Source organism: Muntiacus reevesi, chromosome 4 (genome assembly GCF_963930625.1).
Source record: "Muntiacus reevesi chromosome 4, mMunRee1.1, whole genome shotgun sequence".
NCBI lineage: Eukaryota > Metazoa > Chordata > Mammalia > Artiodactyla > Cervidae > Muntiacus > Muntiacus reevesi.
This window is the reverse complement of record NC_089252.1, coordinates 170,201,473-170,262,420: the sequence shown is the minus strand read 5'-3', so window position 1 is coordinate 170,262,420 and position 60,948 is coordinate 170,201,473. Positions and strand designations below refer to the sequence as shown.

The 60,948-nt window shown below is 49.3% G+C and overlaps 2 protein-coding genes across 7 annotated transcripts; both read right to left on the bottom strand.

Annotated features, from left to right (window-relative positions):
• Positions 1-1,734: 1,734 nt before the first annotated feature.
• Positions 1,735-28,955, bottom strand: MYO1A (myosin IA). Its single transcript, XM_065932203.1, has 28 exons — positions 28,747-28,955; positions 27,159-27,335; positions 26,942-27,057; positions 26,592-26,686; positions 26,293-26,397; positions 22,829-22,875; positions 22,639-22,702; positions 22,341-22,439; positions 16,495-16,598; positions 16,230-16,377; positions 15,630-15,748; positions 15,469-15,555; positions 13,677-13,742; positions 13,419-13,523; positions 11,407-11,469; positions 11,012-11,212; positions 10,613-10,839; positions 9,844-10,044; positions 9,490-9,583; positions 8,879-9,028; positions 8,702-8,770; positions 7,992-8,066; positions 4,567-4,701; positions 3,608-3,714; positions 3,091-3,223; positions 2,819-2,971; positions 2,515-2,642; positions 1,735-2,279 (listed from the first exon to the last, which is right to left on the bottom strand). Exons 2-28 carry the CDS (start codon positions 27,270-27,272, stop codon positions 2,153-2,155), a joined length of 3,132 nt encoding a protein of 1,043 aa, XP_065788275.1. The 5' UTR covers positions 27,273-27,335; positions 28,747-28,955; the 3' UTR covers positions 1,735-2,152.
• Positions 28,956-32,506: 3,551 nt separating this feature from the next.
• On the bottom strand, positions 32,507-60,938 carry NEMP1 (nuclear envelope integral membrane protein 1). 6 transcript variants are annotated; one of them, XM_065934849.1, is made up of 11 exons: positions 60,583-60,938; positions 57,065-57,235; positions 52,704-56,873; positions 44,288-44,412; positions 42,909-43,128; positions 41,512-41,584; positions 40,181-40,274; positions 39,591-39,705; positions 38,669-38,894; positions 37,719-37,892; positions 32,507-36,971 (listed from the first exon to the last, which is right to left on the bottom strand). In XM_065934849.1, the coding sequence occupies exons 3-11, from the start codon at positions 52,711-52,713 to the stop codon at positions 36,788-36,790; spliced, it is 1,221 nt and encodes a 406-aa protein (XP_065790921.1). In that variant the 5' UTR covers positions 52,714-56,873; positions 57,065-57,235; positions 60,583-60,938; the 3' UTR covers positions 32,507-36,787. The 6 variants fall into 6 exon arrangements, with proteins under 6 accessions (XP_065790921.1, XP_065790923.1, XP_065790924.1 ...); XM_065934851.1 differs by having other exon boundaries at positions 60,636-60,938; XM_065934852.1 differs by having other exon boundaries at positions 60,778-60,938.
• Positions 60,939-60,948: the final 10 nt, after the last annotated feature.

The window sequence follows — 60,948 nt, the reverse complement described above, 5'->3', positions numbered from 1 at the left end:
GTAGGAGCCCCTCGGAGCCTGGGGCAGAAGGGGGCTGAGCCGGGAGGGCTGAGCGAGAGCTGGTTTGTGCCGGGAGACAGCCGAATGGCTCCTCGCTGCGGTTAGGGGGTGCTGGGATGACTTGTGCCTATCAGAGGCTCAAACGGCCAAGACTGAGAGAGTTGGACTGGTGGCGGGGAGCGGGAGGCAGAACTTTAGCTTCTCCCACCATGATGGAGCCACTTCAAGCCCCTTGACAAGGGTAGGGAAACAGCCCCTATAGCCTTCAGGGGATGGAAACACAAGCTCTTGAATTCCAGAAGAGAAGAGAAGCAGAGACAGGAACGAGGCAGGGGAGGGAGAGGTGGGAGAGGAAAGGAGAGAGGATCCCCACACGCCTTCCTCAGCCTCGCATCCACCCACAGGACTGAGGGGGAGGGCAGGAAGGGGGTCAGGAGCCCTGCCCCCTCCCCTCGCCCCATCCCCAGCCCGGGGAGCTGACAGCGCCTTCAGCCCTGGGAAAGGGAAAGCGGGAGAGGGAGCAGCAGCTGCAGATTCTCCCGGAATCGCTTCAGAAAATGACCGGACACTTCACTGGGAAAGTGACGACAATGTGGGCCCTGGGAGCAGGAGATGAGGCGGAGAGCCGGGGCGGGCAGGCTCTGGTCACCGCCCCCTCTCGGCCTGGCTCCGAGAGGTTGGGGTGGCGGAAGGGTGGCCGGAGCCCCAGCTCAGGACAGAGCCCCCCTACCCATGGCAGCTCTAGACCCTCGCCCACGGGGAATAGCTGCCTCCCCGGGTCCTACGTCAGCTCAGGGCAGGGTTGCCAGGACTCAGGGCTGGCTTGTGCTCTGAGAGCTAGATTCGTCTGCAAGCAAGACGGGGAGTTAATCAGGTCTCCCGCCAGCATGATCACCTGGGGCGTGAGCTGCCTGCCGATGGAAGCTGAGGTGGAGGGAGACCCCGTCCTCAAGGCACGCTGAGCTCAGCGGAGACAGGGAAGAAGCAGGGAAGGCAGAGACCATGGAAGGAGGCAGAGCCGCCGGGACAGAAACAAAGGCAGCCATTTCTGTGCTCTCGCGAGCGATCTGCCCCTAACTGCAGACAAAGGAGCTGCCTGTTCCCTAAAGGTAGACACCAGGGCAGAAGAGGCTGAGACGATACAGCATCTACCAGGAAATAGATACAGAGGAAACGGGGGGACATCTAAAGCATGATACAAAATATCACGTGTTAACATCGGTCAGAGCCCCCGGACACGGGGACAGTGAGATGGTGTGAGACAGCTGGAAACCCAGGAAGAAATACTGTCGATGACAGATGGAAAACAAATGAAGACAAGAGGGAAGACGTCAGTTGTGGGGATGACGGAGTCTGGGTGGGGGAGCAGCCCCCTGTCAAGCGCCACCAGCTGCAGGCCCCAGCTGCGGGGCAGTGATTCGCAAGGTGACGGCTGGCAGCAGCCTGACATCTCCGGTGTATGGAAAAGCAGGGGGTGCCAGGGGGCAGGCGTGAGGAAGTCCAGTGCTGAGCCGGGGATGGAGGGGACCATGCATGGAGCTGTGCACCCAGCTCACCTCTGCTCACATGAGCCCCCCAGCCTTGGGCCCCCTTTCAGGCTAAATCTCGAAAGGATCCCCGTATCTGACGAGACACAGATCCTCACGTCTTCCCTCCAGGGACACATTTAATGAATCAGCTCATTGGCCACCTGCGACCTGAGCCCCATCCCGGACTGCCCCGCCCCCACCCCAGTCCCTCCAGACCCCGCCAGAGCTCAGCCGGTCAAGGAGCCCAGAGACAATTTCCCTTCTTTTTCGTTCTTATTGTCTGCATTATCTGGCTCCAAGCAGCCCCAGTAGAGGAAAGGGAGGGGCTGGAGGGTCTAACTACAAGCCGGAGAAAGGACGGAGCAGGGACCCACCCACGTGATCAAACGTTTGGAAAGTCTCTTGTCACATTATTAGTGGGCAAAGAGGCCGAGGTGGGAGGAAGCTGACTTTGGAGAGAGTTCTGGGAAGGTTTGGGAGAAGCTAGGTCCTCTTCAAGGGTTCTTCAATCTCCAACCCCACAGCCGATCAGGGGGTGCAGACTCGAGACCCCCCCCCCACAAAGGCGGGCGGGTACGGGTGGGGCCGGGGCCGGTCCAGGAGGAAGAAACTGCCGCACGTCCTCACTGTACAGTCACCTCCAGGCAACGGCTGCCCTTCTTCTTGCAGCTCAGCTTGCTGGCCCCGCCACCCCCAGGGCCCTGGACGACCTTGACCGTCAAGCTGCCCTCCTTGAACTTCACTGCGAACCTGGACGGGCACAGACAGAAAGGCAGAGCTAGCGCCCCCGTCCCCCCGCCCCACTCCTGCATTTTCACAGTGGCCCCCCCTCCTACCCACCGGCCCCGGAGCCAGAAGACTCAAGGCCACAGGGACCTCGGGCGGCCCCGGCCTGACACAGCACGCTTCGCCTGTCCCGGTCACGGTGACCACCAGCTTGGTCGTCTGCCCCAAGCCTTCCCCCGCCCCTGGCTCAGGGCCTTACTCATCAGTCACGGCGACCGGAAGCCGTGTCTGCGTGGCATCCAGCGTGGCCCGGTATATCTTGGTCAGCAGCTCAATCACGTGCTCACTGACCAGCAGGAAGTCCCCCTTGGCGCCCACCGAGGAGATCTTAGGGAGGGGAGAAAACAGCAGGGAAGGGATTCATTTTTCCTCCTGGGAGCAGCCTGGGAGATATCAAAGGCCCGGAGGGAGAGGTCGGGTCCCCCTCGCCTCCAGCTCAGCCTGGCCCTTTAGCGTCCACCGCCTTCTCCAGGCTGGGCTCTGCCCCCACCCGGCTCTGATACCTCGCTCAGATGCAAGCTAAAAAGCCCGTCCTGGAAGCTGGTGACCGACACCCCGGCCAAACTGCTCAGCGGGATGGCAGTCTTGGCCTGGGGATTCTTGGCGTCTGTGATGATCACATGCCCCTTGGTCAGGAGGAGGATTCGCGAGGAAGTCTAGGGACAGAAGAGGGAAGGGTAAGGGAAGGTGGCTATTAGTCCTCACCCTTCCGGCTACCCGCCAGGGCTCTGGGTCAGGCTGGGGGGCTGAGCGGGGTTAGGGTACGGGCCTTCACCTTGCCGTTGCCACGATTGACCTTCATCACAGTCTCAGCCATCAGGATGGGCCCTTCCGCCCCGCCCTTCAGCTTCTGCAGCTTGGGGTTTCTTTGCAGCCCGACGTAGTCACCGTGAAACGGAGTGGGGACACTGAGGACACACAGGAAGTGCGCAGGGGAGACGAGGTCCTGACCTCTGACCCCAAGGTCTCTGCACCTCCCCCACGGAGTTCCCATCCCAGTCCTCCTGACTCCATCCCCCATCCTCCACTGTATCCTCTGCCTCAGTGGTTCTTAGACGCGGTCCAGGGCCAGCATCAGCATCCCCTAGAACCCGGTTAGAAAGGCAAATTCTCGGCCCCGCCCTAGACCTCCTAAGTCGGAAACTCTGAGGAGGGCATGCAGCCATCTGGCTGTTATCCAGCCCACGGGGTGACTCCGATGCATGCTGAAGTTTGAGGACTCCAGCGTGATTCCTCCTGGGGAAGCTTTTCTTTGCTCTGAGGAAGCGGCGCAGGGTCTGGGAGGGCCTCACCTCTGGGCATATGAAGCCTTTTTGCCCTTGAACAGCTCGCTGGCACAGAGCTTCTCCCTCAGGACCTCTATCTGCTTCGGGGACAGCTGATCCCGGAATTTCTTGCACTGTGACAGGGGAGGGGAAGGAGCGAAGGTCACGGAGGAAGAGGGCAGGGCTGGGGTGTGAGGTGGGGAGAACCCTGAGATGAGAAAGGAGTGGGGCAGGGGCTGGAAAGACACGGAGGTGAAAGGACAGGAAGCAGACACTTTGCGGAGGGCTGGAGGAGCCCCGGGGAGGCAGGAACTGTGGGGACCGGGGCGGGAATGGAGGCGATCACACTCAGGCCCCAGGAGGGCCGTGCACCCAGCGCACAGCCTAAGGCGTAGTCCCAGACAGGAGCGCAAAAGTACTCCTGAAGAGAACTCTGTGCTAAGTGAAATGAGCCAGACGAGAGGACAAATGTGGTGTGATTTCACGTGTATGAAGTACCTGGAATAGTCAAATTCATAGAGACAAAGAGTAGACTTTGGCTCCAGGGGCTAGGGAAGGAGGAGCAGAGGGTTTCTTTTAATGCGCACAGAGTTTCAGTCTGAGATGATGAAAAAAAGTATGGAGATGGGTGGTGGTGATGGTCACACAACAGTGTGAGTGTCCTCAATGCCGCTGAACCGTCTATTTTAAAGCGGTTCAAATGGGGACTTCCCCGTGGTCCAGTCGTTGACTCACCTTCCAATGCAGGAGGCCCCGGTTGGATCCCTGGTCGGGAAACTAAGATCCCACATGCTGTGGGGTGTGACCAAAAGAATTTTTTTATTGGTTAAAGTGGTAAATTTTATGTGTTACCACCATAAACCAAAAAAAAGGTTTTTTGAGTGGAAGAGGGAGGCAGAAGAGGAAAATCAGAGGAAGGGAAGAGAAAAAAGGCAAACGAGAGAGGACCTGCCCGGCGCCAGAAGAGCTGCCCAGGCCGCACTCACCTTCCACTGGTGGAAGAGCCTCTGGAGCTCGTGGTTGGCTGCGCTGAAGCACTTGTAAGGGGCAGGCGGCCACTTTTTGTCCAAGAGGCTGGGAGAAGGCAGGTCGCTCTTCAGCCCCAGTAGGAATCTCTGTACCTGGGTTGGGAGCAAGGGGGTTGGGAGTGGGATGACGAGAAGACCTCCTGACGGGCAAACTTGCACCCAGATCCTGCCCCTTCCACGAGGAAGGCCACCACAGGCAGGAGCAACGAGTGGGGCTGAGGAGGTGGAAGCGAGCCCACTGCCCGTCTCTTCAGTGTGAACGTGGGCCTGAGGCTGAGCGGGAGCCGCATGAACGGCAGATGGAAGGGAGAGGTGGGTTAGATCCAAGCAGAGACCGTCTAACCGCTGTACTGAGGTAGGAGGAGCCAATGTGAAAACTGGCCTTATTGTCTGGCTCCTGCAGTTTCCTGTTCTCGAGACTCTTAGCCGTCTACAGGTGGCTGCCCCGCTGCGTTGGCTGTTGGACGCGTACCGAATCTTCCCTCCTCTGCTCAGTCAAGCCCAGCCCTGCAACCTGGCAGAGTCCTGGTCGCATTGCCGCCAGGACACTGTTCAAAGTCCTCTACTTAGAGTCCAGCCTCGCGTCATGGGATCCCCTGTGCTGCCCCGGCACACGAACCAGACTGGACTCCTTGCCCTGCCCTCTGCCCAGCCGGTGCATTACCGCTCTCTGCCTTAGCTAATGCTGCTCTCAGCTCAACTCTGCCAACCCAGATTCTACTCATCCTTTGAGACGGAGCTCAACGCCGTCCCAGATCCCCTGGGCCGGGGTGTCTCTCCTTTGAGGTCCCTCAGCACCTTGTCTGTGCTTCTGGTTTCTGCAGTCCTGTTATTTGCACGGCAATCTTCCCCCTCTCCTATAGGGCAAGCCTGTGGGAGCCAGGGTCCCGGGTCCTGGCTACTTTCACCATTCAACATCACTGAGAATCTGCTCTGTGCGGACACTGTTCATGAAACACAGCCGTCAACAGTCTCTTCTCCCTGAGTTTATGTCCTGCTGGGACTGGAGAAGGAGACAGCCCACAAGCAAATAAACACAGAACATAACATTAAAGAATTCTGTGCGCTACGGTACAAAAAAAGCAGGCCTGAGACAGGGATGAGAGGTGGCATATTCCAGACCCAGAAGGAAAGCCAGTGCGACTGGCCTAAGCTGAGTGAGAGGAGAGAAGATCAGAAAATCGGTTGGCCAAAGACAGATCATAAAGGGCCTTATAGGCTGTGATGGCGAATCTGGCTTTTACGTGGCATGAAAGAGAACACCATTAGAGGGTTTTAGAAGAGTGACATAATCTGCCTTAAGATTTTACATTTTAACTTGTTTAATTTTTAAAATGTAATACAATTTACTTTCTTATCTTGAAAATTTTTTAATTTGCATGAAAGTTGAAAAAAGATTACAGTGAGCATCTGAATAATATATATTTCTTACCTAAATTCACCTACTGATAGTACCTTACCCTACCATTGCACTCTAAAACACACTTATATTCAAATACATATAAATCTATAAATACACACATATGTACAAATCTTGGCTACTATAGCATCCTAAAGTAGGTCACAGTTATCATGACATTTCCCCCTGAAACTTCAGCACACATTGTCCAAGAACCAGAATATTTTCCTACACAATTATAAGTCCATCACCATACCTTAGGATATTAACGTTAATTAAATACACTCACCCAACAGCAATGCATATGCATATCTCTTCTCATGTCCTTTATAAACTCTAAAAGTATCCTCTTTGACTTTGCTTTTATTTTTCCTGATCTAGGATCCAATCAAGTTTCATCCATGGCATCTAACTGTTTAGTCTCCCCCAATCTAGAACCAGGTCTCTTAAGTCTTTACATCCCAGGGAGTACCTAACACCTTGTTTGTTTATGGGACAGAATTATTGAAGGTATAGAAAATGACTTGATCTTGAACACTTCCAAATTTTTGGAATTTTTATGAAAGCTTTCTATTGAGACATTAGGGTAAAAGTTCAATAAATTAATTAATTAAAAATAGAATAAAATGGCGGAAAGGTAAGGACCTACCTCATAGGGTTGTTGAAATCGCTCAAGTTAATGCTTGTAAAGGGCTTAGCATAGAGTTAAGTGATAAAAAAAGAAATAGTAGGTATTAGCATTGGTAGCATCAGCTAAGTAGGTAACAGTAAAGGCAACGTAATGGCCTGGCCAGAAACACTGGGGCCACCAGTGCCCGTGGCCCCCCGTGAGCAGACTCCACGGTGGGTCTGATTTATTGAAATGCTGGTTTAAACCCAGCAGCTCCCGGGTGACATTCTGCAGATGCCTGATAGTTGGCGGGTGAGAGTGAAGGTTGACGAGGTCAGTCAGAGATAAGAGCAAAATCAGATTACAGGCTCAGGTGTGCAGCGGGCGAGCACGTCCTCTGGTGGGGCAGACACCCTGGAGCCTGCGGAGCGCCCGGCACGGGAGGAAGACGACCGACCGGGCTGCCCTGAGAGAGGGCGGAGGGCCCAGGGAAGACTCGGGGAGGCGGGGAGGGCGCCCCCGCCCCTCCACTCGGCCGAGGGAACGGAGAGGAGCACCAGGGGCCGCCTCAAGTCCCTGCGAGCAGTCAGCCAGAGCCCTGACAACCGTCAACGGCCAACTCAACCGAGCTCAGTTCAGAGTCGCCCCCGCCCTCCGTCCAAAACCGCCTGCTCTCCTCGCTGGTCTTTCCCAAGGGCTCACTGGAAGCCCTGCTTCCCGCCTCCGGTTTCCCTCCAACACTTCTCAGAAGCACCCTCGCTATCGGAGACATGTCTCTGGCAATCACCCCTTTCTGTCCCCATTTTCCTCTCGCTGGAAACTGTTCATGGTTTGAACCTCCAGGCCTGCTCCTGACTGCTTCCTGCGCACCCCGACCTGAGTCTTCCTGAATCAAGATCTTTCCTGAGGTTCACTTCCAGCCCCGCCTGCTACAGTGTCCGAAGAGACAGAAGGAAGATCCCATTCCTCCACCATCACCCCCTCAACCTACAGTGAGTTTCGGGAGGCTGGGTTACTTAACCCTGTGTGTGTCCTCGCTCTGCTCCTCCACGCGGCTCAGACTCCTCGGCGCTCACTAACCGCCTAGCCCCAGGCTCTTCTCCAGCCCCTTCACCATGGACTCGTCACTGGGTGTGCCGGGACCCTTCCTGCCGCAGGCTGCTGCAGCGTCCATTCACGCCAAAACGAGCTCCGATTCTACCCCTGGGTCCTGAGCCCTGGGGCCCTCCTCCTACAGCTCTGCCCCCTCACGGACAGAGGGGGCTCCTGGGGAAAGCTTCAGATCGCCTCGTCTTGAGCCCCGCACACTTCCTCTTCCCAGCCCGCCCCTCCCTCCTCCGCGCCCTGCTTCCTGCCTCAGCCCCCAACACCTACCATGCTCCTGTAGATGAAATTCGACAAGATGAGGGCAGCCCCTGAGCGGAAGTACTTTCGGTAATTCTTCCGGGCCTGGCAGGGACAAACAAGAAAGGAGCGGATAGTCAGTCCCGCCTGGAAGACAGAAGACAGGCTGAGGAGAGGTTCTGCTACTCCGCAGTCACGCAAAGAACAGAGTAAAGTAAAGAGCTGAGACTCTAACTGGAGGGATAGAGTGAAGTCAGACAAGTGGGCTAAACCGGGAGGACACTCAGCGCAGAAGGCAGAGCTAAGTCAGAAGCACACCCATCTGGGGTTCAAATCTCCCCAAGGTGCATCCACGCTCCCGGACACACACGGAGCAGACCCAGAAACACGTGCGGTCACACAGAGACGTGTCCTGGATTCGGGCAGGACCTGCTCCCTGCCAGCCCTGGGCTTCCCAGGTGGCGCTAGCGGTAACGAACGCGCCTGCCAGTGCAGTAGACATTGTGGTTTCAGCCCCTGGGTCGGGAAGATCCCCTGGAGAAGGGCATGGCAACACACTTCAGTATTCTCGCCCGGAGCATCCCCATGGACAGAGGAGCCTGGTGGGCTACAGTCCATGGGGTCTTAAAGAGTCGGACGTGACTCAGTGACTTGGCACGCACGCATTCTTCCCCCCATCCCAGCAGCAGCTGGCCAGGGAGCCACGTGTGGGGATGAAACCCCTCTCCCCTCCCCATTACCTTCCACCCTCTCACAAAAGCCTGGATCAGCAACGCTGATGCCTTCATCTTCCCGTAGCGTTTCTTTTGCTGTAGAAACAATGAGCCTGTTAGAGAAACTCCACCTCCCAAACCACCTTTCTACTTCCTGCTCTCCTAACAGAGCGAGGGGGATAGAACGTTAGGGGTAACTGGTACCATGTTGCCCCGAAACCAAGAGGATATGACGATCTGACTCTTGCGCATCAGCTGGTAGTGGGTGCGGCAGCGCCAGCCTCGGTATGTCTTCTGTATGAGCGTGGCTAACTGCTGGAGCCGAAGGCGCCTCTGCTCTTCCAAGTAGAAAAGCTGTGGAGGGGTGCAGGGGGGCACAGAGAGGCTGGCCTAGCGGGAACCCATGGCCCCAGCGGCTTCCCAGCCAGTGTTTTGTTCAATCATTCCTTTGTCCTCTTAGTTTCCTAATCTGTGCATCCATTCACTCAATTATCCACATATCCATGAGCCCTAACTCTTGAGCAGGCACTGCGTTAGGACTTGGACACTCAGACCGCTGACTCTCAAGGAGCCCTGCTTCAGGGAGAGGTGCCCAGACCGGCAAGGCAAGCACACCTAGCTTCCAGGGCCCAGGGCAGGCGGGCTGGGGCCTCAAGGGGTCAGTTCCCAGGGGTACAACCTCTGCAGAAAGACGTCCTCACCCACTACCCCTTCCAGGTTCTAGAAGCTCCCTTCAGCCAGCCTCTCACTCAGGGGGGCTCTCCAACCCTTCCACCGTCCAGCCCCACCAAACACAAGTGCCCCGTGCAACTCACAGTCTTGGGGCTTTTGATGAAGATCTTTGTCTTCCCAAAGGCCAGCTCCTCCGAGGACATGCTCAGCTCCCCCAGGACCTTCTCGACCCCCTCTCTGCCAAGTCAGGTGAAGAAAGCTGTCCAGGGGCATCCCAGGGGACGGACTTCTCCCAGTTTTCCTCTCCCCCTTCTAAGAGGGGAGAGGAGCTCAGGCTCAACAGACTTCAGAGCCTCTGAAAAGCCATCATTCAATTCCTGTCCCCCAGCAGCCATTCGCCAAACCCCAGGGGTGCCCGCGGCACCGCCCGAAGGCTCTCCTCCCCACAGCTTCCTTGCACCGCCCCTCCCCGCCCCCCGTCTCCCACTGAATCTTACTGGTCTCCGCCATTCCAGCGAGGCCACGTGCTCCGGCTCAGCAATCGGTACCTCTCCAGGAAGGACCCGTAGGCCTGGCGGTAGGCGTAGCCTGCCCGTCGCACCCGCACGTTCTCCAGCAGCCCCAGGTACCGAGCCTGGACACTTACCAGCTCAGAAGAGAAGTGAGCTCGCTGCTGATGCTCGTTGGGCTTTATGCACCTGGCGAGAGGCAGGCCAAGGTCCAGGCTGCAGCAGCTTCACCCTCGGCAGTGCTGCCCATCCCAGTCTCTGCCCCCCTTGTGTTTGTTCTATGAGGCTTCAGTCGTGTCCAACTCATTGCAACCCCATGGACTGTGGCCCGCCAGGCTCCTCTGTCCATGGGATTCTCCAGGCAAGAACACTGGAGTGGGTTGCCATGCCCTTCTCCAGGGGATCTTCCTGACCAAGGGACTGAACCTGCATTTCTTGCATCTCCTGCATGGGCAGGCAGGTACTTTACCACAAGGGCCACCTCGGAAGCCCACACGCCTTAGCTGAGAAGTTCCAGAGAAAGCAGGTATACCAGCCGTCCCAGTTTCGCTCAGTAGAGCATTTTCCCTACCTGACCACACTGTTCTCCCCATCATGGGACGTCTGGCTGCCCCGTGGGCTCTGTTCCCCATGAGGAAAGGGTTTCTGGTACCCTTCTTCCAGGGAGCCCCTCCCCACGGGGACGTGTTCTGCCATGCCTGGGCCCTGTGCGTGTCGTCACAGAAGCAGCACGCCCCCTGTACGCCCAGCGCGTCACCTGATGTAGTTGGGGTTCTTGGAATACAGGTTCTTCATGAGGGTGGTCACGGAACTCTTGAACTGCGCCCCAGCAGTTGGGGGGCGTTTGAGAGATGCCTGCTTTGGATCCCCTTCAGGAAACAAGGACCGGAGGAGCAGGTGCCGGGCCTTCCACATGGCCTGGGACAAGTCTCGGAAGAGCAGGTCGTTGTTCTTGTCGATGAAGCTGTTGACGTTATAGGTCACCTGTGCGGGGACAGCACGTGGTCTGGCGCATCCGCCACACTGTCTGTCAAGCTCCTGGCGCTCCCGGTCTCAGCGTGACGTGTTCCCGGCTCCCGGCTCCCCCAGTGCCTCCCCCACGGTCTTCAGTCTGCGCCCAGACCCCCATCTTCACCATGCAGGCCCACCACATCACCTTGCCTGCATAGTGGCAGATGCGGAAGCAGCTGAGGCCCATGCTGCGGTCATGCTGGTGCTGGGCGTTCTGGGTGACTTTGCTCTCATAGTGGCTGTGCTTGGAGAAGAGCTGGTTCAGCTTCGCCAGGAAGGTGGAGTCACTGACCACCCCAGGCCGCAGGCACTCCTCATCCAGCATGGCCAGGATGCCTTGCCGATTCTGGCCAGGGAAACAAGAACGGCCCAACCTAGACCGTGCCCTTCAGGATGTCACACCTCGCTGCCGCCCCTCTGGCCCCTCATCCTCTGCCCTCCTGACCATCCTTATCAGGTAGGGAGGGAGGGGGAGAGAGACAGGGGAGGGTGTTCAAGCAGTCTGGAGTGGGAGGTCCCAGAGACAAGAGAAGAACTTACGTGCTCAATGAGGTTACAGATGATGCTGTTATCAAAGTAGTCCACCTTCACCCACGGTATGCCCTGGCAAGGGGAGACATGACAAATTACACGTAGCAGACCCAAGATGAGACCTCAAAGACCCCGCCAGAACCAGGCCCCCTTTCATCCACCCCGCCAAGGACCATCAGAAAGCCCTGTAGTTCAGAGGGTCCTTGGTGTGGTTTCTATTACATCCTCATCCCTCCAGGATTGATGGAGAATTTGTGGCGTGGGTGGACAGAAGTCTGTGAGGACCCAGAGCAGTTGTCAGAGGGGGTGAGGCAGTGTAGAGAGCCCTGGGGGTGCTGTAGGTTGGGGAGGGAAGAGTAACGTGGTAGGTAAAGACTGGGATAGGAATCGCCCCACTGTGGAAGGGGGAAGGGATCCTTGAGTATGTGGAGGAGCAAACTGCCATTCCGCTCTGGCAACAAGCCACAGAAGAAACGCACTTAAGTAAACCAAAGGCTCATCGTCAAACAACAAAGCTGATTTGACACATCTTCAAAGACCTGCATCAGGGATTCTCAAACTCAGGTGTTCATCCCAGTCACTGAGAGGGCTTGTTACAACACAGGCTTCTGGGTCTCAGCCCCAGTGTCTGATTCGGCAGGCCTGGGACAGGGCCTGCAAACTTGTCTTTCTCATATGTTCCCAGGGCCACTGCTGCTGCTGGCTCAGGACTGCACTTGCAGAACCACTGGTCCACGTGACACATCGGGGCTGTATAATTTGCTTTTTAAAAAGCAAGAATGGTATAGAAGCAGAGGACCGAAAGACCATGGTCCTCTGGGCATGGGAGAATTTGCTGGGCGTCAGGCCTACAGACAGGCCCTGACCACCCCAGGGCCGCGCGTCCCCAGTTGGGGCCACTCCCAGGTGTGGTTGTGGAACACAAGCCTTTCTCCTCTTCCCTCACAGGTCTTTAGGGAATGCAGAGTGGAATCAGGTAAAGTTGCCCTCGCACTTCATCCACCAAATACCTCTCCCAACGGGTTAAATGAATGAGGATATCCTTACAGTCCTAGGCAGCTGTAGAGAAGCATCTTTATGACCTGATACAGAAAGGTCTCTTGTTGACTGGTGACAGCAAGATGCAGAATGGGGTGCGTTTGTGGCCGCTTGAATAAACATTGTGGGAAATGTATTCATAGACTTTCTGCAGAAGGAGGCTGACTTCAGTCACCTCTGGAGGGGAGGGAGAACTAAAAAGGGGTGGGAGGAAGACTTTTCGTTATACACCTTTTTAGCTTTTTGAATCTGGAAGCATGGGTATGATTTATCTACTTGATAATATAAGTTCTTAAAGTCAAAACAGAAAATTTTTTTAAAAACCTTTGAGTTGTGACCACATTGCGTGAAATGCTGCCACGGCAGGTCCCTGAGTTCACAAGGAACATTCCTGGGAGGCTTTGATGAGTGAGACACAGCCGTTCACACTTTGGAGTGAATTAGCTTTTCTAACACTTGGCCATAGAAAAACGGGGACCAGGGGAAGGAGTGTGGAAATTTTGAGCTACGGGGCACTTATGATGAGGAAGTCTGGGTGCTACAAAAGACAACAGCGACATGAGTCCAGCCCGGAGGAGACAAAGGATTCTGATGTCAAAGAAGGGCACCAAAAGCGATGTGTAGGGTGGCAAGCCAGGAGAAATGCCCCTGCTAAATCTGGCTCACAGTCTGCCCTGGGCCAAGCACAGCTGTCGCTTCGCTTCTGTCAGGAGTCTTTCCCACTCCCACCTACCCCCGACACCCTTCCATCAATCTGCCCCTTCCTCGCCTGGCCTGGAGTGGAAGGGTGGGGACCTGGGGGTGGACAGCAGAGAGTTAGGGCTTCTTGGTAATGCTGGCATATTCAGCTGTGCAAGGGAAACTTTCTGTCCTTACTGTTCCCATCTGGGGACAATTGAGAGGAAATTGTGACAAAGGAGAAAAAGGTCTGGCGTATGCCTTACATCATCTGAGAGAAAGGCAAGCAGGAAGGCTTCGCTTACCTCTCTCTTGTACTCCTCTTGCTCCTCTTTCAGTGTCATCTCTATGAACACCTGCTGCAGCTTCTCGTTGCAATAGTTGATCACAAATTGCTCAAAGCTGTTATCCTGAGGTGGGTACCCAGGTGAGAGAGAGAGACCAGCTCAGCACGAAACGCTTCCTCCCTCTCAGCCTGACCTCCCCTCTCCCATGCCCTGCTGCGAGCTTGCCACCCCTCACCCCCAGGAAGCAGGGTGCTGAGGCTGCTGGAGCTCTCTCACCTCTAATATTTCAAAGCCATAGATGTCCAGAACCCCCATGACCTTCCTCTTTTCCCCGGTACCCACCTGGAGAGGAGGAAAAGATCCATCTGAGGACCAGCCCTCTGCACATGTGGCCAGGCCCCTCTGGATGGATGAGAGTGAAGCGGGGGGCAGACAGCACTTGAGTGAACTTGACCATGCTGGAGAGGAACTGGGGTGATTTCATGCTCGCTCTTCCTCTACGACCAGCTGGTCTCAAAGGACCAGCCAAGAGGGAGGAAGGGAGGGAAGGGAAGAGGCAAATAGATCCCAGGAAAATGCTCCCATGGCACAACGTAGAAAAACATGAAAATCTTAGGAGAATAACCATCCCTTATATGTGTAGAGCATTTTACAAGAAAATCCTAAGATCTTGTTTCATTAATCTGTATATCCCTTTAAGGTGAGATGATTCCCTTTCTACAGAGAAAAAAATCAAACTTCAAGAGAACTAAGAGACTTCCCTGGTCCAGGGGTTAAGACTCCACGCTTCCACTGCAAGGCGTGCAGGTTCAGTACCTGCTCGGGGCAGGAGGGTGGAGGGGGGAGCCGGCAGGGACTAAAATCCCATATGCTGCACAGCGTAGCAAAAAAAAAAAAACCAAAAAACTGCCAAAAGAGTTAAGCATTTCCCCAAATCTAGATTCAAATCCTACTTTACCCTGCTGCCTTCCAGTAATTGGCGGCACTTTCACGTACATAATTTTTAAACAATAGCTCTATTTTGGCCTAATTTGTACACCATAAAATTTACCCTGTAAATGTATACAATTCGGTGATGTGGTTGTGTGTTTTTTTTAAGTATATTCAAAAAGTGTCCAACCATCACCACTAAATTCCAGAGTATTTTCATCACCCCCGAATGAAATAGTGTACATGGACCCACTGGCAGTCACTCCCTATTCCTCTGGTAACCATGGACCTACTCCCCATCCCTCTGGATTTGCCTATTCTGGACATTTTATATAAATGGAATCACATAAAATGCAGCCTTTTGGGTCTGGCTTCTTTCACTCAACATCTTTCCAAAGTTCATCCATGTTGAGCTTGTATCAGTACCTCATGCCTTTTTATAGCCAAATAATATACCACTGTATGGATACACCACATTTTGTTTATCCATTCATCAGATGATGTGCATTTGGGCTGTGTCCACTTCTTGGCTATTGTGAATAATGCCCCTATGAACATTCATGCACAGGCTTTTATGTGGACATGTTTTCCATTCTCTTGGATATAGACCTAGGAGTAGAATTCCTGGATCATATGGTAATCACATACACAATTTTATCTGATCATCACTGATGGTTTAGTTGCTAAGTCGTGTCTGACTAGGCTCCTCTGTCCGTAGGATTTTCCAGGCAAGAATACTGGAGTGGGTTGCCATTTCCTTCTCCAGGGGATCTTCCCAACCCAGGGATCGAACCCAGGTCTCCTGCATTGCAGGCAGATTCTTTACCGACTGAGCTACCAGGGAAGCACTAAATTTAGTGATCCTCACTAAATCCTGGGAAACACGTAAATGTTAGTGTCTCATTTCCCAAATCAGGAAACTGAGGCTCAGAATCTTTGTGCAGCTGAAAGACCAGGCAGCTGATAGAGAATCCAGATAGTTGAATTAAAAAAAAAAAAAAGATGTATTTCCAAAACAACACAGTATCAAAAATAAGTAGATAAAAGAAAGCACGTTATCATTCTTTCTCTGTCATCTCAGAACCCAAGGCACGGGGCAGGCCGAGGAGAGCATTGAGGAAGGAGGGCAATCCCTCACCTTGATACTCTCGTTGATGCGATTCACTAGCCAGTCGAAAAGTCGGCTGTAGATGTTCTTGGCCAGGGCGTCCCGGGCATACTGAGCCTGGAGGGCGGGCTGCTGGTCAGCGAGAGCCACAGAACAGACTCCAAACCCGGCCACCCCCGAGAGCCCCTCACCTGGGTGACGTTCAGTGCGGTGACCACCTTTTCTCTGGCCGTTTCCATGGTTCTTGAGCACAAAGCTCTCTCTAGTTCCAGTGAATTCAAACCCACCAATTCCCCAATTTCTTGAATACCTGGGAGTGATGAGGAAATAAAACACAGCCTGAGAGAGGGTTTGCTCCCAGGGGAGGAGGGGGGGTTGATAGGAGAAAGTGCTGGGGGCCTGCTGTTTCCAAGTCTTACTGGGAAAGTGCTTATAGCCCACCCAGAATACGGCCTTGGAGGAACATCTGGGGAGAAGGAGGAGGTCAGAAGGGAGATCTTGACACTTTGCGTGTATTATCTCCTTTAATATGAGAATCTCCTGAAATGAGTGTAATTGTCCCCATTTTTGCAAAGAATCCACTGAGAATTCACAGAGTCCCAGAACCAAGGTCTATGGAACATCCACATTTCATTCCAATATGTCTCACAGGGCGTTCTGAATGAGTATTTTGGGGGAGGAACTCCTGAGCGGGCAAAGGGGGACTTAATCAGAGTGAGGTCTGTTATGCTGAAGACAGTGGGAGAACAGAAATTGCAGCAGGAGATTCAGGGAGCTGGTTGGGTGCAGACCTCTCCCATCACGGATGCCACTTGCTGGTACCCCATTGGCCTGGAATTCGTTGACCAGTTCCACGTTCCCCAGCTTCAGCACCAGGGCCGCCACCTCTAGCACCTGCCGAATCTCCTCCTCGGAGAAGCCGATCACAGTCATCGCACTCTAGGGAAGAAAGGAGAGTCGGAAGCTGAATTTCAGGCCAGTCCAATGCCTGCCTCCCTTCCCAAAGCCAGAGCCTGGACTCAGGGCATGACCGAATGGCCCATCCTGGGTACCCACCTGGAGAACCTTGAAGTTGGCATCGTCATCCATGCCATCCACCCTGGACGTGTCCGGGTTCAGGTAGGCATAACCACCTGGGTCCCGCTCAAGCTTCAGGGCCTCTGCAAGGACCAGCATCGGGGAAGGGTCAGTACCCGGGCTCTCGAGTCCTCCGACCTTGACCCTCACGGCCCTTGCTCCAGGTTGCTTCACTCATTTATTCAGAGGGGCCGTTTTTGTTTTAGTTTCTCCCTGTGTCTTCTTTGTGTTGGGATCACTAATTCTTATGTTTATAGACTACTTTTTAAAGTTGTATTTAGGGTCTGAAAGTGAAAGTCACTCAGTCATGTCCGACTCTTCACAACTCCATGGACCGTACAGTCCATGGAATTCTCCAGGTCAGAATACTGGAATGGGTACCTTTCCCTTCTCCAGGGGATCTTCCCAAACCAGGGATCGAACCCAGGTCTCCCATATTGCAGGCAGATTCTTTACCAGCTGAGCTACCAGAGAAGCCCAAGGATACTGGAGTGGGTAGCCTATCCCTTCTCCAGGGGATCTTCCCAACCCAGGAATCGAACCAGGGTCTCCTGCATTGCAGGCAGCTTTACCAGCTACCAGGGAAGTGGGTTTTCATAATCCTTGAGGTTTCCCCCAACTTTTATGAAAGAAAATCCTCTTTCTACTCTTCTCTCCGCCCTCAGGGCTCAAACAATAAACCCAGGAACGCAAGCCTGCCATGGCGCTCGGTTCTCAGAGGTTCTGGGAGGACAGAGGCAAGGGAAGAAGGATGAGCACCTACCTCCCACCCACCCCCGGCCTCCACATGCGGCCCATCGCCCAGGCTGGGCATTCATTATTTGTTCCCAAAACACCACCAAGCGGCAGACACTATGTTCCCCACACCAGACCCCCTTTGGGAAGGTTTCCCCAGGCTGGGGCTGAGCCAAAAGGCTCTCCTGTGTTCCACACGGTGCATCCCTACCCCAGACCACATCTCACGGATTGGGTTTTGGGTTTTTTTCCCTGTTCCTCTTACCAATGAACAGCTTGTGTGTTGGGGCTGTGCTTTTCATCTTCACATTCTGCGTGCCTGACTGGCATGCAAGAACTTTCTTTTAATAAATGAATCAAGGGAATGGACAAAGGCATTGATGGAGATGGGAAGGAAGGAGTTAATCATGGAGCTTGAATGGTATCAGTTATCTGTTACTCAAAAGATCTGAGAATTAGAGAGTGACTCTCAAAGTGGGGTTTAATGGCAGCTTCCCCTGAGACACAAATTTTGAACCAGGAGGCTGCTAAAGAGGGGCGTCTGGAAGGAGAATGAGTCAGAAAGGCCCTGGGATGACACCAGGAAGGGAGGCCCCACCTGGACTCAAATCAGTGAGCGAGAATCAGCCAGAGCAAGACTCCAGTGTCTGATTCAGACAAATTGAATACAATCAAGACTATTAAGCCAGGAGGGAAGATGATGCCTGTGCGGGCTCTTAGACCATTGAGATCTCCAGGAGGGTGAAAGGAGACAGGCACAAGTCCAGCACAGAATAACCAGAAATCAAAGCCATAAGTTCTTAGGCATCAGATATCCATAGTGCCCACAGCCAGAGGTGGGATTTAGAGGGGAAACTCTGGCAGGGCTTAAAGTCTCATCAGACCCTGCAGTAAGGCCCAGCCAGCATCCAGGCTGAGATGGTCTCCTCCCTAAGACAAAGCGTGGTGCTCCATGACTCCCGCCCCATAGCCAACTGCACCGCGTACTGGCAACAGTCACACTACACTGTCACGTATCTGCTCACACATCTGCCATCCCTAGAAGATGACTCTTCAAGGACAAGGTCCATGTCTTACTCAACTCTGTATCCTTAGAAGCTAGCAGGATTTTCAAGCATAGCAGATGTTCAAGAGGTGTTCGATGAATGAATGAATGGAACCTCCACAGAATTATCCAAGAAGAAAAAACCAAGGACAAGGTCATGGGTGAGACAGATATAGACCCAAAACAACTTCAACTAGAGCTCATTGAAAGTTCTTGAATACTAGTAACATCCTGTCCAATTTCCTGCTGAGCTGTGGATAAAGTCCCTTAAATTAAAGGTAGAAAAGCATGGCAGATGGAAATAAGTGTTCTGTTTTTGAAGCCTGCTTGGGGAAAAAGAGGGGATTAATTGCTAAATCATGTCTGACTCTGCGACCCCTTGAATTGTAGCCTGCTGGGCTCCTCTGTGCATGCAATTTCCCAGGCAATAATACTGGAGTGGATTGTCATTTCCTTCTCCAAGGAATCTTCCTGACCCAGGAACTGAACCTGTGTCTTTTGCACCTCCTGCATTGGCAGGCGGGTTCTTTACCACTAGCGCCACCCAAGAAGCCAGGATGGGTCATGGTGGTGAGTTCTGATGAAGTGTGGTCCACTGGAGAAGGGAATGGTAAGCCACTTCAGCATTCTCGCTTTGAGAACCCCATGAACAGTATGAAAAGGTGAAAAGATATGAAACTGAAAGATGAACTCCCCAGGTCAGAAGGTGCCCAATATGCTACTGAAGAAGAGTAGAGAAATAACTCCAGAAAGAATAAAGAGATGGGCCCAAAACAAAAACAACACCCAGTTGTTGATGTGACTGGTGATAGAAGTAAAGTCCAATGCTATAAAGAGCAATATCGCATAGGAACCTGGAATGTTAGGTCCATGAATCAAGGTAAATTAGAAGTGGTCAAACAGGAGATGGCAAGAGTGAACATCAGCATTTTATGAATCAGTGAACTAGAACGGACTGCAATGGGCGAATTCAGATGACCGTTGTATCTACTACTGTGGGCAGGAATCCCTTAGAAGAAATGGAGTAGCCCTCACAGTCAACAAGAGTCTGAAGTGCAGTTCTTGGGTTCAATGTGAAAAATGACAGAATGATCTCTATTCATTTCCAAGGCAAACCATTTGATATCACAGTAATCCAAGTCTATGCACCAACCAGTAACGCTGAAGAAGCTGAAGTTGAATGCTTCTATGAAGACTTTCTAGAACTAACACCCAAAAAAGATGTTCTTTTCATTATAGGGGACTGGAATGCAAAAGTAGGAAGTCAAGAGATACCTGAAGTAACAGGCAAATTTGGCCTTGGAGTACAGAATGAAGCAGAGCAAAGGCTAATAGAGTTTTGCCAAGAGAACGCACTGGTCATAGCAAACACCCTCTTCCGACAACACAAGAGAAGACTCTACACTTGGCTACCACCAGATGGTCAACACAGAAATCAGAATTATTATATTCTTTGCAGCCAAAGATGGAAAAGCTCTATACAGTCATCAAAAACAAGACTGGGAGCTGACTGTGGCTCAGATCATGAACTTCTTATTGCCAAATTCAGACTTACATTGAAGAAAATGGGGAAAACCACTAGATCATTCAGATATAACCTAAATCAAATCCCTTATGATTATGCAGTGGGAGTGACAAATAGATTCAAGGGATTAGATCTGATAGACAGAATCCCTGAATAACAATGGATGGAGGTTCATGACATTGTACAGGAGGCAGTGATCAAGATCATCCCCAAGAAAAACAAATGCAAAAAGGCAAAATGTTTTTCTGAGCAGGTCTTACAAATGGCTGAGAAAAGAAGAGAAGCTAAAGGCAAAGGAGAAAAGGAAAGATATATCCATTTGAATGCAGAGTTCCAAAGAATAGCAAGGAGAGATAAGAAAGCCTTCCTCAGTGATCAATGCAAAGCAATAGAGGAAAACAATGGAATGGGAAAGACTAGATAATCTCTTTGAGAAAATTAGAGATACCAAGGGAACATTTCATCCAAAGATGGGCACAATAAAGGACAGAAATGATATGGACCTAACAGAAGCAGAAGATATTAAGAGGTAGGAAGAATACACAGAAGAACTATACAAAAAAAAAAAAAAAAAAAGATCTTCACGACCCAGATAATCATAATGCTGTGATCACTCGCCTAGACCCAGACATCCTGGAATGTGAAGTCAAGGGGGCCTTAGGAAACATGAACAAAGCTAGTGGAGGTGATGGAATTCCAGTTGACCTATTTCAAATCCTAAAAGATGATGCTGTGAAAGTGCTGCACTCAACATGTCAGCAAATTTGGAAAACTCAGCAGTGGCCACAGGACTGGAAAAGGTCACTTTTCATTCCAATCCCAAAGAAAGGCAATGCCAAAGAATGCTCACAGTACCACACAATTGCACTCATCTCACACACTAGGAAAGTAACGTCCAAAATTCTCCAAGCCAGGCTTCAACAGTACGTGAACCATGAACTTCCAGATGTTCAAGCTGGTTTAGAAAAGGCTGAGGAACCAGAGATCACATTACCAACATCCACTGGATCATCGAAAAAGCAAGAGAGTTCCAGGAAAACATCTACTTCTGCTTTATTTTCTAAGCCAAAGCCTTTGACTAATTGGATCACAACAAAACTGCAGAAAATTCTTCAAGTGATGGGAATACCAGATCACCTTACCTGACTCCTGAGAAATCTGTATGCAGGTCAAGAAGCAACAGTTCTAACAGTTAGAACAATTAAAACAGACTGGTTCCAAATCGGGAAAGGAGTATGTCAAAGCTGTATATTGTCACCCTGTTTATTTAACTTATATGCAGAGTACATCACACGCTATGCCAGATTGGATGAAGCACAAGCTGGAACCAAGATTGCCGGAAGAAATGTCAATAACCTCAGAAACACAGATGGCAGCCACCCTTATGGCAGAAAGTGAATAAGAACTAAAGGACCTCTTGATGAAAGTAAAAGAGGAGAGTGAAAAAGTTGGCTTAAAACTCAACATTCAGAAAACTAAGATCATGGCATCCAGTCCTATCACTTTAAGGCAAATAGATGGGGAAACAATGGAAACAGTGAGATACTTTATTTTGGGGGGCTCTAAAATCACTGTGACAGAGAAGGCAATGGCACCCCACTCCAGTGTCCTTGCCTGGAGAATCCCAGGGATGGGGTCGCACAGAATCGGACACAACTGAAGTGACTTAGCAGCAGCAGCAAAATCACTGTGAATGGTGACTGTAGCCATGAAATTAAAAGACGCTTGCTCCTTGGAAGAAAAGCTATGACCAACCTAGACAGTATATTAAAAAGCAGAGACATTACTTTGCCAACAAATGTTCATCTAGTTAAAGCTATGGTTTTTCCAGTAGTTATGTATGGATGGGAGAGTTGGACTATAAAGAAAGCTGAGCACCAAAGAATTGATGCTTTTGAACTGTGGTGTTGGAGAACAGTCTTGAGGGTACCTTGGACTGCAAGGAGATCAAAACAGTCAATCCTAAAGGAAATAAGTCCTGCATATTCTTTGGAAGGACTGATGCCGAAGCTGAAATTCCCATACTTTGGCCACCTGATGTGAAGAATTGATCCTCTAGAAAAGACCCTGATGCTGGGAAAGATTGAGGGCAGGAGGAAAAGGGGATGACAGAGAATGAGATGGTTAAATGGCATCACCGACTTGACGGACATGAGTCTGAGCAAGCTCTGGGAGTTGGTCAAGGAAGGATAGGAAGGCCTGGCGTGCTGCAGTCCATGGGGTGGCAAAGAGTCGGGCACGACTGAGCGACTGAACTGAACTGGGGAAAAGGAACCAAGGCAGTTCAGAGCAGTAAGAGTGGTGAAGGGGTAAGAAGGCTTATTCCTAGACAAAAACCCCAGAAACGGAGGGGAACACAGAGGTCAAGGGGTTTGTTCCCAACAGAGGGCGGGTGAGATCGGGGCAGGGGTGCCCTGAGAGTCCAGGGCAGATGGCTTAGGGATCCAGGGGGGCCCGAGGGTTCCGGGGCTTGAACGGAGGCTGAGGATGTTCTGCTGCACGTCGGGGGCTGGCACCTACTCAGTAGCTCTGCGTCTGCTCCCGCCAGGAGCTGATAGAAGATGTGGAAGTTCCTTTCTCCTTCAAGTTGCTTCACCACACGGGATTTCTCAAGCAGATCTGACAGAAAATTCGAAAATAATGTTCTGAGGATCTGGGACGTACCACAACTTCCCTCTAATTCCGTCCTAATCCCTGGTGTTCCCAGCGCTTGGGAAGCCTGTTAGTCTAACTTTCTCCTTCCTGCAGCGGTAGATTAGCAGAAAGGGACACCATGGGGCGTGCGGGAGAGGGGGTGAGTGGGGCGGGAGACACGTACAGTTCGTGATGACGCCGCCGAGGGGGGATCCCTTGAAGTCAAACTCAATATCCATGTATTTTCCCTTCAGAGAGCAGAGAGAGAGACTTGGCGCCTTTTGTCATCACCCTGCCAGGCGGCATCCGGGCCATGTTCCTCCCTCTCAAGACCCCACACCCTCTCATCCCAGGCCAAGGAGATGTTCACTCACAAACCGAGAGGAGTTGTTGTTGCGAATGGTCTTGGCGTTGCCAAAAGCTGTGGAGATGAGGGGAGAAGGAGTTAGGTGGCTGAGGGCAGAAGAAGGACTCCAGGGACAGGAAAGGGGGACGGTCCTCCAGCCATCAGGCCAGTCTCAGATGTTACAGGCTGAATACAAACAGTGATCTCGGGAACACGGGGGGTGGTGGCAGGGGACAGTGATCTCGGGAACACAGGGGGTGGGGGGGGGGACAGTGATCTCAAACACAGGGGATGGTGGGGGGGACAGTGATCTCGGGAACACGGGGGGTGGGGGGGGGACAGTGATCTCGGGAACGCAGGGGGTGGTGGGGGGGACAGTGATCTCGGGAACACAGGGGGTGGGGGGGGACAGTGATCTCGGGAACACAGGGGGTGGGGGGGGGACAGTGATCTCAGGAACATGGGGGATGGTGGGGGACAGTGATCTCGGGAACACGGGGGATGAGGGGGACAGTGATCTCAGGAACATGGGGGATGGGGGGGACAGTGATCTTGGGAACACAGGGGATGGTGGGGGGGGACAGTGATCTCGGGAACACGGGGGGGGGTGGTGGGGGGACAGTGATCTCGGGAACACGGGGGGTGGTGGGGGGACAGTGATCTCGGGAACACGGGGGGTGGTGGGGGGACAGTGATCTCAAACACGGGGGATGGGGGGGGACAGTGATCTCGGGAACACGGGGGGTGGTGGGGGGACAGTGATCTCGGGAACACAGGGGATGGTGGGGGGGGACAGTGATCTCGGGAACACGGGGGGGGGTGGTGGGGGGACAGTGATCTCGGGAACATGGGGGATGGTGGGGGGGACAATGATCTCAGGAACACAGGGGATGGTGGGGGGGACAGTGATCTAGGGAACACGGGGGATGGTGGGGGGGACAGTGATCTCAAACACGGGGGATGGTGGGGGGGACAGTGATCTCGGGAACACGGGGGATGAGGGGGACAGTGATCTCAGGAACATGGGGGATGGGGGGGACAGTGATCTCGGGAACACGGGGGATGGTGGGGGGGACAGTGATCTCGGGAACACGGGGATGGTGGGGGGACAGTGATCTCGGGAACACGGGGGATGGTGGGGGGGACAGTGATCTCGGGAACACGGGGATGGTAGGGGGGACAGTGATCTAGGGAACACGGGGATGGTAGGGGGGACAGTGATCTAGGGAACACGGGGATGGTGGGGGGGACAGTGATCTCGGGAACACAGGGGGTGGGGGGGGGACAGTGATCTCGGGAACACGGGGATGGTAGGGGGGACAGTGATCTAGGGAACACGGGGATGGTAGGGGGGACAGTGATCTAGGGAACACGGGGATGGTAGGGGGGACAGTGATCTAGGGAACACGGGGATGGTAGGGGGGACAGTGATCTAGGGAACACGGGGATGGTGGGGGGGACAGTGATCTCGGGAACACAGGGGATGGTGGGGGGGACAGTGATCTAGGGAACACGGGGATGGTGGGGGGGACAGTGATCTCGGGAACACAGGGGATGGTGGGGGGACAGTGATCTAGGGAACACGGGGATGGTGGGGGGGACAGTGATCTCGGGAACACAGGGGATGGTGGGGGGACAGTGATCTAGGGAACACGGGGATGGTGGGGGGGACAGTGATCTCGGGAACACAGGGGATGGTGGGGGGACAGTGATCTAGGGAACACGGGGATGGTGGGGGGACAGTGATCTAGGGAACACGGGGATGGTAGGGGGGACAGTGATCTCGGGAACACAGGGGATGGTGGGGGGACAGTGATCTCGGGAACACGGGGATGGTGGGGGGACAGTGATCTCGGGAACACGGGGATGGTGGGGGGACAGTGATCTCGGGAACACGGGGGATGGTGGGGGGACAGTGATCTCGGGAACACGGGGATGGTGGGGGGACAGTGATCTCGGGAACACGGGGATGGTGGGGGGACAGTGATCTAGGGAACACGGGGATGGTGGGGGGGACAGTGATCTCGGGAACACGGGGGATGGTGGGGGGGACAGTGATCTAGGGAACACGGGGATGGTAGGGGGGACAGTGATCTAGGGAACACGGGGATGGTGGGGGGGACAGTGATCTCGGGAACACAGGGGGTGGGGGGGGGACAGTGATCTCGGGAACATTGGAGATGGTGGGGGGGACAGTGATCTAGGGAACACGGGGATGGTGGGGGGGGACAGTGATCTAGGGAACACGGGGATGGTGGGGGGACAGTGATCTCGGGAACACGGGGATGGTGGGGGGACAGTGATCTCGGGAACACGGGGGATGGTGGGGGGACAGTGATCTCGGGAACACGGGGATGGTGGGGGGACAGTGATCTCGGGAACACGGGGATGGTGGGGGGACAGTGATCTAGGGAACACGGGGATGGTGGGGGGGACAGTGATCTCGGGAACACGGGGGATGGTGGGGGGGACAGTGATCTAGGGAACACGGGGATGGTAGGGGGGACAGTGATCTAGGGAACACGGGGATGGTGGGGGGGACAGTGATCTCGGGAACACGGGGGATGGTGGGGGGACAGTGATCTAGGGAACACGGGGATGGTAGGGGGGACAGTGATCTAGGGAACACAGGGATGGTGGGGGGGACAGTGATCTCGGGAACACAGGGGGTGGGGGGGGGACAGTGATCTCGGGAACATTGGAGATGGTGGGGGGGACAGTGATCTAGGGAACACGGGGATGGTGGGGGGGGACAGTGATCTAGGGAACACGGGGATGGTGGGGGGACAGTGATCTCGGGAACACGGGGGATGGTGGGGGGGCAGTGATCTCGGGAACACGGGGATGGTGGGGGGACAGTGATCTAGGGAACACGGGGATGGTAGGGGGGACAGTGATCTCGGGAACACAGGGGATGGTGGGGGGACAGTGATCTCGGGAACACGGGGATGGTGGGGGGACAGTGATCTCGGGAACACGGGGGATGGTGGGGGGGGACAGTGATCTCGGGAACACGGGGGATGGTGGGGGGGACAGTGATCTCGGGAACACGGGGGATGGTGGGGGGGACAGTGATCTCGGGAACACGGTGGATGGTGGGGGGGGACAGTGATCTCGGGAACACGGGGGATGGTGGGGGGGGACAGTGATCTCGGGAACACGGGGGATGGTGGGGGGGACAGTGATCTCGGGAACACGGGGGATGGTGGGGGGGGACAGTGATCTCGGGAACACGGGGGATGGTGGGGGGGGACAGTGATCTCGGGAACACGGGGGATGGTGGGGGGACAGTGATCTCGGGAACATTGGAGATGGTGGGGGGGACAGTGATCTCGGGAACACGGGGGATGGTGGCGGGGACAGTGATCTCGGGAACACGGGGGATGGTGGGGGGACAGTGATCTCGGGAACACGGGGATGGTGGGGGGACAGTGATCTCAGGAACACGGGGGATGGTGGGGGGGGTGGGAGGACAGAGGCCGGACTCCTCACCCTCCAGCACGGGGTTCGACTGAAGCAGTTGCTCCTTCACAGAGTTCACCTGCTCCCCCTTCCCACAGACGGCCGCCACGTAAGACATCACTAGCTTACTAGCCTCTGCAAGAGAAAGCCCCGCGTGGATCCCCCCCGCTGCCCCTAACCTCCCTCGTTGCAGCACCTCACCCCATTCAGAGAAACCCAGGAAGGAACCTCAGGGCTTGGGGGCAGGCCTGGGTCTGTCTTGGAGAGAGACAGGAGGCAGCTCCAGCGGCGACCCCATGGCGTCCCCGGCCCCTCTCCCGGCGCCTCACCCGTCTTCCCAGCGCCGCTCTCGCCCGTGATGAGGAGACATTGGTCTCGGTCCTGGTCCCTCAGCGACTGGTACGCCATGCTTGCCAGTGCATAGCTGGCAGGGAGGAAGTGGGCGATGACTAGTGTGGGGTCAGCTCAAGACACCGTCTTTCTCGCGATCCCCAGACTCATCCGCCCTCCCCTCATGGACCAGACTGTGGCAAACAGCTGGCCTAGTAAGAGGCCTCCAAAGGGCCCAGGGAGGAAGGGGCAGCTGGAGAGCCTCCTTCGGGGGAAAGGATGGAGGAAACGAGGCTGCCTCGTCACGACGAGCTGGGCCCTGTCACCCTCCCCCGGTGCCTCTACTCACATATGGGGCTTCAGCTCGTAGAAGGTGTAGTCCCGGTATTTGGCGACAAACTCCAGGTCGTAGATGGGCAGTGGTTGGTAGGGATTCACCGAGACCAACACGTTCCCAATGTAGGTCTGCAGTTGGGGGAGATGATGGATGAGCCAGGGTGGGTCTGGGAAAGACCTGGGGACTCTCTGGCCCACATCCACAGCCGGGGACACCCATGGGCACTCACATAAATCTCCTTCTTTTCATAGCGCAGCTGGAGGTTCCTGATCAGAGACTCCTGCTCCAGGGGTTCCAGGAGCACAAGGTCCTCCACCCCCACGGAACCTTCCAGAAGGGTCATGTCCAGAGGCGCTATTGGTCGGGATCAGTTTGCTGGTGTCTGCTCAGCTTTCGCGGCCAGTAACTATGTAGGGGCGGAAGGCAGAAGGACCTAAGAGAGCCTTCCCCTCCCCCTAGTCCTGGCCCTGGAGAGAGCCCCTGGCCCGCTGGAAGAGGCCTCCAGACCAGCCCAAGCTAACTGGAGACTGCAGGGAAGCCGGGGGTGGGAGGGGGCCTCTGCTCCCTGAATTAGGGTTGGTGGGCGTGACAGGACCACCTGCCTCCAAGCCCCAGGGTAAAGAAGGCCCCCAGTAGGTGGCAGTTGGGGGTGGGGGGGGCATCCTTGTGCTGCAGGGGGGAGGGCTGGGGAGGAAACGGAAGCAAGGCCCCCTCCCTCCATCACTGGGGCCCCAGCCCGGGTCCAGGTTCCCTGACTCTGCGCCCCGTCTCTCTCCCGACTCCTTGCCTCTCACAGCGCCTGACTCCTCACCCGGCACACCCATACTCATTTCCAAATTGCTCCAAAGTTTTCCGTCCCCTCTCACTGTTACAGTGAGATTCATTTTTTAAACGGGGCCTGGACAAGGTGATGAGCCCCAGGACAGAGGCAGGAGCTCCCCCATTAAAGGCTGGAGTGCCCCAAAGAAAATGGAAATGAGATTTGTTTTCCCCAACAAGCAAGCAGCGGTCGGGGAACTTTGGAGGTGCCTCCTCGTCTGTCCCCGTTTTTCAGTCTCGATCTCCAGCATTTACTTCCACGACCTTAAGCTCCTGGCATGGACTTTGTCCGAGGGACACACCTAGCCTTTCAGTAACGGGTGGGAACCAGCAAGGAAAGCAGAGCGGGAGAGGCTCGGCCCCGAACGGTAGGCACGCGGCAGGCGCTCCCTAAGGAGGAGACCCAACCCTCCTGTCTTTGCTGTGGGCTGAGCAGGCGGGCGCAGGACGATGATCAGCGCCACTCCCGAACAGGAGTGAAACAGCCCCATCCTCCTCTCCCGCTCGCTGAACCTGAGCGGGGAAGGGCGGAAAGCCAGAGGGGCGGCGGGGCAAAAAGGGAACACGGCCGCCTGCTCCCTCCGTTCTGCGTTCCCCAAGCTCCAGGAAAATTGAGCGCTTGTCACTTCCTGTAGAGTCACAACCGAGGGAGCTGCGAGAATACTGATTACGGCAGCCAGCAGCGACCAGGTGGCAAACGCTCCGGGCCGGGCAGGCTCTGAGGACCTTACACAGAGTCATTCATTTGCTGCTTACAGTATCTCCAGGAGGCAGATACTATCATCGCCCCACATTTTCTCCATTTGAGAAAAAGTTAAGATTTTAAATAACTCGGCAGGCAGGGTAAGAAGCAGAAGCAGGACTGGGAAGAAGGCATCTTTGGATTTAGGTTTGACAGGAATGAGAGTAAGATTGGTTGGAGGCTGGGGCGCAGGGGAGAAGCCCCCACATAGGGCGCCTCAGATATGAAAAGAGGAGCCGGTTCAGGCGGGACTCACCCCACCCTGGAAGCAGGGTGCAGCTTCAGCGTCAGAGAACGGTGGATGAGATCCCAGTGCGACAGGAAGGGGGCAGAGGAGTCCCGGGCCCCCAGGGTGCAGAGGTGGCCTCGTTAGTGGGAGCTGTCCATGGTGTCGGGAAAGGAGAGATTCTGCCCCACTCCCGCCCGCGTCCGCGGTGCTGACCTTCCTCCGTGCCGCCTCCTCCAGCCAGGGCTCCCGGCGCCAGGCCAGCCAGGCGAGGCAGGGAGCTGCTCAGCACAAAGTCCGAGGCCGCTCCTGCTGAGGGTGTGGCTCGCTTAACCCCTCACAGGCCTGCAGCCCCAGAGGGAGACGCTTGGCCACAGGGCAAAGGCCCCTCTGGGTACGAAAGGGTATCTGGCCGGCCTGAGCTGAGGGGCTGAAGCAGAGTTCTGACCCACCGCCCCCACATTTGGAAATGAGGGCAGAAGGAGCAGACTTTACTGCCAAGGAAGAGCTCTCTTGAAATCAGGAATTTTGTCAACAAGGAAGATAGGCTGTGGCATCTTCCAAAGAAAGAGCACCTCCCTCACTCCTACCCTTGTCTTATTGGGAGCCAGGGTGTATTGGTGACACTGTTGGAGGAGCAGACAAAGGCAGACAAAACAGCAGACAAACCCCCAAGTTTCTCTCCATTTGCCTCCAAGTTAGGGACAACACCCAACGTTGCCTTTATTCAGTTCCACTGAACTCCCACGGCTGTCTTCTCACTGAGCTACCCCACCCTGTGAAGTGGGCAGTGCAGAACCACTCCCCCAAAAAGGAAAATGAGAGGCAAACACAGAAGCCCAAAGAGGTCACACGGTGAGCCCCGAGTTCCGCAGACAGCGGGTGGCAGAACCGGAAACAGGACGCAGATTCCGGAGCCCGAGCTGGCCAGAGATTCCGGCGTGGGCCAGTTCTGGTGTTTCTCTCCACACTCCTTCTGTGCTAGAATACTGAGTAATAGCCTGGGTGCTGTTTCCTGGACACTAGCTCAGCTGGAAATCACTGCCTCCACTAGACAAGAAGCATATAAAATCCCCTTTGCCACGGTACCTCTTCATCCACCCAGGAAAATTCCTGAACAGCAGGCTCCCGATCCCCACCATCCTCCCTCCCAATAATGCATAAAGAGCAAATCAGGTAATCACAAACACTTACCTGAAGATAGAGACTTGATTCTCCAACTCCCAGCCACAGCTGCTTGGCTCAAAGTCCACACTCTATTTCTCTCACGGCACTCTGCGAAAGCCTGGCCCATCAGCAATTCCATTATGAACCTGCCCTTACATAATTTATTGACCTACTATATATATTTGAAGGGGGGAAATGGCAAGAGGCAAGAAAGAAAGAGAAAGCTGGGTGGAAGTGACCTCAGAACATGATTCCGTGGATGGGTAGAGCTGCATCACAGCAGAGGCAGAAGTGACTAAGGATCCCCCCTTTGCAGTGGAGGAGACACCTAGAGTGGGAAACCACTTTTCCAGGATCGTACCATCGCAGACCTGGCAGAGCCAAGACCAGAACCCAGGCCTCATGTTCTCCAGGCCAGGAATCTGCAGCTGCCTGCAGTGAGGTTCATGCATGTTCACCCATGGACTTGTTTATTGAGTGCCTACTTTGTGCTCCCATGAGAGAAATGACTCTAAAATGAGATAAGAAAACTCAGGCTTAGAAGAGGGCATGAATGTCACAGCTAGGGTGACCAACCACCCTGGTTTGTCTAGGATCTGAGATGAGTTTTCTGGACATGAGTATTTGAGTGCTAAAACCCAGAAAGTTCTTAGCAAACAAGAACAAGTGGGTCAGTCTAAATTAAGAAGGTACAAAATACACACCTGACCCAGCTGGGATTCCAAGATCTGTCAGCATTCTTGGGGTGGGGAGGAGACCCAGGGGGATGCAGGATCCTCATGTCCTGTTTCTCAGGAAAACTGAAGCAAATGGAGCTTAAATCCCCTTTCTTCTCCCAGTAAAATTTCTAGTCTGTGTAAGGGACGTGAGGGAAGTTTTTGGGGTGATGGAAATGCTCTAGATCATGACTTTGGCGATGGTTACAACTGTTTCCATTTGCCAAACTCAGTAAAATTTAAAACTAGTGAATTGTATCATTTTATAAACTATACTTCAGAAAGACGGCAAAGAGGAACTAGAAGCAGCAGCCATTCTAAACCCTTGGATGCTGATTTCTGAGTTGAGGACAGCAACCTGCCCTCACACCTGCTGAATTCGCACTCACTGGTCCTCCCAGGGACACTTTTTAAAAAGTGACACAATAAAAAGATATGGTGGAGAGGATATTTGGTGGTAGAGACTCTTCTGACTCTCATCAATTATCTGGTATCAGTCAGTAACATTGATCAAGTAGAGTTGACCTTTGAACAACATGGGTTTGAACTCCCTGATCCATGGGTGGCTGAGTCTGCAGATGTGGGATGGCAGGTGCCGAGGCCCATCAACTGTAAGATTATAGGATAAGCTTTGACTGGACAGAGGGTCGGCACACCTAACCAATGCCCTCCTCCCCAGGCTGATGAAGACTTAGCTATACTTACCACCTGCCAGGCAACAAGTAGAATGCTACTCAAAGTGAGGTCCACGGACCAGCAGCATCTGAATCACCTGGGAGCTTATTAGAAATGTAGAATCTTGGGCCTCAACCCAGACTTACTGAATCCCAAGTCTGCAGTTTAACAAGCTCCCCAGATGATTCCTATGCATGTTGAAGTTTGAAAGGAACTAATTTTACACATCATTTTTTTATCCTACGATCTTACAAATCTGGCAATTATGCTTTTTTACTAATTCAACCACTGATGATCATCCAATGTCTCTTATTTATCTATTTGGGTTATAGAATGAAAAGATGTCATCACTGTGCATTAATCTACATAAATTCACAGATGGTCCACATCCTGTTTCCATCCTATTTCACAGTCTTTAAAAAATGGACAATAGATTTCCACGTGGCCTGAATAAGAGGTAGGTACAGAATTAATGCAAAGTCTAGAATGGATTCCTAGAGCAAAGAAAATAGCCAAAACAGAAAATGGAAGGCACCAGTCTCCTTCCTATTGCAGAAGCTGGGCCTAAACACAGTTGAAGTTTTTATTCCATGTCCCCTAATACTCACTACATGAAAGCCCGGCTCCCTTTCACCCGACAGAAAGCTCTTGGTGGGTATCTCACAGCTGGATCCTCACCTCAGTGGAGAAAAAGAAGATACTTTATACCATAAAAAAAAAAAGAATTAAGAGTATAAAGCAGCTCCCTGACCAGGAATAATCTATGCATTGTTTTCCTATGAGACAGTACTGTGGTGCTCCTACAGAACACCTCTTAGAGATCTGGCATCCGGGAAACCATTCAGGCCAAGGAAGTAGACCAAGACAGACCCAAGATAGGAAGCAGTGGTTTATTTTTTAAGTATTTGTTATTTGGTGGCACCAGGTCTGTTTCGGCACGTGGGGTCTTCGATCTTCATTGGGGCACACACGTTTTCTAGTTGCGGCATGCGAGATCTGCTGACAGTTCCCTGACGAGCGATCAAACCCAGGCCCCCTGCCCAGGGAGCATGGAGTCTCAGCCACTAGATCACTAGGAAACCCCAAGGGAAGAGGTGGTTTTAAAAAAAAGAAAATAAATAACATGCAAAACACCTGTCTAGAAAGATGAAACAGAAGAGCTAATTGCTGATTACCTGAAAACAAGAGCTCCTAGCAAGAAAAGTACATGCTCGTTAAGAGAAACCACTACATAGTATATAAAACTTTATTAAAATTGGGATTACTTACAAACTTGTACAATAAAAATGAAAAAATATATAATAAGACATTGCTTATTTTTCTTACAGAAAAGAGTGAAAATGAGACCCATGGCAAAGAGTCATCCCTGATCATTTTGTTCCTTTCAAACATTCATTAACACTTATTTTAAATATAAATGACAAATCTTTTAAAATAACACTAAGGCATTACCCACAGGCTAAAACTTACCCAGGAACGCCCTATTTCACCATCAATCCTAGAAACATGATAAACTGAGGCAACTGCAGGCTGTAACAGTTCTAATACTTACATTAAGAGCTACCTATTATGTTAACAAGATAAGAACATTGCCCATGTTGTAGAAAAAGGCAGAGATAGTGATTTCACCATTTTCAAGTTATTGTGAAGAGTGTGAAGAGGATGGTGATGCACATGGGCAGGGGGTGTGGGAGCCAAAAGCCCCAAATTTGGGGGTGCTGTGTCCCCAAATGTCCTTCCTTCCCTGCTAGAGCTGTGCATTGACACCGGTGTGAATTCGCTTTGTTTATTCCCAGCAGGCTCTGGCTCCCATCATATAAGGCACCAAACTCCCTTTTCAAGTTAATAACCGTCTAGAATCTACCTCAACAGCAACTGAATCCATAAGCTAAGTTACCAAGAGACGCCACTGGGTCACCAAAATTGCATAGGTTTCCCTAAAAAAGTAATGATCGATTTCTGTTACATCAAAACATAAACAAAAAGTTTTAGGGGCACTTGCCTTGTACAATGGCTATTTTATGCTTATTACTTTGTTTCAGTGCCTATGTAACATGAAGGAAAAATAAATCTGTCAAACTGTCCTCGCCTTGGTTCAGATAAAATTCTTGGCATTTCAATATAGGTTATTATCTCATATGTCAGACCTGAGTCCAAAGGAATACTAGGACATTTAATTTCCTTTCCTCCTCCTTCAACTTTCACTACTCAATTCAGAGAAAAGTTATGAGTACATAGCTAGGAACCATTTTTACAGAGGCATCCATCTGAGCCCATCTTTTTTTCTGGAACAACAAAAAGATTAAGGGCAATTGCATAATTCATTCCCAAGCCGTTTACGGAAAACAGGGCCTGGGGAACTATCTAGCCTATTTGGGAGCTTCCGGTCATCAGCTGTCTATCACACATGCAGAGTGGGGATTGGGTTGAAGGGAACACAAGTCAGTGAAGAAAAGGCGGGGCCCTAGAATGGAATGTGTCAGCACAAAATGCAACACTGGTGCTCGAGTCTCTCATCAGCAAAATTCTGCAACAGAATATAAAAGTCATGAATTTAGGGGGGGGAATAAACTAGCTTTGGGGCATGAAGTGGCTGATAGGAATTTCTTACTAGAAGATATCAAAAGTGCTGAATTTTCCTTATTTTCAGTCACTGGTTCCATTGGACTCATGAAAGCAATCCGAGTGGGAAAGTGAAGGGAAAGTGTTTTAAGCCAGTTGACTTGTACTCCCATTAATGGGAGGCATGCTCTATATAATTTGATCAGATCCGTTAGAGGCCATAGATTTCTGATGCTGATGAGGCCCTGACTCCGAGGGCCAATTTGCACCCTGATATTTGTGGAGCAAGACGCTGACGTGGCGGCAGACAGGGCTCCGATGTCCGGCTCACTCCAGTTACCCCTGCAGTCCTTCCTGACGAGGTCGGTCTGAGACACAAGACCAAGCAGAAGCTGCAGGAGCTACCGCCAGAGAAAATTCAGCGAGGGCCTCAGGCGGTGGCCGACAGCGCCCGACGCTGGCCCGAGCCGAGCAAGCCCCGGGCACAAGGGGGCCCCGAGGCGGCCGGGGAAGAGCTGCACGGCGGGCAGGGCGAGGACGTACGGCGCGGCGGCTGCAGCGGCCCCGCTGTCTGCGAGGCGCTCTCGTGACAACGCGACCTGCCGTGGCTGGCCCTGCCTAAGGCACAGCTCCCCAACCTCCAGACAGGGAGTAATAAACCGAGTTTGATTTCACTCACCCCAAATTCAAACACAGTGAGAAAAACTCGTCTTGAGATGGAAGTGGTGTATCACAAGGAGTTTACTAAACAGAAAAGACGAGCATCCTTCTCTACTTCACAGCGCGTTCCCACTGAAATAAAGACAGGTGTCAGAAGCATCAGCCGAGAGGAAGTGGCCGTATCCCTAAGTGGCCATGTGGGGAAGGAACCAAAGGTTCAAGGGAACCCTGAGACCACCTGTACGGCCGCATTATTTTTTCAAATCAGCTATGCTTAAATATGCCAAGGTTCAATTTCTATAAATGAGGCAAAAAAAAAAAAAAGTAAAACTCAGAAGCCTTAATAGCTTTCTGCAGAGGGATATAACGCTACCATGTACATAACTACAAAGGTAGAAAGGTTTCCTAATGTAAAGCATTTTAACCCACGTCATCTGTCCAAATACTGTTTATTTTCCACTTTCTTCTATAAGTCTATTTGCCAACTGAGGCAGTTGTCACTTTAGGAGAGTTTAAAGCTGTGGGAAACACTGGCAGAAAAAATCAACTGGCCACCTGGAGGGGAGTCTCAGAGCTGACCTTCTGGAAGTCAGTAATGGGGCCCAGAGCCTTTCAAAATTATCTGTTAAATGGGTGGCCTGAAGGAGTCATTCATTGCAGATTTTTAACAAAAATCATCTCCTGCTTCACGACATGGTAAGTCAGTCAGTTCACTGCTACGCTCCTGCCACCAGTGCCTATCTTCCTGGCTAAAGTAATCACAGCTTGTTCCACGGTGCAAGGGTGAAGATCACAAAGACAGAACCGAGTGAATGACAGAGACTTGGGAATTTGCTCCCTCATAAATAGCACTGCTGGTTTATAAGGGTACTTTCCAATGGCCAAAGAACGTGAAACAATGCCACTGTAATAAAAGGCAGCAGGAACCTCTGGTCGGAAACGGAATACAAGTAAGTCCAAGAAGTCACAGGAAAGCACATCTGACCCCGAAGGCTGTGCAAGCGCCCAGACGCACAAGCATGGCCTGGAGCCTGTCTCCCGGCAACGCAAACCGCGGCAGCCACACAGCGGCAGCACGCACGCCGCATCAAGAGCTTCACAGGTAGTTTCAGGGCCCACAAACGAGCCGGGCTTCCTGCAGGGAGACGGACAGGTGGAAGCAAAGACCAGTAAGAATAGGTATTAACAGACGGGCAGACAAAGGGAGGGGAAGGAAAAGGAGCTAATTTCGTGATCCCACAACAATTCAAAGATGTGTGACCAGTGGACAGGAAAAATAAGAGAACCTGTAAAAAGCATTTAAATTCCCTAAATAAGATCACTTCTCCTAAATAGTGGGAATGATGCTATAAATCAAAGAGAAGAGAATGTAAGAAATAAAACAATCTGAAATGTACATACTCAGAGGTGAGAGAATAGACCCTTCTTGAAAGAGCAAAGGGAACAAAGAGGAACTGGAAGGGATACCTGAAAGCCTATTTGGAATTGGAAGTTAAATACTGGGTTGGCCAAAAAATTTGTTTCCATAAGGAGCTTATGGAAAATCCCAAACTTGTTGGCCAATGCAATATAATAAAAACCCCAACAGACCTCATCTACAGAAGCGCCTGCAGGCATGTTCCTAAAGTAAGCAGGACTTAGAATACCATAGGTGTGAGAATTAGCTCCAAGTTCAGGACAAGAGCTCCTGGGCTTTAGTGAGCAGCCCACATTAATAGACGCGTGGGAGGCTGGTCGCCCTGGAGCACCTGCCAGTGCTGGAGCAGAGTTTCACTGTTTAAAAGGGATTAATTTAAAAAACAAGACAGGCAAATGATAATCCATTTTCCCCCTAGAACAGCTAAAACAAGGATTATGCTAAAGTCACTGAAATGAAAGCAGAAGTAAGAGGCTCAGATTTGTGGATTTGTCTCTGAAGATGCAGCCATAGTCTGAAAGCATTAATTCACATGTAACAGGTATCACTTCCGAGTCTGAAATGCCACAATTGGGCCAACTTCAAAGAGGAACTGGAATGCCCTGGGCGAGCTGTGGCAATCCAGTTTCTCCGGAAACACAAACGTGGGCTGAGAGCTGAGCCAACGAGGCACCGGGAAGCAGCCACCACGTTATCCGCTCTGCTTCCTCGGGATTCCCGAGACCCCACCGACACCACTTGCAGAGGGAGGTCTACTCAGGCCTCTAGTTTCAGTGGAAGAATCTCTGCAGTCGCCTCACCCGGCTTCAAAGACTTGAGAAGCAATTGCACCAAACACACGCAGCCTGGACCCCTGAGCTCCCAGCCAGTCCGCCTAAGTCAGGACGCTGTTCTCTCTTATGACGAGGGGGTACCGGGAATCGGAGCCCTCCTCCTCAGAGGACGCTTCCTCAGAGAGCTCGTCCTGGGCAACAATGCTCCCTAAGCCATACTCCTGCTCATGGACAGAAACCTCATTGGGTGTGAGGTGGAAAGAACCTTCCACGAAGTCAGCAAACCTGGAAGAGAGAAGATAATACTCATTTACCCATTAGAAGCTGCCTTCCACCCTGTTTTCTTTCTAAATAAGAACAGATTGAAACTCTGATGTGGTCTCAGCTCAAATGATATTAAGCCTAGCCCCCAGGCTTCTCCTTCCTCTGGTAGGTAAGTAGACTAAAGCAAGAAATAAGAAGAAAAGGATAACTAGGATCGTAGGCTGACATTCCCCGCAACACCATCCCGCTTAACAAGCGCTTTCAAGTTATGGAAGTTTGCTTACCCTTTTTAGTCATGGAAGTGCTAAAGTTCTTTCAGTTATCTGTAATCCTTGATAAGATTAAGGAGCATTACACATTTATTTGTGTTTATGGCCCTATAAACTTTATGCCATCAAGACTCCAAATTGAAGTTTCATATATTTATTGGTATGACTGCTTCCAAATGAAAAGATCCCTCCCCCCTCAAAAAATATATTAAACACTCAGAGAGCAACACAAAACTGTAAGAGCGGAAACTTAATATTGTACTAGAGTCTTCTCATTTCAATGCTACCATCAAAGTTAGAGTAAATAGTTCCTCGAGGAATCAGAAAATGGCTACATCTTAACATATGATATACATACTTTTCCCTTGACTACTCCCAGAAGAACAAGAAAACAAAGCCACAAATACAAAATGATTATAGAAATATAATCTCTATTAAAACTCTAGGGTCATGATTACCCTGACAGATGTCTGGTACTTCTGGCCAAGAGTTTGTTTACCTCTTTGGAGACTGAATTCGAGAAACAGTCTTCCAAGCTGAGCAGTCTGGACTGTTGCAGTATTCTCTAAGCTGCTCTAAAGCCTTTCGGGTCTCCACCTCTCCTTGTAGCCGATATTCTTCTTCTGTCAGAAGACGAGGGGGAACAGTCTTTTCTGTTGCCTTACACATCTTTCTGTGCTCACCAAAATAACATCATGAGTGATTAATCAGTAATCTGTGTCCATCGTTATCTCTTAACTCCCTTCAGTGGGTCAAGCATATAGCAGAGAGCCTAAATCATTAAGAGTCACCACTCCCACCTCTACTCCACAGACATCCTTAGTTATAATGGACCCTGACACATTAGACTATTGACAAGTCAGAGTAGTCAATATTATTCACTAACACCACAATAAATTCACTTATAAGTGATAGACAAAATATTTATTTCCCAATAAATGCAAAACTACAAGAAAATGATGGCATAAGATTGGGGTGCATTAACCTGGACCCCCCCCCCATGAAGAGAAGGCATTACTTTGACTATCTGTACTAGAAAGAAAAACCATTGATAACCTCAGAACCCATGACCGTTCCATGGTCACCAGGTAAAAGTGACCACATGCTTGGTGACACCTTAAACTAAGACTAGGACTCCCAGAGCGGTCTGAAAGGCAGTGTGACATAACCCGAAACCAGGCGACTGAGGCCTGTGGCATAAAAGTGATCTACTTTGCACCACCTAGTGGTAACGGGAACACATGACACTTTACTAGATGCTTTTATTTTATATCAAATGATTAGAATGTATAAGTTCTTTAAAATGTCTACAGAGAATCTAAAAAGAAAGACTTGAAACAAACACAAGTGAAACATAATACAATAAATGGACACTAACAAAGAGGCTCCCAGGTCAAAACCTGCGTTTCCTTTTGCTGCAACTTCAGTACAAAGTCACGTTACCCTAACCTGTAGGTGACGTACAGCCAGTGCAGAGGGTACTCCAGGTTCTTAGAACACAGCGCAGTGACGATGACGGCAAGGGCGATGTGCGGTATCTGGATGCCGGAATACATGAAACACAGGCCCAGCAGCTGCAAGGTCCAGGTCAGCAGGTTGATACTTCGTTCATTCTCCAAAGGCCCATACTTGTAACAGACTGCAAAACTCATGAACCCAACTGCGAGGACATAGCCTATGAGAAGAGTTATCAGAAGACATTCTTTTTTCATCTACAACTGGTAAAAATATCCTGTCTGGGGAACAGCAGTAAATTCACTATATAGCACCTACTGAACCAGGAAAATGGGTAAGATCTTTACTCAATTATTCATACTTCCTTCATTATTCACATATATTAATCTCTTTTAAGTTCTATCATTTCTGTTGTCTCAAACTTATTTAATTCTCAAATGGGGAATTAAAGCTACATGCTGAACAACTCTAAAATAGTCTGTTTCAAAAACCTAATATATGAAAATCCAAATTAATTCCTTCTCAAAGGATAGATTAAGAGTTACTATCTTTACAACCAAAGGATTCTTTTTGTGTTTTACAGATAGTGTTCACTGTAGAGTCCTTTACTTAAGGTCTTCAAGAGAATTTAAAATGATTATATTCAAAAAGTCAATTTACAGCTTTTCAGAAAGATGTCTATGCATAAAGAGATGTACTTGCAAACCCCAACAAATTAGTCTTCTCCCTAGCAGCAGCATCTTAATTTAAGAAAAGGTGACAACTGTAGAGTTACAAATAAAAACTATGATCCTTACAAGTTAATAAAATGGCATAGATTATTAACCTCCATAAGCAGGCAACATCTTTTCATGATCAAATTAACTAAAACAGCCTATAAACATATAAAAAGGAAAGCAAAACCAATAACACTTACTTAAAAGATACTGCCAGTAACACCTCCAGATCTCGTGTAAATTTTTAAAAACTAGCTGAATGAGGTATAGAGAAAAGGACCAGCCTCCTACCAGGATGATGTAAATGGGACTTTTCTAAAACAGAGTAGAAGTGAAAGCAAAAAGTTACAACAGGCTTTCCCCACATACAAGAAGCAAAATGGAACCGTGATTTAAAAAAATTCAACCTACTAAAAATGCACAAAACATCTCTTTTAAAAATATGTACTTTACACTTAAAATAATACGGTCTGCAAAGAACACTAGGAAAAAGATGCTAAACAACTTAAAAGCCTGACTATGTAAGATATATAATTAATAAACAGGAAAAACACTTTAACCACTCCCCCCCACACACACTGTACACAGGATTTCAAATAAAAAGAGAGAGATTGTATGTCATCAGGCTCCAAGTTTCATCATGGAAAGTATCTTTCTGAAACGAGGAAAGAGTAGGATATTGACTTATCAGCCATCAATGAAAATTTTCAGTGCTGTAAGATTATCCAAGAAAACAGTCCTTCATCTATCCAAGCTCATCCTAACTGCATGTGAGGATTCTGCCACTTACCTTGGGCATAAACTTGGACACTACAAAAATGATGATGAGTAAAGAGGCCACAATTCCCACACTCATCCCAGTAGAATAGTAGAAGATTTGACTTCTGCAGAGAGAAAATTCATTTCACTGCTACGTTTGTATTCTTTACACATGGCACTGTGCATACCAGGCCACAATCCCAGCCAAAAGGCAGAAAAAAGGTGCGAGATGAGAACAGGCATTTGCTCAACGTTGGAGGGCAGAAAACTGAAGAGACCAGCAGTGTGGCTGCTGCCAAATTATGAGGATCGGTACCAGCGACGGCCCCTCAGACACACCCCGATAACACACTCTGCTGGCCTCCAGCTCCCAGCCCCGAACTGCTCCCCACCCGGCTTTTAATCAGGCTCTTTCTTCTGGGAACTGCACAGCTTCTCTGGGGAGAAAAAAGGGATGCGAGGACTGCCAGGTGGAAACTAATAACAAGAACTGAAGTGCTTACCCCAAAGGGCACAGAACAGAGTCTAGGCTTTTTCTGCCAAATATCCCTCCTTCATTTCGAATTTCTCTCAGGATCCCCAAAATAAAGAACAACTTCCAACAACCTCACTCCAGTTGAACTTCAATTGGTTAAGCTTTCCTTCACTACTTCACAAATATTCTCCTTATATACGAAGTTAATGTTGATGCTATCTCTGCTGAATGTTTGTTATCTGTGTGTATGGGGGTTAGTCACTTAGTCATATCCGACTCTTTGCAACCCCATGAGCTGTAGCCCGCCAGGCTCCTCTGTCCAAGGAATTCTCCAGGTAGGAACACTGGCGTGGGTTTCCGTGCCCTCCTCCAGGGGATCTCCCCGACCCAGGGACTGGACCCAGCCCCCTGCGCTGCGGGCGGCTTCTCCACCATCTGAGCCATCAGGGGGACTACGCGTTTCCTCTGTATTTGCACCTGCCTGTCTCACCGATCTTAGCTAGCGGGTTTCTACAGGCAGGAAGTGAGTGAAGTGATTGATCCCTGCTTCTTTACTTCTGAACAGCATGAAACTCATCCTGTAAAATGTAAAACACAGCCCTGTAAAAACGAGGGCTAAACATGGCTAATGGGAGAAGGATGGTGATATACTGGCTAAATCCCATCACATGATGGGTGACCTAATGGGGGAATTTCATTATTGCCAATCTTACTAACACAAGAAAAAATAGAAATAATAACACACATTAAAGTATTTTTTAATGATTGAAGCAGGTAATGACTTAGCCCATCCATAAAGGGAACGGCAGCACTTTAAGACTTCATGATAGAAGTCAAGCGGGGTAGGTCTGAGCATCCTCATTCCGCCCTCGAGCCTTAGAACCTACCTGCTCAGCAAGTCTCCACAAAAAAATAGTGTAAATCCAAGGAGGAAAATTAGGAAGAGTTTGGGGTCAAATCCTGAAATAAATAAAATATTTCTGCTTAACGAGGGAAACAAACAATTTAAAGCATTACAGAATAAAAGGCAATGTTGGCATCACTGGTCAGCTAATGCAAACAGCCCACCTAAACAGCATTTTAACAGCATTCCACACAAAGCCTGAGCAGCCTTCCGAAGGGAAAGTATAATCAGGTCCCCATCCAACCTATACTTCCCGGAAGAGTTTGTTTTGTTTCGGCTGCCTGCGCTGAGGCTGAGAAGCTAAGCTCTGCGTTGGTTGGAGCCAAGATACCATCAGCACTTCATGCAATTGCCCACAAGGGGTCTCCACCACCCTGGTTTTCAAGCCTTAAGTCACACAGGCTCAGACTCAGCCCACTGGCCCAGAACTCTGGGTCAGGGCCCTCGGTTGTTCTCCAAGAGGCTGCTTTTCTTGACCAACACCACCACCTACTTCTTTTGACAATATCTGAGCGCTGTGTTGCTAAAGTCTACACTCAGTCCGATCGCCCAGGACGGGGGGTCCAAGCACAGGCCCCTTACTGGGGCACCAGTCGCTCCCACGGCTTTCACATTCAAGTTACGTCTAGGGGAGGTCCACAAACAGGAGCAAGAGGCATCATGAAATGCAAAAGGAGGCTGATCCTGTTCAACCAAAGAACTATGGAACTCTAGGACAGTTAGAAGCGCACAACAAATTTCGTAGCGAAACCCGGAAACATTTCTACTGCTCACATTACTCTCCTGGGAGAGTAGTTACCAAGAGACCAAAAGTCATAGAGAATTCAGCAGGATAATGATCTGCCTCTTCTGTGAAACTTTCTCAGATACATCCAGAGAAGGGAAAACTCCCAGTTATACTAAATAAGCCTGAAACTGCAGTGATCTTCATATTTATGGTTCCACATATATTCTTTTGCTTGTGAGGTATTCAGGTTTATTTTGTTTGATTTAACCATTCATGTTTTTAAATGTAGGCTGAAATATACAGGCCTGAAATATACAGGCCTACAGTTAAAGCACCCACAAGACAGGAATACATCTATCTAACTCTGAAGAATGCTAGGTGTATCAGCTCAGAGCCGCTGCAAGTATTAGGAATGCAAGCCTTCACCATCCAAGTATGAGAGCACTCAGAAAGGCTTGTGGTGAAGGCTGACCTAGGCCTGAAGGCTTTAAGAGGGGTGGAGTCTCTCTGCAATGTTTGGAGCAGTGGTATATTCAGGTTATAATCAGAACCAAGATGGAGCTGTCTTGGGCTGGCTTCTCTCACTAATTACACCCTCCAAAGCTCGTCTCTTCTCACACAGAATCCACCAGAAGAACAGAGGTGAGACTTACTCCGAGTCACAACGACACTGTATTTGGTGTCTTCCTCTAAAACCTCAACTTTGAGGCAGGTTTTTCTGCTGTACAGACCCACATTAACATGGGTGTCATTCAATTTCTCTTTTAAAAAGGAGGAAAAAAAGTTCCAGATACTAAACTGCTCTAGCTCCTTCAGTTTCTGTTCGTTCTCCACCTGGGTGACTCGGACCAGTTTGGAACTATTCACCCGGATCTGTAACACAAGCAAAATCGGGATGAGAAAGAAGGAAGCAGGAATTTAAACTTTTTCCAAATACAATTTGTTAAAAAAAAAAAAAAAAAAAAAAACCTTTAGCATAAACAGCTGAATCATTCATGGCACTGGCTCTTCGCAGGCTTAAGAGAAATATGGAGATAAAAGATAAAAGCAGCTAAAAGATAGTTGTGCAAACAGCACTGCACATGGCTGAGAGGCAGCTGTGAGAACGTCTTACTGTTAACATGGGCTGAATCTACTGTTAGGCTAGAACATAGGGGTTAAAAAAAAAAAAAGACTTCCAAGCTGAAAGAGTTACCAATACAGGCATTTATGAGAGATTACACAAAGCAAGGGTCCAGAATATAAAGAAAACCGCCAGGCATAAACAGCACCAAACATGTTCCCATAACAACAGGCTGAGAAGTTCAACGCTTTGTCACAAATTACTGATTATGGGTAAATGTGGGTTATAGTGTGCCCCAGATGGAATATGATCTTTATATCAGACAACGAAAAAAGAATTTTTTGAAAAAGCCCACCCTTGTGTTTTTAGATATGAACAAATGCCCTGATCAGTGACTATGCTTACAGCAGCAGAAACATTTCCAAAGGACTCACTTTGTTTAATCACTACAGCCAGACACGCTTGCTTGCCAGGTGGCTCAACAGTTATGAAATAAAAGACCAAAGTCATTCTATCGAGGGGAAACCAGTTCAGGGCATTTATGCAACATCTCAGGCAGAATCAAAACAGAACAGTAGCAGCAAGGCAGAGTGTACATCCTGACAAGCAGGCAACAGTTTCCAGCCCAGAGGCACACGGCCTTTAAAAAGAAAGAGGGGTGTGTGTGTGTAAAAGGAGCCGGGGAAGAGAAGAAAATAGTCTCTTGGAGAAAAGGAGGAAGGAAGTTTACCTCAGGGTCAACTACTGTGGGCCCCTTAAAGGAACAGAGAGAGGAACACAAAGCAGGGAGAAAGGCTTTACTGATGAAAACACTGATGAGATTAAGAATAACTGCAATCTTATCAAGGTGGTTAATTTTATACATTTATATATATACTTTTTAATTGTGAAAAGGGAAGAAAGTGTCAAAGTACTCACTAATCAGATATTCACAAAACCTGCCCCTCCCCAGAGCCTCCACATCATTACCTGTATCCGTGTCCACACGTCATGCCACTTTGGGATAAGCGCATTTTTGTAACAGCATTGTTGACTGGTATTCATATAAAAAACCTGGGATTCCTGAAGCATGACCACCTTTAAACCAATTTCGGCTTCATGCAAAGAAAGAAAATAACAATTAAATATAATAACAAAACAAATTAATAACCACAACTTATTTCATAAAAAGAATTAAACTGACTACTTTCTAAAAGCTGGAGTTAAAATATCAGGGACTGAAAAAAAAAAAAATCAGGGACTGACACAAAGAAGAAAACTAAGATGGAGATGGGAGAAGGAGTAAGGCAGCGTCTTGCTTCCGTCAAATGTAATGTTTTAAAAATAGTCACTGATCCAGGATGAGTAATAATAAAATCCACTATTATGTGTGTATTAAGACAGACAATATATCTCATTTAACCCTCCTAACAATGCTATCAGGTAGGCACTCTCATAATATTCATTTTTATAAATGAGGAAACTGATATTTAGGAACAATTAAATACTTTGTCCAAAGCCACAGAGCTAATAAATAGCTTAACTGAGATTCACACCAGGTCCTGTTTTTCTTACAAAGGCTTACCTAAAATAACCCATCCAGTGATTTCCCCTATTCCTTTCCTGAGTAGGATGAACAAAATTAGCAACATCTTTTGTATTTAAAGTACTTTATTTTTTTTATATTTAAAGTACTTTAAACAGATACTAAAAGACTGCAAAGTTTCTTTTTCCTAGCTGTTCTTGTTTCAAGTTTTAAAAGTGGCCAATTAACATATGCAGTCCCTCAGTTCAGTTCAGTCACTCAGTGGCTCAGTGATGTCCAACTCTTTGCGACCCCATGAATCGCAGCACGCCAGGCCTCCCTGTCCATCACCAACTCCCAGGGTTTACTCAAACTCATGTCCATTGAGTCGGTGATGCCATCCAACCATCTCATCCTCTGTCATCCCCTTCTCCTCCTGCCCCCAACCCCTCCCAGCATCAGCGTCTTTTCCAGTGAGTCAACTCTTTGCAAGAGGTGGCCAAAGTACTGGAGATTCAGCTTCAGCATCAGTCCTTCCAATGAACAACCAGGACTGATTTCCTTTAGGATGGACTGGTTGGATCTCCTTGCAGTCCAAGGGACTCTCAAGAGTCTTCTCCAACACCCCCTCAGATTTTACCAAAACAGAAGAGGTGCCCTCAGGAGTTTGTACTCAAACTCAGCCGAGTTAAGGTTAACAGGTGACCACTCTCATTATCTTCCCACCTCAGACTGCACAAGCTACCTTCTTTACCACAGAACATTTCAGTATCTTCCTTGTTCCACATTGTATATAACAACTCATCAAATGCTACTCTAAGTGGAAATGTAGTTATCACTTTGGTTCTCAGTGTAAAGGGGGAACGATTTAAATAAACTAACAAAACACTCCAAAACAAAAACCTCCACCAAAACTTACAAAGCCAGTTACACACGCACAAAGGCAATGACACGATTTGAGAGTGAAGCTAAGACTAATTTTGAAGTTAAATTCAGTTCTAAACCTAAACATTAAGAGCAAAAACTGCAAAATACTTAGAAGGAAAAAAAAAAGTGTGTAAATCTTTGTGACCTTGGATTAGATAATGGCTTCAAAAAATTTAAAAATTGTTTGTTTCAAAGGCCACTATCAAGAAAATGAAAAGACAACTCACAAAGTGGGAGAAAATATTTGCAAGTCATGTATCTGATAAGGGTCTAGTACCCAGAATATATAAAGAACTACTACAACTCAACAACAAAAAGAGGAAAACAACACAATTTTTAGAATGCATAAAGGATTTGAATAGACATTTCTTGAAAGAAAATATACAAATGGCCAATAAGCACAATGAAAAAAGGCTCAACATCATTAATCACTATGGAAATGCAAGTCAAAACCACAGTAAAATGCCACTTCCCAACTCAGCAGGATGGCTATAACCAAAGAAAAAGGAGGGCAGTAACCACAGTCGGCAAGGATGTGGAGACACTGGAACCCTCACACACTGCTGGTGGGGATGAAAAATGGGACTTTCTGGAAAACAGCTTGGCAGTTCCTCAAAGACAAAAACAATTAGACATAGCAATTCCACTCCTCTGTGTACACCCGAGAACTGAAACCATGTTACACAGAAACCTGTACATAAAACTTCACTGCAGCAATATCCATGACCAAAACGTGGAAACACCCTAAATCTCATCAGCTGATCACTGGATAAGCAAAAAGTGGTATTATCAAAACGATGGAATATTATCCAGCCACAAAAAGAAAGTACTGACACATACTACATGAACCTTTAAAACATGATGCTGAATGAAAGCCAGTCAACCAAAAGGCCACACATTAAATGATTCCATTTATGTGAACATCCACAAAAGCAAAGCAGATTAGCAGTTGTCAGGGGCTGGGAGGAGAAGGAATGGGGACTGACTGCTCAGGGGTATCGGGTCTCGTTTTGGAATAATGAAGATATTCTGGAATTAGTGGTGATGGCTGCACATTGCAAATACAGCTGACCCTTGACTGACAGATGGGTAGGGATGCCGCCTCTCTGCTCCTTCAAAAACCAGCCCTCTGGACCCACAGTTCCGCATCTGTGGATTCAACCAACCAAAGACCAAGAAGTACTGTAATATGTATCTATTGAAACTAAAAATCCATGTGTAAGTGGACACATGCAATTCAAATCTGAGTTGAGCAAGGGTCAACTGCATACCAAAAACCAATGAAAGGGTGGATTTTATGGTATGTGAATTATATCTCAATATTTTAAAATTCAGTTGATTTTGTGGGGGGGAGGAAGTTTTCCTTCACCCTCTTAAGAGTGTCTGGCTAGGCCTGAAAATTAAACTGACAAAGACTTATTAACAGGGAAAAGCATATTTATTTGTTTTATGTGACTTTCCTTGTGGCTCAGCTGGTAAAGAATCCGCCCGCAATGCAGGAGACCTGGGTTCAATCGCTGGGTTAGGACGATCCCCTGGAGAAGGGAAAGGCTACTCACCCCAGTATTCTGGCCTGGAGAATTCCATGGACTCTACAGTCCATGGGGTCGCAGAGTCGGACTCAACTGAGCGACTTTCACGTCACATGTGACATGAAAGTCTCTAAGGAAATAAAAACCGGAAGAAGCAGACCCAAGTACTTTTATGCTAGCTTTGATGAGAGTGGATCATCACAGAGGAGTAAGACGGGCTGAGGATGAGGGAACTGCAGCAAAGCGGGGGGAACTCAGCAAGGCCTGCTCATTGGGGTTCTTCTTTGTATCCCCTGTCTTCAAAGCTAAGGGTGCTCCTTCCCTTCCGGTATGGGGAGGGCACCTCTCACGGGAGGGTTTTACGGCCTATTTCAAGGAAAAAGGGCAAAGCGGGGAAGGTCAGAGTGACTTTTCAGCTTCTGTTGTTTTCTCAGGCTCCTTCAGCTTCAAATATTCAGTATGCCAAGGTGCCATATTTTGGGGTAGAATGTCCTGAACCCCATCTATCAACCTCTCACTAGTGTTCAATAGTAGTTTGGATTCCCTCCAAGCCTATTTTTCACAAAGTGAAACCTTTCCAAAATTCTACTGACATTTGTTTCACTAGCAAATCCACAAATATACTCAAAGAACACCCACTCACAAATTTGGATCAAGAGTTTATTTTCTTCTGGAGACTGTAAGAAAGTAAAATTCTGTGAAACTTAAAACTAGTGTGTTAACAAATAAATTTTTAAAAACCCAAGAGTCACACTTTATTAACTCCTCTCCTACAGCAAGTAATATAACACAGCATATCTTTAAACCCATTTTCAAGAAAGTGTGTCAGTCGGTCAGTTGTGTCGGACTCTGAGACTCCATGGACTGTAGCCCACCAGGCTCCTCTGTCCATGGAATTCTCCAGGTAAGAATACTGGTTGCCATTCCCTTCTCCATAGGATCTTCCCAACCCAGGGATCGAACCTGAGTCTTCTGCACTGCAGGTAAACTCTTTACCATCTGAGCCACCAGGGAAACAGTAAGATACAAATAATATGTCAGTAGCACAGGCCATCTGAAAAACTTAATGCCAGGAAAAGGCATTAGTATTTTTAAGACAATTTGAAAACTCTTCAGGGGCTTCCCTGGTGGCTCAATGGTAAAGAATCCACCTGCAATGCAGGAGACCTGGGTTCACTCCCTGATCCCAGAAGACCCCACGTGGCGAGGAGCAACTGAGCCCCCGGGACACAGCCGCCAGGCCCAGCGCCCGAGCCCATGCTCCGCAACAGAGCGGCCGCCGGGGGAGAGGCCCGCACTGCAGCTGGAGAGGTCTGCACGCGCCGTAAGCAGCAAAGACGCCCTCACGGCAACAAAGACCCAGTGCAGCCAAAAATAAATCCATAAAAAGACAAAACTCAGTAAATAAATTCTTCATTTTCCTAAAGAAATAAAATATATACAAGAGGCAGCACTTTGGGAGGAATTCCCTGGCAGTCCAGTGGTTAGGGCTCCAAGCTTCCACAGCAGGGGACATGGGTTCCATCTCTGGTCAGGGAACTAAGACCTCCAACGAGGTAGCCAAAAAAATAAATTTAAAAATGCCTTTTAAGCTCAAAGATCAAATTCTTCTTGCAATTTAGTGGGTCACAACTTGCTTGCATGTATTTACCCATGAACTAGCTACTCAAAAGTTAGAAACTTATTTACTTATATTCATCAACTTTTCAATCAACAACACTGATCAATTAACATCTACTGGTAGAAGGTAATGAAAATGATTCATAGTATGTGAGGACCAGAAAAGACCTAAAAAAGTCATGAAAAACCACCTCCTCTAATTGTTAAATAGCCTCTAATCATTTCTGTCAAGAGGTAATCCAGTTCATACTTAAAAGCATTTTAAAATTCTCCTTAAAAACTAGCATCTTTAAGTTAGTGGGCTTAGCAAAGGATTAGTCAATGGGACTAATCCTAATGATGCTGGGACGATTGACAGTTATCTGTAAAACAAAATTCATCTAGATACTCACCTGACACCAAATGCTAACATTAATCATTGGTTAAAAAGTAAAATGAATGTTAAAAAAAGTAAAATGAAAAATAATTAAATTGTACTGCAAAATATACACATATAAAAACTCAATTCTGGAAGGCTCTTTTAGTATAAAATCAATGGAAATAAATCTAAAGGATAAAATCAAGAAACTTCCCTGGTGGTCCAGTGGTTAGACTCCAAGCTTCCAACACAAGAGGGTGTGGGTTTGCTCCCTCGTCGGGGAACTAAAATGCCTACGACTCCCTGGCTGTCCAGTGGTTAGGACCCCACACTTTCCCTGCCAGGGCCTGGGTTCAATCCCTGGTTGGGAAACTAAGATCACCTGTGGTTCTCGGTTTCACCAAATAAAAATTTTAAAAAGAATAACATCAAGCAACCACATAAAAATATAAATCTTCTATTTAAAAAGATATAAAGAAAAAAGATAAAAAGGGACAAACATCAAAGGTTTGTAATAAATAATTATAAAATATATATCCTTAATGTTAAAAAGGTTCATCAATTGATTTTAAAAGTACACAGAAACCCCAATAAATAGTGATCACAATAAACAGACCAAGAGCAAAGGACACACTCTAAAAAAATGTAAGTCTAAACAGATAATTAAATAACTAATGAGCATTTGAAAGATGCTACTTCACAAATAATGCATGAAATTCAAAATAATTAAGATACCACTTTCAATCCATCAAATTAGCAAAGGTGTTTCAGTCTGGAATACCCAGTGCTGGCAAGGATAAGGTCAAAAACAAATAAGAGCTGACAGTGGTATAAACTGAAACCTATTTTCAGAAAAATATTTTAACAAGATGTTTCAAGGGTCTTAAATATATTTTAGCCATTTCTAAGAATCTATTCTAAAAAAAAAAAAAATTTGTCCATAGCATAAAAGTAGAATGACATTAATGAAAACTTTTAAATGACAAAGGAAAATGTACAAAACCAAATGAGAAACAACCTCTGGTAACAACTGGTGGCCTCCAAGAAAGAGAACTGGACTGCTGACAAGTTCATGAATGTATTACAAATTCAAACAAAATTTTTTAAATTAAAAACACATGGAAACAGACCAGAAGAAAGACTGCTTTAACGGACTGACTCTGACAAAACAGTGAAATTTCTGTTTTACTTCTTTATGCGTAATTGTTCTTGTCAAATAGTCTAAAATAAATTCAAATGATTTTTATAATCGAATTCTTCAACAACCTTCAGTGAGAAAGAAGTCTTGCCTTTTGAAGTACTGCATTCTCTCTTTCGGTACCTCTCACTTTAGAAAGATCTCTATTACATGACTGTCTTTTGTAGCTACCACCTACATCATCCACTAGGCCACGAAGAACAAGTATTCCCTGAGTTTACCCTTCTCCAAACCACAAAGTCCCCATTCATCTCCTTATTAAAGAAACCTTGAGACTGCTGACTGAGCACTAAAGAGAGGCATTTTGGAATAAACACTTTCATCTCCACAGTACACAACCTCTACGGTTAAACATCTGGTCAAAGGTCATTCAGATCATATGCAGTCCATCAAATGATACTCTGGGCCCTGACTGGAGAAAGTGTCTTCTTGGATACCTATACCTCTCTCCCTTAAAAAAAAAAAAAAAAAAAAAAGTTTCAGACGGTCGCAGCGCTTTTGAAACTAGTTCTGTAGATTCTTAAGGTTGTGAGATAACCTTAAAGCTGTAGCTCAAGATAATCATCAAGTGACAAGAAGAGGTAGCAAACGATGGGAGAGGAGAGAAAGGATATGTGTTTACAAGATATGGTTATCCTTAACCCCAAGAGTCTCAACTACCTCCAGTGGAAGCTTCCAAACTTATCTTTCTACAGTGCAATTAACAAGGTTCGAAGGAGGGGTTTTTTTTTGTTGTTGTTGTTGTTTTTTAACAAACACACCCTAGGTTTTCTGAATTAAAACGGAAGAGGAAAATAATTTCATCCCAGTCCAAAGCCAACTAAGCAGCAACAGGCATCAAGAAAGTTTGCCTGAGGAATGGATAAATTTCCAAAAGAAAATTACTAGACGTTAACTAACGTTTCTATCTCTTTTCGGAAACTGGAATTTAACTGCTCCAGATCGGTTCCATAAGGCCGGTAGGGGCCAGGATCTTACAAGTGCGCAAGATATTGATAAGAGATCATTCCAATGAAGTACAATCATCTGTTCAGTCATCGCGCCCTGAGTCCTGACAGCATATGCTCAGGTTTTGCTAATTTCCTGAATGAACAGGTTGCTCCCTTTCCAGTGGCAGTTCTGTCTGTCCACATGGTCCTAGGGTCACCTTCCTTTAGCCAGTGAAGCAAGGCGGAGCCCCCTGGACCGCTTCTCACCCAGTGCAGGCCTCCCGGTCTCCGCCAAAACGGCTCCAGGCTCCTCCCCATTCTGGATCGCTCCCGCAAGCCGCCCCAGGGCCCTCGGCCCCTCAAGGCGGGCGCCCATTCGCCAGGGATGTAGCTCCTTTCTCCGCACCACGCCCGCGCCCCTCAGCAGAATAACGGCCCACGCCCTGGGGACACTCCCCGCCTTCCCAAATATAAACCCCCGGCACCCGCCCCCGCGGCAGCCGCTGCCCGCGGTACCTGAGCCGCAGACAAAGCAGCCGCAGACGACCAGAAGCAGCCGCACTGCCCCGCCGCCCCCGGCCCCCCAACTCCAGGGCCCGGCACCAACTGCCGGCAAGACCGCCACTTTCATGCCTCCCGCCATGGTCGCCTCACGCCGCCGCCTCCTCACGTGCCTCTCCCCGGCAACTAACCCGGAACAGGCAGGACCAGCAGCCTATTGGCTACAAGGCCCGCCCCTATCAGCCAATCGGATGGGCGGTGCTTCGAGCACGCGGTCCGGTTCGCACCCTATAGTCCCGCCTCTTAGCAACTGCTGCGGGAGCAATGGCGACAGGAAGGTCCCGCCCCTCAGCAACATGCTTCCGCCTCCACTTTATTTACAACTGGACCGATTGATGGTAGGCTTAACCAATAGAAAACCAGAACGGGCGAGGCGTTCTTGACCAAACTTGTCATTTCCATCGAAACTATCTCAGATTCCTTCTGTTTGCTTTCTTTGCTGTTTACCGTGATCTTTCCGTTGTGGGAAACTTAAGTCGTCTTAAATGATTTAAAACGGAAGCTATACAAAAAATTCTGTTGACAGTTTTATAGGGAATAAACATTAACGTATAAAAATGTAGTCGAAGGGTAGGGTTATTTTGTGGGGGGGGGAGCTAAATGCATGCGAAGATTAAGAGAAGCTTTTTTATTCCTCACAACATCCTGGGAGATAAATAGCTTCATTTATAAAGAAGACAGAACTAAGACAGAAAAAGGAACCTGCCCAAGATTGCAGTTTCTTGGGCTGGGCTGTGGTTCCAACCCAGGTCTTACCCCAAAGCATGAGTTCTTTCTAAGCATCAGGTGCTTCCAATTAAATGGCTCACACGGTGAAAGCTTAGCAGAGGGCCTAGCACATAGTAAGTGTTCAATAAATGTTAGTCGAAACTGAAGCATCTAATTTTTTAGAGGATCTGGTAGTTCAGTTCAGCTGCTCAATCGTATCCGACTCTTTGTGACCCCATGGACTGCAACACCCAAGGCTTTCCATCACCAACTCCTGGAGCTGGCTCAAACTCATGTCCATTGAATCGATCATGCTGTCCAACCACCTCCTCCTGCCTTCAATCTTTCCCAGCATCAGTGTCTTTTCTAATGAGTCAGGTCTTCGAATCACGTGGCCAAAATATTGGAACTTCAGCTTCAGTATCAGTCCTTCCATTGAATATGCAGGACTGATTTCTTTTAGGACTGACTGGTTTGATCTTGCAGTCCAAGGTATTCTCAATAATCTTTTCCAACACCACAGTTCAAAAACATCAGTTCTTCAACGCTCAGCTTTATGGTCCAACTCTCACGTCCACATATGACTATTGGAAAAACCATAGCTTTGATCTGATAGTGGTAAGTAGGAATACTAGAGATGATGGAGTCCAGTGAGTTAATCAAAAATTCAGAGAAGGAGGTAACTGCTGCGGAAGGTTCAAGTTTTCAAAACAGGGATTTTTTAAAAGTGAAAACAAAGCCGAGCAACAGGCAAGAGAAGAAATTTCATTCTCAGAAAGAGAAGTCAAGGCCACCTCTGGTGCAACAAGCATCCTATCTCTCACACGCTTCCACCACACACTGCCCTGGCTGACCTAAAGAGGTCAGTATCCGCAGTAATACATCTTGTTGCTACCACGTACCCTTGATAGTGTGTGGAGAAAATGGTATTCCTGTGGTTTTCCTCCTCAAAACTCACAAAACTGAGATACATTTAGTATTAGGTCTCTCAGTTGGGTCCGACTCTTTGGCCATGGACTGTAGCCTGCCAGGCTCCTCTGTCCATGGGATTCTCCAGGCAAGAATACTGGAGTGGGTTGCCATTTCCTTCTCCAGGGGATCTTCCCCACCCAGAGATGGAACCTGGGTCTCCTGCATTGCAGGCAAATTCTTTACCATCTGAGCCACCAAGGAAGCCACTTTAAAAATTCGGATAAAGAGGTAAACTAGGGACTTCTCTCATGGTCCAGTGGTTATGACTCTGCACTTCCACTGCCAAAGGCGCAGGTTCAGTCCCTGGTGGGCGAACCCATAAGATCCCACAAGCCATGTGTGGTACAGCAAAACAAAGAGGCAAGCTACAAAATACCTGATCAATACTCCTCATGGTCATCACAAACAGGGCACCTCTGAGAAACTAACAGCCAAGAGGAGCCTAATAAAATATGGAAACCAAATGTAATATGGTATCATGGATGGGATCCTGAAATAGAAAAAAATTAGATAAAAACTAAGGAAATCTGAGTAAACGACAGGCTGTAGTTGGTAATAGTGTATCAATGCTGGTTCATTAACGGTAGTAAACACAGAGTATTAATATACGATAGTAACAGTGGACACTGGATGGGAAGTACAGGACAGCTGTACTATCTTCTCAATTTTTCTGTAAGTCTAAAACTTTTAAAAAATAATTTATACACCCACACCCCTCAACACACAAACACACTTCATTTTCTGCTGCTGCTGCTGCTAAGTCACTTCAGTCATGTCCGACTCCGTGCGACCCCTTAGACGGCAACCCACCAGGCTCCATCGCCCCTGGGATTCTCCAGGCAAGAACACTGGAGTGGGCTGCCATTTCCTTCTCCAGCACATGAAAGTGAAAAGTGAAAGTGAAGTCGCTCAGTCGTGCCCGACTCTTCACGACCCCATGGACTGCAGCCTACCAGGCTCCTCTACCCATGGGATTTTCCAGGCAAGAGTACTGGAGTGGGTTGCCATTGCCTTCTCTGCTTCATTTTCTACCAGGTCCCGAATTCTCAGCATTCAGAGCTTTCTCTTCGGTTTTGAACAAGGCCAGAGAACAGGGGAACGAATTCCAGAGGATTATTTACTTTTTTTTTTATTCCCTACCAGGGATTGAACCTAGATCTAGCAGTGAAGGCAATGAGTGCTAACCACTGGACCTCCAGAGAATTCCCACCACTGACTGTTAAAATGTGTAAATGCAGTGTACAGTAATAAGACTGGTTGTCCATAAACACATCACACCTTATCATCCAAATGAGTTCCGTCCCTTCCAGGTACTCAATTCAAGAAGATTTTAGCCTTGTTTTAATAATATGAACACTGCTCAAAACACTTTGAGAATCATCTTCAGAGTCTATAACACACACTTCAATGAATATTCATTATCTGCAGGTGGATCTGATTTATGCAAATAACCAAAAAAACTCAGGCCAACGCTGATGAGTAAATGGGGCAGGAAATCTGGATCGTAAATGTGTTTCAGAATTTTTTTGGATTTTAGAAATGTAATATGGTGCATATGTAATAAATAAGACAGCAATCTCAGTGGGGTCTGGGACAGTACCTCATAAACAAATTAATGTTTCTGCAATGAGAGATGAATATTCACATTGGTATAAATGAAAGTGGCATAAATGAAACTATAAATAACCTTATGTATTAATAAACTATTTCACTCTCCTCTTTCACTTTCACTAAGAGGTTCTTTAGTTCCTCTTCGATTTCTGCCATAAGGGTGGTGTCATCTGCTTATTTGAGGTTATTGATATTTCTTCCTGTAATCTTGACTCCAGTTTGTGCTTCATTCAGTCTGGCATTTCACATGATGTACTCTGCATGTAAATTAAATAAGCAAGATGACAATATACAGCCTTGATAAGCTAGGAGGTCCGCCACAAAGTAAGTTCAAGTCAGATTAGGTTTTGTAGTCAAAAGAGATATGAAAAATTTTGGTTTTTATAAATTTAGGAAAAAGACTGCAGATGGTGACTATCTGATGACGATGCTCCATTCTATCCACTCAGTCACCCAAACTAGAAGCCTGAGAGTTACTCTAAACTCCCCTCTTCCCCCAACCCTTTAGCCAATCATCAGGTTCTATTCATATTACCTGATGATGATCTTTTAAGGTTTTTTTGAAAAATAATTATTTAGTTCTGACTTTTCACTATGCTGGGTCTTCACTGCAGTGTGGACTTCCCTCTCGTTGCAGCGAGCAGGGGATACGCTCCAGCTGCTGTGTGTAGGCTTCCTGCAGTGGCCTCTCTTGTAGAGCATGGGCTCCGGGGCTCCGGGGCTTCAGTAGCTGTGACTCCTGGGCTCTTCAGCACAGGCTCAACAGCTGCAGCGCAAGGTCAGTCGCCCTGCAGCACGTGGGTCAGTGACAGAACCCATGGCTCCTGCATGGGCAGGTGGAGTCTTTACCTCTGAGCCCCCAGGGAAGCCCTGATGACTATCTTTTAAATCTGTCCTTTCCTCTCCATCTCCAGCGCCAGTGGTTTAGTCTAGCACCTTGCCATCTCTCTCAGCACACTTTTGTTTCCTTCAAGGTGGCCTCTCTGCAGTTTTTACATCCCTAAAACCTTTTCTCCACACCACTCCTAAATACAGATCTGACCAAGTCACCCCCATGTTAAGGCTTTATGGCTCCATGGTATCTCCTGTGATACTTTATGGCCCACGGTCCTAATATCACCTAACTACAGATGCAGAGAAACAAATCTGGGCACTTCCCTGGGGGTCTAGTGGTTAAGAATCCACCTTGCAATACAGGGCACGCAGGTTTGATGCCTGGTTGAGGAACTAAGATCTCACATGCTACAGAGCTGCTTAGCCCGTAAGCCACAACTAGAGAGTCTGTGCCCCAGAATGAAAGATCCCCCACGACGCAATGAAGATCCCGAGTACTGCGACCAAGACCCAACACAGCCAAATAAAAACAAACAAGGCCATCCTCTGTGCTCACAGAGCGCCTCATATACTTGTCACGTAAATAAAAGAGACGACTTCTAGCTACGCAGTGCCACTCAAACGTTGCTGTGGTCTTTGCTGTTCAGTTGCTCAGTCGTGTCCGACTCTTTGTGACCCCCATGAACTGCACGCAGCACGCCAGGCTGCCCTGTCCTTCACCACGTCCCGGAGCTCGCTCAGATTCATGTCCATTGAGTCGGTGATGCCATCCAACCATCTCGTCCAAAGTTTGTTACCAATCTGCAGTGAAACAATTTCAGAAATTAAGTGCAGGCATTTAGAAACTTCTATAGCAATTTGACAGCAAAATTTTATATTTATTGAATCTAATAAAATGGGGATTTTTAAAATAATTCATTGTTAGTGTTTTTTAGAGGGTAGTGCACTCTACAGTGATTGTAGATTGCTTTAAAAGTTGGTCCTGGGCTCACCTGGTGGCTTGGTAGTCCTAAATGCTGCCAGTGCAGGAGCCATGGGTTTGACGCCTGGTCTGGGAAGATCCCACATGCCATGGAGAAGCAAGCGGGTGCACCACAGCTATTGATCCTGCGCTCCAGAGCCAGGAGCCACTGCAACTAGAGAGCAGTCTCCGGCCTTCACAACTGGAGAAAAGCGAGTGCAGCAATGAAGACCCAGCACAAAATATATAGATGAATAGATAAATGATTTTTTTAAAAAACTTGTCCTTTACTGTAGGTTGAGAAGCACTGGTCTAGAATATCCTAAATGAAATGGCCTTGTACACCTCCCAGGGCTCCTTTTTAATCACCAGCAACCCCCATCCAGCAATAATGAACAATTTCTAATTTCTCCAATGGATCATTCTGTTTCATACTTCCATGTAAATTTAAACTCTGTTTTCTGTGACTTGATTCTCCCTTCTTCCTGGAAATCTATTTATACTTCAAAATTCTAGGCTGCATCATCACTTCCTTTGGATGCCTGTCTCAACCAGCCCCTCACAACTCCAAGCAGAAGATATCACTTGTCGCCATGCCTCTATCACTGTTCGTAGCCCTATTATTGCACTTTATTGTAATTATGTGTCTACCTCCCCTACTACCTATGCGGCTCTGTAAACATAGAAATGAGGTTTGTCTTTGAGGGTGAAGCATCTCTGGTGAGATGGCTAAACTGAAGGACAATACTGCAATTACAATTCTAACATGTTAATGAAAGAGCTTTAAAAAAAAAAAAAAAAGAAGCTCATTACTTTATAGTCATATTTTTCTGTTACCAGCAAGGATTTCAGACTTTTACCTTTAGCACCTGGGTATGAATTAATTTACCAAAATAGCAAACATTAGTAGGCCAAGAAGCCAGACTTGGGAGACTCACTGGCAACTTTAAAAAGGAAGAAGATATGGAAAACCATTGTCACCACGTGAACAGTTCTGCCCAGGTTCAGCCCCCTCTGTGTCAATTGCCCTTTTCAAAGCTGCTCAGGCCTGGAAATAGCATCATCAAGTCACTCATTTCAGAGGACCCACCAGATACTAGATCAGAAGTCCTAGGCTAGAGGTGGAAACAATCAACTATAATTGAAACATGCACGAAGAGCCTTGGGGGGGGGGGGGTGTCACTGAGGGATGGGAGGAATCAATTCTGCCTAGTGGCCTTGCAGGAAGGACAGGGACCAGGACCGGTGATATTTGCGCTGCATTTGCCCTGGTGAAAACTTGGGGAGGGTCGCTGGTGAGCAGGGCAATCTGCTGGATGCAAATCTACTCGTGCCTAGTAATGACAATCCTTCTGGTTAGCAATTTCCTCACCCCTCTTCCACCCACTTCCTTCACAATCTTTTCCTCTGTTCTTGGAAAATTGCGACTGAGAATAGTTTCCCTTCCTGGAAGAGATCGGTGTAGCCTTAAACTAATCCTTGATTAAATGGGACCCGCTGCTCAGCTCTGCGTCCCTCTGAGAACAGCCCCCTGGGAGGAGAAGGGAAGCAGGTGAGCCCGGTAGAGAAGCGGGCTTGGGCCACACTGGGGAAAACGGGGCTCAAGGAGAAAAAGAAAAGAAATTAATTTTTTTAATCTGATGCACCTCTTTTATCAACCCCCCCACCTGTATCTTGTCTTTGTTGTTGTTCCCTAGTTTCTCTTAATCTCGGTCTCTTTGTTTCTGTCTCTCTCCGTTTGCTAAGGGCTGGAAATTCCTTGTTCTCAACGGAAGGGAGGAGGAGGGGAGCTGGAGGTGGTTGGTGTGGGAGAGAAGCGAAGAACAGACATCTCAGCAGCTCCGGCTGCGGGGGAGTCTGGGCCTCTGGCGGGGCTTGACAAGTCAATGGTTTTTAAAATGTACATATTTTTAAATCCACGCAGAGGGGCTCACAAACCTAGAGACACAGACACACAAGTAGATGTAAAGAAACGTATAGATACACAACCTCGGGGTAAAGAAGTACAAACTGGGAATAACGTCTTAAATTTGCTTCTGAGCATTTCACAATTTACAGAGTTTTCAGATACACTCTCACTGGAACCTCACGACAACCCCGAGAAACAAAGATGCAAACACTCGGGAGTTTCACTCTCAAGCACACGTTCGCACCCAAACAGATTTCTTCTGACCCCGCGGGGCGTAGGCTAGCCCAGTGCGCGGGGTTCTTCTCCCCTCTTCCCTCTCTGGCCCAGTGCCGGCCCCAGGACCAGGTCCCTTCCTCGTTCTCTTCCCTGGGCCGGGACCCAAGGCCAGCGCCCGGTCGGTTACCGCCCCCTTGCTTCACGCCCCATTTCGCCCTCTTCCGCGGCCGGCCGGCGGCTCCCCCCGATCCCCGGGCTCGGCCCCGCCCCAGGGGGGCCGGGTGGGAGGGGGCGCCTGGAGCAGAGGCTGCGTGGGCGGAGGATGTGCGTCACGGGGCGCGTGGGCAGAGGGAGGGAGGAGGCACGTGGAAACCCGGGGCCAGCCGCTGGCAACCCAGGCTCTAAAATAACCGGAGGGGAGTGGGGGTGGGGCGCCCACACACCTAAGGGGGGGCGGGGTGACCCCGGAGGGACCCCGTGTCGCCGCCCTCCAGTTGCGGGACAGAGGACTCAGTTCGTTCCTATCACTCCCCACCCCCGTGTTTGTGGCATCATGGAATGGAGAAGAGAATCTTGGCTACCGAAATTCCCCCCGGTGATGCGATGCAACCCCCCCCTCCTCTCCGGCCCTCCACTAAAGGCCGAAAAGGTCCCCTCGCCAGGCCAGAAGGTAGAACCAGCCCTGGCCCAAGCCACCCACTCCAGGCCGCCCCGGGCCACTCCGAAGTGCAGAAGGGTGGGCGGGGCGGAGGTTTTGGACCAGGGGGAACCTTGCCTCTGGCCAGCGGCTCGCTTCCCGCCGCCTCCCCCCACCCTCCTTCATTTCCTCGGGGCCTAGAGCCGCAGGGCCGGGCGCTCAGAGCCCCCGCCTGTCCGCCCTCCCGGCCGTGGGCGGGAGTGTAATGGGAACCAGATGGAGCCGGGAGAAACAAAGGGGGCAGGGAGTGGGTTTCGGAGAGGGGCAGGCTCCTCGAAGGAGCTCCTCCCTCCTACTCCTCGGTAGGGAGCCACGTTGGACACGCTCGGCCTGCTGCCCATCTAACTCAGGGCTCTTGCGGGCAAAGTGCCCTAACAGACGTCCCTAGAAAGGGTACCCTCCCTCTCCAGGGTTCCCACAAGTCTCCCAGGAACGGGTCCTCATCCGCAGCAAATAGGGTGCGACCAGCAGAGGAAGGCGGGGTGCCCCTCCCGTGCCTGACCTAAGCGCCAACAAAACCCGTCGCGACTGGAATCGGCGCGCGCCTAAGTGGTAGCTTCTAACAAACCCCGCCCATTCCCGTTTCCCAAACTTGGACGTGGACTCCAGGCCGGGATGGAAGGGCGCCTGGGTTTCCGAGAACTGGCTCTTCCAACAGCTCCTTCAGGGGCTGGGAAAGAGCGTTTGGGGATGGATGAGATTGCTGCGGAGCCCCAGGCTCACAGACCTGCCTTAAGCGCACTCCCTAAGGGAGTCAGACGCACGAAAGGAGACGCGCACCCCGAGTCTCCAGCAACTTTTCCCGGCTCGCTCCTAACGTTCACAAGCACAGCACCGCGAGGCTGGAGCGTGGGCAGCAGGCGTCCGCGGGGCTGTTCAGACGCGCGTGCCGTCCTCTGCGGTGCTCGCTGCCTTTGTGTACCTGTGCGTGGTTGTGAAACTCCGCTCTCCTCTCGGAGGGGAAGGGGGAGTGGGAGTAAGAATGTCGCCGGCTGGGCGCTCACGTGGGTACGTGGGCGCGGAGAAGGCCGGCTGTGCATCCGGCGTGGGCGGCACGGAGCGACCTCGCCCCGCCCGCTGGATCCCCAAGCCC

Coding starts and splice junctions, on each gene's coding strand:
- MYO1A (XM_065932203.1), bottom strand. CDS start 27,272: ATGACCCTTCTGGAAGGTTCCGTGGGGGTGGAGGACCTTGTGCTCCTG. Junction 22,440..22,638: donor CGGCGGCGTCATCACGAACT/GTACGTGTCTCC, acceptor ATTTTCTGTCAG/ATCTGCTTGAGAAATCCCGT. Junction 9,029..9,489: donor TCATCAAAAGCCCCAAGACT/GTGAGTTGCACG, acceptor ACCCCTCCACAG/CTTTTCTACTTGGAAGAGCA.
- NEMP1 (XM_065934846.1), bottom strand. CDS start 52,029: ATGGCGGGAGGCATGAAAGTGGCGGTCTTGCCGGCAGTTGGTGCCGGG. Junction 41,585..42,908: donor CAGTGTCGTTGTGACTCGGA/GTAAGTCTCACC, acceptor TATTTATTTCAG/GATTTGACCCCAAACTCTTC. Junction 39,706..40,180: donor TGTCCAAGTTTATGCCCAAG/GTAAGTGGCAGA, acceptor ACTCTGTTTTAG/AAAAGTCCCATTTACATCAT.